General features: G+C 39.3%; 2 protein-coding genes across 6 annotated transcripts in view; one reads left to right on the top strand and one right to left on the bottom strand.

The window, feature by feature from the left end:
- Positions 1 to 8,591: 8,591 nt before the first annotated feature.
- LOC111159951 (transmembrane 7 superfamily member 3) lies at positions 8,592 to 43,076 on the top strand. 3 transcript variants are annotated; one of them, XM_022522660.1, is made up of 12 exons: positions 8,592 to 8,813; positions 19,360 to 19,514; positions 20,750 to 20,900; positions 23,649 to 23,769; positions 24,494 to 24,665; positions 28,761 to 28,938; positions 33,269 to 33,355; positions 35,539 to 35,619; positions 36,441 to 36,593; positions 39,188 to 39,285; positions 39,875 to 40,037; positions 41,518 to 43,076. In XM_022522660.1, the coding sequence occupies exons 1-12, from the start codon at positions 8,723 to 8,725 to the stop codon at positions 41,778 to 41,780; spliced, it is 1,713 nt and encodes a 570-aa protein (XP_022378368.1). In that variant the 5' UTR covers positions 8,592 to 8,722; the 3' UTR covers positions 41,781 to 43,076. The 3 variants fall into 3 exon arrangements, with proteins under 3 accessions (XP_022378368.1, XP_022378369.1, XP_022378370.1); XM_022522661.1 differs by lacking the exon at positions 35,539 to 35,619; XM_022522662.1 differs by lacking the exon at positions 8,592 to 8,813 and having other exon boundaries at positions 19,387 to 19,514; positions 20,809 to 20,900.
- Positions 43,077 to 50,146: 7,070 nt separating this feature from the next.
- The window catches only part of LOC111159966 (FGFR1 oncogene partner 2), a 30,280-nt gene continuing 15,131 nt past the window's right edge, over positions 50,147 to 65,295 (bottom strand). For 2 of the 3 annotated variants that reach the window (XM_022522682.1, XM_022522683.1), the window contains exons 2-7: positions 62,785 to 62,933; positions 60,464 to 60,581; positions 58,799 to 58,941; positions 56,346 to 56,459; positions 53,756 to 53,869; positions 50,147 to 52,161 (exon numbers count right to left, since the gene is read on the bottom strand). In XM_022522682.1, the coding sequence (XP_022378390.1) occupies positions 52,024 to 52,161; positions 53,756 to 53,869; positions 56,346 to 56,459; positions 58,799 to 58,941; positions 60,464 to 60,581; positions 62,785 to 62,919 (762 nt within the window). In that variant the 5' untranslated portion in view covers positions 62,920 to 62,933 and the 3' untranslated portion in view covers positions 50,147 to 52,023. The remainder of the gene's footprint in view (positions 52,162 to 53,755; positions 53,870 to 56,345; positions 56,460 to 58,798; positions 58,942 to 60,463; positions 60,582 to 62,784; positions 62,934 to 65,295) is intronic. The other variant, XM_022522684.1, reaches the window with a different exon arrangement.

Raw genomic sequence — 65,295 nt, 5'->3', positions numbered from 1 at the left:
AAAAAAAAAAAAATAGGGGCGCCTGGGTGGCTCAGTGGGTTAAAGCCTCTGCCTTCGGCTCGGGTCATGATCCCGGAGTCCTGGGATCGAGCCCCGCATCGGGCTCTCTGCTCGGCGGGGAGCCTGCTTCCTCCTCTCTCTCTGCCTGTCTCTCTGCCTACTTGTGATCTCTGTCTGTCAAATGAATAAAAAAAAAAAAAAAAATCTTAAAAAAAAAAAATAGAGAGGGATGAATAAGAGAGCCCACACTGTTTTGGAGAGATTCTGTTTTGGAGAATACTGTTTTGAGGCCCGATTGAAGAGAACTTGGGCACCTGGCAGAGAGGTGCCAACTTGAAGACAATCATGTTATGACAGAGCTTTTGTCCTGTCATTATCTTCTTACAGGTTTTCAGTAGCTCCACTGAGCCCTCAGGCTGGTGTCCAGCCATCTCTGCCTGGTTTTCAAGGGTCACTATGATCTGTCTCCAGAGAACAAATCTAGCCAACTCTCCCAATAATATTTTGAGTGAAATCAGAGTATTCATCCATGGGGACATCTGAGTGGCTCAGTCAGTTAAGCATCTGACTTTGGCTCAGGTCATGATCCCAGGGTCCTGGGATCAAGCCCAGCAACAGGCTCCCTGTTGAGCAGGGAGCCTGTTTCTCCCTCAGCCTGCCACTCCCCCTGCTTGTGCGCACATTCTCTCTCTCTCTCTCTGAGACAAATAAATAAATAAAATATTTAAAAAAAAGATTATTCATCTATTATTTATCCCTGGTCCCCTGGGCTTCTTAAGACTGTTTTGGCCATGGACACCTTTAAGAATCAGATGAAAGCTATGGACCCTTTCCCCAGACCAGGCTCAAAATTTTGCATACATCTTTAAGGGGGTTATGAATCTCTTGAAGCTGTGGACTTCAGGGAAAAATTCACCCGCCCAAAACTGTCTCTTGTGTCCAGCTTGGGATTTCTTTCTTTCTTTCTTTCTTTCTTTCTTTCTTTCTTTTTTAAAGATTTTATTTATTTGACAGTCGGAGATCACAAGTAGGCAGAGAAGCAGGCAGAGAGAGAGGAGAAAGCAGGTTTCCTGCTGAGCAGAGCTCCATCCCAGGATCCTGGGATCAGGACCTGAGCCGAAGGCAGAGGCTTTAACCCACTGAGCCACCCAGGCGCCCCTAGCTTGGAATTTCTCAACAGCAACACTATTGACATTTAAGCTGGAGTATTCTTTTCTTTTTTCCTCCCCCTCGAGTGCTGTCGTGTGTTTTGTAGAATGTTTAGAATGATCACTGTCTTCTACCCATGAAGTGATGATGGCAAACACCCCTTCCAGTGGTGACAATAAAAAATATCTCCAGATATCCCCAAATGTCTCCTGCAGGGCAAAATTGCTCCCAACTGGGAACCACTTCTCTAGCTCTTTGCTCATTCTTTACCTTCATCCAAATGATTTCTTTGCTGTGATTTCTTTACTCTTTTACAGTTTTACCTTTTGTCATATAAATTTTATGAATTACTGGAGTCCACATGGACCTCTCCTTTTTCCCTTTTAGGATTCTGACACTTTTTCATATGCTTTTTCACTTGCTGTTTTTGCATCTCCAACTGGATTATACGGTTTGAAGAGCAGAAACCCAGTATTACGTATCTCTTAAACATATAATTTTGGTATGTTCTTTTAAACTTCATATTATTTTTATTTACTTATTTTTGTGGTAATTTTTATACCCCGTGTGGGGCTAAAACTTACAACCCCAAGACCCAGAATCACATGCTCTTCCCACTGAGCTAGCTAAGCACTCCTAAGCTTCATATTATTATAAGTTTCAAACATATACAAAAATAAAATAATAGGGACGCCTGGGTGGCTCAGTTGGTTGAGCAGCTGCCTTCGGCCCAGGTCATGATCCCAGCGTCCTGGGATGGAGTCCCACATCAGACTCCTTGCTTGGCAGGGAGCCTGCTTCTCCCTCTGCCTCTGCCTGCCATTCTGTCTGCCTGTGCTCGCTCTCTCTCCCTCTCTCGCTCTGACAAATAAATAAATAAAATCTTTAAAAAAAAAATTAAAAAAAAAAATAAAATAATAAGGGGCGCCTGGGTGGCTCAGTCGTTAAGCGTCTGCCTTTGGCTCAGGTCATGATCTCAGTTGTACTGGGATCAAGCTCTGCATTGGGCTCCCTGCTCCACATTGGGAAGCCTGCTTCTCCAGCTCCCACTCCCCCTGCTTGCGTTCCCTCTCTTGCCGTGTCTCTCTCTGTCAAATAAATAAATAAAATCTTTTTAAAAATAGAATAATAAGGTGGACACTCATGTATTCATCATCCAGCTTTAATTATCAACTCATAGCTAATCTTGTGGTAAGTACTTTCATTTTTTTTTATCTGTAGTGACTCCTTATCTTTTCAGAAAAAAAAAATTAACAATTCTTTAACTTAGCATTCTAGACTCTTAATTACCTTTATTACCTACTTGACCACAATTTATTAAATATGTAAAACATTTCAAGCACTGGGCTGAAATACTATAAATAAGAATTTGCAGGCGCCTGGGTGGCTCAGTGGGTTAAAGCCTCTGCCTTCAGCTTGGGTCAAGATCCCAGAGTCCTAGGATCAGCCCAGCATAGTCGGGCTCTCTGCTCAGCAGGGAGCCTGCTTCATCCTCTCTCTGCCTGCCTCTCTGTCTACTTGTGATCTCTGTCTGTCAAATAAATAAATAAAATCTTAAAAAAAAAATAAGAATTTGCTATACTAGATTCCCTTTGTTTCCTTGTTGACCATCCACTTACCTTATTTTAAATATTTCTTGTTTTTTATAAAACCCTCCCTGAAACCCTACAGTAGGGTAATTGTTCCCAATCTTCACCACAATTGTTCCTTATACTTTTGTTATTGCACTTAGCATATTGAAATGTAATTATTCATACATGAATAATTGACTCACTACCATGAGCTGCTTGTGGGCAGAAACATTTACATTTCTTCCATATTTCCAATACCTAGCATTTAGCTGGCACATAGAAGCCAATGCATGCATACTTCTGGACCAAATGAATACATTTTCTAGGATAGTAATTTCCATATAATAACTATTAAGTAAACATTTATTGGATTTAATTTAGTAAACACTAGTCAAAATTATGTAGTCAAAATAATGTGACCCATAGAAACAAGAATTAAAAAAAAAATACAGAGCAAAAGTGAGATTAGAGTGGGATAGGATGAACGGGCAAGTTTCACAGAATGCCTTTCCTGCCTTTCCCCTAGAGCCCTGTTTCCTTCTCTATCCAAGGTCTTGGGTTTTTTTTTGTTTGTTTGTTTTGTTTTTTTTTTTATTATTATTTTTTAAAAGATTTTATTTATTTATTTGACAGAGAGAGATCACAAGTAGACGGAGAGGCAGGCAGAGAGAGAGAGAGAGAGAGGGAAGCAGGCACCCCGCCGAGCAGAGAGCCCGATGCGGGGCTCCATCCCAGGACCCCGAGATCACGACCCGAGCCGAAGGCAGCGGCTTAATCCACTGAGCCACCCAGGTGCCCCAAGGTCTTGGGTTTTATAAAATATCTAGGATAGGTTACTTGTCTTCCTTCCTTCCTTTTCTAAATTTTAAGCAGACTTTAAGGCACTAGTAGTTATCTGTATCTTGGGTTTAGGAATCTTCTCAGTTTTTGCATTTCCTTTCTTTTTTAAGAAATAATTTATTTACTTATTTGACAGAGAGAGTGTGAGAGAGCAAAGGCCAGGGGAGCAGCAGAGGGAGAGGGAGAAGTAGACTCCCTGCTGAGCAGATAGCCCAACGTGGGGCTCTATCCCAGGACCCTAGGATCATGACCTGAGCTGAAGGCAGACACTGAACTGACTGAGCCACCCACGTGCCCCTGCATTTCCTTTCAATTCATAGGAGTGACAAACTCATTTGCAAAGCTGCTAAGCCCATTTGTTTCCCAGGTTGCCAGTGGAACTCTGACATGAGTAAGGAACCTCAGCCAATATTCTTCCTGAGCTGTCACGGTATTTCAGAGCCAAGGTACTAAAGCCCTCTTCTGACTGCTGACACATCTGTCATCAGCTGTCCTCTGCAGGCAAAGGGACCTGCGATGCAAAGGTATGGAGAGGAGACAGTGGGATGAGTTCAGGAAACTGCAATTAATTCAGTGTGGCTAGCATAGAGGAATTGAGTTTAGTTGCCACACGAACCTGGAGAGGTGGGCAGGGGCTATATTATGAAAACAATTGTGTCATACTCAGGAAGGTGGACTGTTATCCTGAATGCTTATATAAGAAAAATCTTTAAAATTATACATATCTTTTAAAAATTAATATTTTATTCAAAAGCAATGCATATTCAATCTTGAATTTTTACAGAGTGCAGAAACGTGGAATGAAAATCATTCTTGGGGCACCTGGATGGCTCAGTCAGTTAAGCATCTGACTCAAACTCATCTCAGTGTTGTTTTGTTTTGTTTTGTTTTGTTTAATTTGAGAGAATAAGTGAGAGAGAACATGAGAGGGGAAAGGATCAGAAGGAGAAGTAGACTCCCCGCTGAGCAGGGAGCCCAATTTGGGACTGGATCCCAGGACACCGGGATCATGACTTGACCTGAAGGTAGTCGCTTAACCAACTGAGCCACTCAGGAGCCCTCAGCTCATGTTTTGGATCTCAGGGCCATGAGTTCAAGCCCTGCACGGAAGCTAATTATTTAAAAAGTTAAAAAATAATCATTCTTAATCCAATCACCCAGAGATAACTCTTTAAAACATTTTATTTTTTCAACTTTTCTATGTATATAAACATGACTAAAATGAAAACAAGATAAAGTTCATACTGGGTATATTCATCGCTTTTTAACTTGCCTTTTCATAAACACTTCACAATGAGTTGCTTTCTAAAACACGGTTTGAGAAGGGCTACACAGTATTCTACTATACAGATGCATCATGGGTTATTTAATCAATTCCTTATTGCTGGGCATTTAGACTGGGTTTTGTTGCTCTAACACCTTGATGAAGGGGCCACTGGGTGTCTCAGTCAGGTAAGTGTCCTACTCTTGATTTTGGCTCAGGTTGTGATCTCAGGATTGTGGGACTGGGCCCCACGTGGGGCTCTGTGCTCAGTGTGGAGTCTGCTTGTCCCTTTCCCTCTGCTCCTCACACCGCTTATGCGCTCATTCAAATAAATAAATAAACAAAATCTTTAATACTCGTTAGTTTTGTGCACTAATTTTACACAGGTATGTAATGTTTGTACATATATATGTACTTAAATCTCAAAGTGGAATTATAGTACCAAAGGTATGAATATTTGTAAGATTTTTGTGCAGATTATGTTATTAAACTTGTCAATTTACATTTCCAAAGGTTCCTAGAATGTCTGCTTCTCAGCTCTTGTACCCACACTGGATATTCTTCTAAAATATTTACAACTTAGGTCTTAATTTTTTTTTAAGATTTTTGTTTTGGGGGTGCCTGGGGAGCTCAGTCGGTTAGGCATCTGCCTTTGGCTCAGGTCATGATCCCAGAGTCCTGGGATCCAGTCCCACCTTGGGCTCTCTACTCTCCGGGGAGCCTGATTCTCCCTCTGCCTTTGCCTGCCACTCCCACTGCTTGTGCTCTTTCTCTCTCTCTCTCTGTCAAATAAATAAATAAAATCTTAAAAGAAATAAAGATTGGAGCTCCTGGGTGGCTCAGTGGGTTAAGCCTCTGCCTTTGGCTCAGGTCATGATCCCAGGGTCCTGGGATCGAGCCCCGCGTCGGGCTCTCTGCTCCGCAGGGAGCCTGCTTCCTCCTCTCTCTCTCTGCCTGCCTCTCTGCCTACTTGTGATATCTCTCTCTCTGTCAAATAAAAAAAAAAAAGATTTTTGTTTTCAATTTATTTATTTTGAGAGAGAGTGCACATGTGCATGTGGGGGGAGGGTAGAGGCAGAGGGAGAGAAAATCTCAAACAGACTCCAGGCTGAATGCCCAGCCTAAGGCAGGGCTCCATCTCATGACTCTGAGATCATGACCTGAGCTGAAATCAAGAGCCGGAAGCTTAACTGACTGAGCCATGCAGGCACCCCCTCATTGTCTTAATTTGATTTTTGTTGTTTTTGTTACTAATGAGTTTGAATGTTTTTTTCTTTTTTTTTTAAAGATTATTTATTTATTTATTTGACAGAGAGAGATCACAAGTAGACAGAGAGGCAGGCAGAGAGAGAGAGAGAGAGAGGGAAGCAGGCTCCCTGCTGAGCAGAGAGCCCGATGCGGGACTCGATCCCAGGACCCTGAGATCATGACCTGAGCCGAAGGCAGCGGCTTAACCCACTGAGCCACCCAGGCGCCCTGAATGTTTTTCTTTTATTGGCCATTTGTATTTCTTTTCTTTCTTTCTTTCTTTCTTTTTTTTTTTTTTAAAGATTTTATTTATTTATTTGACAGACAGAGATCACAAGTAGGCAGAGAGGCAGACAGATAGAGAGAGAGGTGGAAGCAGGCTCCCTGCAGAGCAGAGAGCCCGATGTGGGGCTCGATCCCAGGACACTGGGACCATGACCTGAGCCGAAGGCAGAGGCTTTAACCCACTGAGCCACCCAGGTGCCCCTCTTTCTTTCTTTCTTTCTTTTTGGTCATTAACTTGGCTTTTATTTTTCCTTCTTCTTCTTTTTTTTTTTAGATTTATTTATTTATTTTAGAGAGAAAGAGCATGAGCAGGAGGTGCACAAGGGGAGAGAATGTTAAGCAGACTCTGGGCTGAGTCCAGAACCTGAGGCAGGGTGAATCTCATCACCCTGAGATCGCGGCTGGAGCTGAAACCAATAGTCATTCACCTGCAGGACTGGGCCTCACAGGTGCCCCTTGACTTTTCTTATTGCTGTTGGAGTTTTTTGACTTTCATAGAATTTAAATTTTTAAGTAGCTAAATCTATCAATCTTTTCCTTTATGGTTTCCTCCTTTGTTTTTTTGCTGAGAAATTTCCTCCCTGAATGCTTCTAACCACTTCCTGCTTGGTGCTTCCAGATTCAAATAGATTTTTGCTTAAATGAACTCTTTTAAAAGGAGGTTCCTTAAACTTTGAGATGAAGTTTTGTTTTGTTTAAAAGCATTTATTTCAGGGGCGCCTGGGTGGCTCAGTGGGTTAAAGCCTCTGCCTTCGGCTCAGGTCATGATCCCAGGGTCCTGGGATCGAGCCCCACATCGGGCTCTCTGCTCAGCGGGGAACCTGCTTCCTCCTCTCTCTCTCTCTGCCTGCCTCGCTGCCTACCTGTGATCTCTATCTGTCAAATAAATAAATAAAATCTTTAAAAAAAAAATAAAAGCATTTATTTCAGGTCGCCTGGGTGCTTCAGTCGGTTATTAAGCATCTGACTTGGCTCAGGTCCTGTCTTGCCATCCTGGGATCCTCCCCACCTCTGGCTCCCAGCTCAGCTGGGAGTCTGGTTGATCGGCTTTCTCTGCCCCTACCCCTACTCGTGTTTGCTCTCTCTCTCTCTCAAACAAATAAAGTCCTAAAAAATAAGAAACACGTATTTCTTCTAATTCTCTTATGGTTTTAACGAATACTTTGGAATTTCATTTTGCTAGGGTGAGATAGAGTTCTAATACTGCCTCCCCAATAGGGTGCAGTCAATCAGTCATCAGATTAACTCATTTGATGATTCAGTTATCATCAATGGTAGGTAACTGAATGGTAGATAAAATAAATCTACCCATTGATTCAAATGTTACCCTTATTACCATCATCCTGGGATTTCATCTACTGAGAGTTACAGGAATGAGGACATGTGGGAGACAGTAGAGGGAAAACAGGAAAAGAATTGTGCCGGTTCAGATTACGGTGATTGCTATTGGTTTTAGTTTAATAGTGGAATTACCGAATGTGTCTTTTTCAAGATAGTTGCTCATTAAAGTACCTAAATGAAAAGTTTAAAGACAGGCAAAAGAAAACAGAGCAATCTTCCCCCAAATAACTGAGTCTACATATCTAATTCCACAATGCGCTCACGAGCCGTCTGTCATACGGACTGCTGTCCTTTAAACAGCTCTCAGGTGTAAAGTTTGAGAAAGCTGGGGTCAAGGTCTAAAGTCTTCGAGGATATTTCGCTCAGAGAAAATGAAACTTGATTTTTAAAATTGGAGCTCACCACTACAGAAACACGACCCGCCCCTCATTTTCGTACTAACATCGGCCTGAGCAGCGAAGGGAAACCACCCACTGATCGTGGGCTTTGAGTCCGGGATTCGTGTCTTTCCCTCTTGCGAAGGGCAGTTAAGCCCGGGAACAGGAGCCTGGAGACGTTAGGCCGCAACAGAAAGTTATTTTTTACTCTAACGGCGGTTTTCGTAAGCGAGAAAGATACAAAACTGAGAAGTACGGGTTACACCACAGAACTTTCCGGGGGGTCTCCTGTGCCCCCCCGCAGCGCAGGGCGGCGAGGACCCGAGGGTGCGCGGCGCTCAGCAAGCCGGCTGGGCGCGGGGAGGAGACGCGCGCCGGCCGGACCCGCCCCTCCGCCTTAGCCCGCGGCGCTGGGGGGGAACCCGCGGGCGGTGACGTAAAGGGGGCGGGGAGAGGCGCGGTGTGGGGTTGCGGGGTTTCTGCCGGAACAGGAAACCTCCCAGTGGGGCGCAGGCGTGCAGCTAGCCTTGGACGCCCGCCCTGGGGGGCCGGCAGGTGTGCGGTGGGGGCGCCTGACAAGTGATGGGACCCTGCGTCAGCGCCCCGGGATAGCGCGGGTGAGGTGACAGAGCCCCGCCCGGGCAGCCATGGGGCTCCTTAGGCTCCTGGTCCTCGCGGTGCTGGCGTCCGAACCCGGCGTGGCCCGAGGAGCCGAGACCGTCGGGAATTCCAGCGAGGGTAAGGGCAGGGGAGCCTCAGTTCTGCAACCTCTCAAGTTGGTTTTGCATTTCTTGCAGGTTCGCAGTCCACCTCGGGATCTGTGCATTTCGCTGGGCGGGTGGTGAATTCAGAACCGGCGGGAGTGGATCAGGGTCCTTTCCTGCTGAAGGAGATTCCCATTGCCGAGGAGGCCTCACCGTCAACCTACTTTAGGCTGAGGGAATGGGAAGGGTTAAGTAACTCTCCTGGTCAGACACGTTTTTAATCTCCCTTAGGGAGCAACCACGTGTTTTTAGGTTTAAGTTGACTCCTGAAAACACCTCTTTGCTCTCAAGTAGTGTATCTGAGACTCGACTGTGAAGCTTGGTGCAGACTTAAGGGCTTTATTAATCATGTTCCTCCAAGCTGCTGCGGGTTTTTACACTCCAGAATCTAGATGCTTTTCAGATTGGGTATGCTCTACGGAGTTTGAAAGGAAAAGTGAACCCAGAGTGGGACTTTGGATGGTATAGGTCATGTGCTCGGTGAATTCGTTTTAGCGATAGCTCTGGTTTGTTCATATAAACCATAAAAAAGCAGTAATTGTGCTAGGCTGATGATAATCATGTGCTTTTCCGTGAGCTCAATTACATTCTTCGTTTTATTTTGAGCTTAAGAGAGCAGTTGCACTTCTGAACCAGTTTATTTTCTGAATAATGTGGTTATGTGCCTAATTGCTCATCTTAGAAAAGCTTTTGTGCAAACTGAATCTTAGAGTCATTGCACGGGAGTTAAGGCCAGAGCTGAAAAGGGCAGTTATATTTATGCAGAGAAAATAGCCTTGTTAATGATAGGGCACTGACATTTCTCTGTGTACAGGAAGTGCCAGGTGCTTTCCCTGGTATTGTTAATTAATCCTCACAACCTTATGAGATAATTATCCTCCTCAGAGGAGGATGGTAAGGCAGAGGATGAAACTGGGGCCAGGATGATGTTCATTATACAGGTAAACAGTTAAGAGGGGCACAGGTGATATTTGAATTCATGTGTGTCTTGCTGTAGTTTTAATTTTCATGGTCCTTCCACTTCAGCAAAGCTGGCCTCCAATAAAGATATTTTACTTAGTATGGTGCTTTACACTTAATTCTGTGAATTCTCATTCCTCAACATAACCTTATGAGAGAGGTAACGGTGATGCTATCTCCATTTTATTTTTTAAAGATTTATTTTCGAGCGAGCGATTGAGTGCAAGTGGGGAGGGGCAGAGGGAGAAGGAGAGAATCCCAAGCAGACTCCCCACTGATTGCAGAGCCTGATGTGGGGCTGAATCCCCCGACCCTGATCATGACCTGAGCCTGTGCATTTGTATTTAATATTATCTTCCATTCTTGTTTTACATTCATATCTAGTAGTTTACATGGAATTACAGTAGTAATTGGAGTTGAGCAGAATGCCATGTGGGCCTTCTAGTATTTGTGTTATTGCTGGTTCTCGGTTTAAGGCAGCAGGCTATTCGTGTGGTTCATTGCAAGTGATCTCTTTTAAAAGTATGTAAAAGGTAGTGTGTACATTTCTGTGTTTCCTTTCAGCTTTTAGGGGTAATGAAAATTCACAAGATATAAATGAGGTATGGGGAGGGGCAGTTGAATGCCTACGAACTTAAGTATCCGAACTGTTTTTTTTAATAGTTCATCTGAAGAGGATTATGAAGACTAAGATTTCACAGATCTAGAATTTGGTTGTGTCAAAGCACAAACAAGTAAATTTTAGTAAAAAAAAAACAACAACAAATAGTTGGATAATTAAAAGAGTCAAGTTTAGGATCTGATTGAGAAACAAAAGGAAAAGATTAGTACTGGTCAGCTCTTTTTAAAAAAAAAAAAGAAATTATTAGAAGGAAAAATAACTCTGGGTGGGAATGGAGGAAGGGTATGAAAAATAGAAGAGAGTGCCAGGCTGTGGGTGACATGGCAAAAAATACCTTTGGCAGAAAAAGCAGAGCCATTGTTTTTTAGAGGAGAGCCACAGCCTGAGTGCTCTGTCTCCATGTTAGCCATTTGCCTGCAGTATCATTTGATGTGCTGTCTTTTTCCTTCCCATTCACAAAGTCACAAGATCTAATTATGCCTCATAAAGTGAATCCTTTTCCAGGTGGCTTAGAGGAGAAGTTCCTGTTAACTTCTTCAGGGTATAGTTTGGATACATGTCTTCTTTTGCTTTTGTCTGTTTTATTTTATTTATTTTTATTTTTAAGATTTTATTTATTTATTTGATAGAGAGAGAGATTATAAGTAGGCAGAGAGAGAGGGGGAAGTAGGCTCCCTGCTGAACAGAGAGTCTGATGCATGGCTTGATCCCAGGACCCTGGGATCATGACCTGAGCCGAAGGCAGAGGCTTAACGGACTGAGCCACCCAGGTGCCCCTGTTGTCTGTTTTTATAAGTAGAAATTAAATGCATTTTCTGCCAGACTATAGTGTTAAAGTCTTGATTTTTAGTATTTTTCCCTGTCGCTCCTTGGAAGTCTCTTTCTCATTTTGATGTTTATGATGGACATGCTGGACATGTATAGTCCCCTTCTTTCTACTAGTTTATTCGTAGGGCCATATTGAATCCCTGACTTCTTTTTTAAATAAGGAGATGAGTCCCTGAAATGCTGGGAAGCTAAGGGAAGTTCGTAATGATACTTTATTGTGTAGCACTGGACAGTTTAAAATTTGTTTCTCCTATTTATTTTATACTTTCAGCAGCCAAATGATGTATGAGGTACGTGACTTCCATTTCACCATGGGGAAACTGAGGCCCAGAGGAAGTAAATTACTTTCCTGAGGTCATAACATTCAACCATCCTTCACTAAACATTTACTGTGTGCCAACTATGTGATTGGTACTGTACTAGACACCAGGGTGTCAACTATAACAAAGCCCTGCGTAGCCACAGCTGGTTTGGCGAATATTCAGTCTTCTCTAAAATTGCGAAGTGGTTAACAGACTGCCAAGGTAATACTGCCGAAGGATTTTCACGCAGAAGTTAGGTTAAAGATGACTAAGAATGGGAAAAAATGTATTTATCCTTTCCTAATTCATCAAACATCATGTTAGGAGTTCTCAGACCTGGCTGAACATTAGAATAACTTGGAGAACTTTTTTTAAAAAATTTTTTTTTTTAAGATTTTATTTATTTATCTGATGCACAGAGAGAGATCACAAGTAGGAGAGAGGGAGGCGGGGGCGGGGCGGGGAAGCACGCTGAGCAGAGAGCCTGATGAGGGACTTCATCCCAGGACCCCGAGATCAAGACCCTAGCCTAAGGCAGAGGCTCAACCCACTGAGCCACGCAGGCACCCTGTCCTGGAGAACTTTTTAAAAAGGCAGTTTGGTGGGGCGCCTGGGTGGCTCAGTGGGTTAAGCCGCTGCCTTCGGCTCAGGTTATGATCTCAGAGTCCTGGGCTCGAGCCCCGCATCGGGCTCTCTGCTCTCTAGGGGAGCCTGCTTCCTCCTCTCTCTCTGCCTGCTTGTGATCTCTCTGTCAAATAAATAAATAAAATCTTTAAAAAAAAAAAAAAAAAAGCAGTTTGGTGAAGAGACAATTAGAAATTGAAATGTAAAAGAAAAAATGAATTTCTGTTAGCATCAAGGAACATAGAATATTTAGGGGTAATTATAATGGAATATGTAAAGATCTTTACAGGAAAAACCATATACCATTTTTTTTTAAAGATTTTATTTATTTGACAGAGATCACAAGTAGGCAGAGAGGCAGGCAGAGAGAGAGAAGAGAGGAGGAAGCAGCCTCCCTGCTGAGCAGAGAGCCCGATGCGGGACTCGACCCAGGACCCCGAGATCATGACCTGAGCCGAAGGCAGAGGCTTTAACCCACTGAGCCACCCCGGCGCCCCACCATATACCATTCTTGAGACAAACTGAGAAACTAAGTAAGCAGAGGGATATCTCAGATTCATAAATTAGAAAATTTTATGTTATAAGGATATCCTTTCTTCCTCAATACATTCATTGCCATTCCAATCAGATTGCTGGCAGCTTATTTTGTGGAAATTGACAAGCTGCTTTCAAAAATATATATGGAGATGAAAAATGGCCAAAATAGTCAAGATGGTCTTGAAGAGAAAGAACAAATTTGGGACAAAATCGACACCAATGCAATATTGGTGTTAGGATAGACAAATAGACCATTGGAATACAATTAAGAGCCTAGAAACAGACCAACGCATGTGGTCACTTGTGAAAACTGAAATTGCAGAGTAGTAGCGAAATGGTGGCATTTTCAATAAAGGGTATTATATCAACTCAGTATGCATATGGAAACATGAACCTTGACCCTCTGCCTCACACCATATGTAAAAATCAACTTTATATTGATTTTAGTCTTAAATGTCAAAGGTAAAACAAAGGTCTAGAAGTTAACATGGGGAATGTGTCTTCATAATCTTAGAATATGTTGGCAAAGATTGGGTTAGAATGACACAAAAAGGACTAAGCATAAAAGAAAAACTCAAGAAATTGGTCTACATTAAAACTAAAATTTCTGTTAATCTAAAGGTAGTAAGAGTGGAAAGATGAGGTAACGGAATAGTAGAAGATACACTGACAGAATGCTCATATCAGTGATGTATAAAGAACTAAAATTCAGTCAGGACAGTCTATTTTTAAAGTGGGCAAAAGTCTTGAACACAGACCCTTTTACAAAGAGAGTGTCCAAATGGCTCATAAACAAAACAAGATGTTCTTAACCTCTTTAATGATTAGGGAAATGCAAATTGAAATCACAGTGAGATACTACTATGCATCCAACAGAGACACTGATGATACCAAGTGTTGGTGAGACACTTGGGCAACCACAATACTTTTCCACAAGTTGATAGGAGTGTAAATTGGCAAAACCATGTGGGGTAAGTGTTTGGCAGTAGCTACTAAGGCAGAATGTAAGTGTACCCTATTACCCGATGATGCTACCCGTGGGTTCTACCCAATAGAAATGTGTACGTATGTGCACCAAAAGACACATACAAAAAATTGCTTGGAGTTATTCATAATAACTTCATATTAGAAGTAATCCAAATGTTGATTAACAGAAGAAAAGATAAGTAAACTGTGGTATATTCCTTTTACGAAGTATACAATGAAAATGAATAAGTCATGATTACTTAGTAGCTTGGATTAATTTCACAGGTATACTATTGATTTTTAAAAAGCTAGACACAAAAGAATTCATCCTTTGTGATTCTCCTTAATTAAAGTTCAGAAATAGGCAAAGCCCATCTGTGGTGGTTAAAGTTAGGATCAGGGTATTTCTGGGCAGGAGGGAAGGCTTAGTGATTGAAAGGGACCACAAGACCTCTAAGATGGTAGAATGCTCTTTCTTCACCTACCATGTAAACTTCATGTACTTCTCTGTGTGTATGTTCAATAAATGTTTTTTAACAGACACTTGTACCCTAACCCCTTTGATTTTTATTTAACCAGTCTTGACAGGGGCCCAGGCAGCAGTAGTTTTCAAGAAGCCCCTCCAGATGGTTGTAATGCACAGCCAGAAAGGATAACCACTGTATTAGATTTCCTTCCAATAAGGCCATCTTATGAGTGCTGTAGGAAATTTGAAAAATAAAGAAATGTGCAAAGAAAAAGGGGAAAAAAAGCATTTAAAATACGCCCCCAGAGGCACCTGCTTTTTTTTTTTCTCAAAGATTTTTATTTATTTATTTGACAGATCACAAGTAGGCAGAGAGGCAGGCAGAGAGAGAGAGAGGAGGAAGCAGGCTCCCCACTGAGCAGAGAGCCCGATGTGGGGCTTGATCCCAGAACCCTGGGATCATGACCTGAGCCGAAGGCAGAGGCTTTAACTCATTGAGGCACCCAGGTGCCCCGGCACCTGCTTTTAATACCCCTACTTATCTTGTCAAGTGATCAGGTTTTCAAATCATGGATACCATTTCTTTTATTATCTTGTATCTTCCAGGTTCCTGCTACAGGTATTTGATTGGGGAAAAAGGGTTAGTGAGGCGTCATCTTTCCCATAGCTTCTGGAAATCCAGGAAGTAATAAATGAAAGCTGTAGCTAGGTGTTTTTCTTAAATTTAAAAGCAGAGACTGTAACTTAATGTTTTGATCCTAATCATTATATATTTTCATATGGACTGCTTGTTTTCATTTCTGACTTTCTTAATGAGAGCAGGACTTCTTAGGTGGTTGAACCATTTAGGATGAAAAAGTGATCTGTTATACTGTCACAGGAAAAAACCTCAGATAGGTTTTACTGCCTGATAGGTATGTATGCTTTCTAGTAGACTCTTTTACAGAAAGAACTATTTCTTAATTTTTATGCTGGAATGGTAACAGCCTGTATGTTCATCAGTAGGGAATTTGTTGAAAAAATATGGTTACATACAGAATGAAATATTATGTAACGTGTAAAATGGTAGAGATAGAGTTATCTATGTTGATATGCAGAAATATCTAAGATCTATTAAATGGGCTATACCAAATGGATTTATATTTTTCCATTGTATGTAGAAATATTTATTATATCTGCCAAAGTCCTAAAAGATGTATGCCAAACTGTTAATAGTGATTATTTCTGCATAGTATATTTGCTGTGGGTATTGATTTTCTCTGCATTTCTTACCTTTCTGTAATAAAGGTTATGTATTATCTGGAAAAATATTACGATTTTAAGGGAAAAAGAAAACAAGTGATGGAAGTGTTGAGAGAGTGTCATCATTTTGTCTAGGTTCTTATTTTATCTGTGTTCTTATTTTAATAAATTTGAGATGAAGACTTGAGGTAGAATCTGTGTTTTGAGTGCTGTCAGGAATGGAGGATTTTTCCAAATTATGCAGTTTCAGTTTCTGGTAAGAACATCTCACCATCATTATAGAAATTTGATAAACTGTGAAATGTGTAAGGAAAAGAAAAATCCCTTAAAATATACTCGCAGTGATACCTACTTTCAATACCCATACTTACCTTAAGTTACCAGTTTAATAATGTGTTTTAATTTTTTTTTAAGATTTATTTATTTATTTGACAGAGATCACAAGTATGCAGAGAGGCAGGCAGAGAGAGAGGAGGAAGCAGGCTCGCTGCTGAGTAGAGAGCCTGATTCGGGGCTCGATCCCAGGACCCTGAGATCATGACCTGAGCTGAAGGCAGAGGCTTTAACCCACTGAGCCACCCAGGCGCCCCTGTGTTTTAATTTCTATGGTTCTTCTTCCTACTGTCATTTGAAACACGGAAAGTTTTGGTTCTCCGTGTATTTCTGAGTTGTGATTTACTTTCATCCCTGTGTGATAGGTTACGGGAAGATTAAGAAAACCTTGACACCAAGACTTAACTAGTTGATAGCTTTATTTATTTAAAGAGTTTTTATTTATTAGAGAGAGCGCACCCACAAGCAAGGGGAGTGTCAGGTAGAGGGAGAAGCAGGCTTCCCACTGAGCAAGGAGCCTGATGTGGGGCTCCATCCTAGGACCCTGGGATCATGACCTGAGCGGAAGGCAGAGGCTTTAACCCACTGAGCTACCTAGGCGCCCTGGGTAGAGTTTTTATTCAAGGTCTTTGTAATGGGGGATAAACATACAAGATTATCTGAACAGTTTCTAAGATATACTTAAAGGCAAATTAGTGAGAATTATAGAAATCTTGGCCATCACAAATTCATTTGAACCAGTTTTGATCACAGTACCCAATAGGCAGAACAGCTCGTCCATAAGAACTTCATAAATATTTGTCAAATAGAGAAAATGGGGAAGAAGAGGAGAAAACTGAAAAAAAAAAAAAAAAAGACTGAGAATGTAACTAGAAAAGGCAGTGAAAAATAAAAAAATGAGCTTAGTGCTTTGAACAGTTAAAGGATGAACAGTTAAAGGACCAGTTAGTTCCTAGGAAAAAAAACATACTGCTTTCAGTTTGGCAGACTAGAATTTGTGGATATTTTTAAGACTTGGAAACTGAGGATAGATGGGACCAAAATTAAAGTATGATACATGCAATTTTTTTAGTGCCACTTAATGAGACTTACTTAATTTTATGTATAATTTGGTTCCCTAATATAATAATCATGATGATGGGAAAGCCTGGAAAATGTAGAAGTGTTTTTCTTGTTTCCCTTTATACAAAGGGACTTCCCTGTCCAGGGTCTATTAAATTCTTCCTAATATTTTTACCTCTGTTCTGGCTGGAGCTTAGTTTTGTTTTTCTTTTTCTTTTTCTTTTTTTTTTTTTAAGATTTTATTTATTTGACAGACAGAGATCACGAGTAGGCAGAGAGGCAGGCAGAGAGAGAGCAAGGAACCAGGCTCCCGGGTGAGCAGAGAGCCCGATGCGGGGCTCAATCCCAGGACTCTGAGATCATGACCTAAGCTGAAAGCAGAGGCTTAACCCACTGAGCCACTCAGGTGCCCCTGGAGCTTAGTTTTACATAAAAGGTAAAACGTGTTTCTGCTTACATAATTGGGAGGAAATATACCATCTTCATTTGTCATTGTTGCCACTAATTAAAATTTTCCCTGGAGTTTCAGAAATTAAATTGTAGCCACCAGTAACTTTTTTTTCTATCATCAATTATAAAAAAAAATATGAAGGTAATATAATGGCATCATGAAGTTTGGGGAATTGAGGCAGAGTAAACTTTGATCTCAGACTAGCTTTATTATTTATTCTGTTCCACTTCTTGGTTAACCATTGTTGATAGTCTTTTTTAAATCATCCAGATGGAGTATTTGTGTTTAAAAAAAAAAAAAAGTGTTGGAAATTAGCCTGTTTGGGAAATAATACATAAGAATGAGTTTGAAGTTTAATGTCTGGAGTATTTTCCTTTACCACCCACTGACTCTAATTTCCTTCCAAAATAAAATGATAGTTCCACAGTGGAACTTACAATCTATTGTCAACTGTTTCATTTTATTAAATTTAAATCTTTTTTTTTTCTATTTTTAGACTTAAAATCTGCCCCCCCCCCACCCCAAGGACTGCTTATGTATTATGTGGGAGCTCCTCTGTTATTTCTGCAGAAAGATGCCAACTAGAGGGTAGAGGATGGGACGGGCATCCAGGATCACACACATAAAAGCAACCTATTTAGTGGATTGTTTGAGAATTGGGTTGATGAAAGAAAGAACTGGGGTGCAGGTGGGAGAAAGACAGTGCGTGGATGAGTGAAACACAAAGGGAGGCAAGCAGACAGATGACAAAGGCTTAGATGAGGTGTTGTAAAACTCGTGTGGACTCTGAACTTGATTCTTGAACCAAAAGCTCCTTTTTTCCAGCATGCCCAGGGTTCAGGTTGCATGTGAAGTATCTGGTGTAGGCACTCAGACATTTTTTGTCAGTGTTGATGGCACCTTCCTTTGCAAGCTAGGTAATAACAGACCCATTTGACAGATGAAGAAATTGAGCTTTAAGGGGATTAAGTAACCTGCCTAAGATCACACAGCTCATAACTGGTGGGATAAAATTGAAGCCCTCTATATCCCTCTGGGCTGAGCTGACTTCAGAATTCACTAGATCAGGTTCTGTTTTTAATATCAGTGTATTCATAATTGTTAGTGCTTTCTTAGGGTTGTTAAACCCTTAAATTCATGGGCTCTGTTTTTGCTTTTAAAGGTTTTATTTATTTGAGAGAGAGAGAGAAAGCGTGTGCAGTTACAAGGGGGAGGCGGGGCAGCAGGACCTGAGCAAGGCAGATGCTTACCCCATTGAGCCACCCAGGCACCCTGTTTTGTTTTTTGTTTAATTAAAAAAATTTGTTTTAAAGATTTTATTTATTTAACAGAGAGATACAAAGCAAGAGGAGGAACTCAAGTAGTGGGAGAGGGAGAAGGGAGAAGCAGGCTTCCTGCCGAGCAGAGAGCCCGATGCGGGGCTCAATCCCAGGACTCTGGGATTATACCTGAACTGAAGGCAGAGGTTTAACAACTGAGCCACCCACGTGCCTCAAAATAAGCTCTATACCATGCGGGGCTTGAACTCATGACCATGAGACCAGGAGTCACATGCTTTACTGACTGAGCCAGCCAGGCACTGCCTGGGGCTCTGTTTTGACTGGAATTGTTAAGGCTGCTTACAACGGGGAATGTTCTGGCTCTGGGCACTGGGCATCTAAGGCATCCTGAGTACTCTTTTTTTTTTTTTTTTTAAAGATTTTATTTACTTACTTGACAGAGAGAGATCACAAGTAGGCAGAGAGGCAGGCAGAGAGAGAGGAGGAAGCAGACTCCCTGCTGAGCAGAGAGCCCGATGTGGGGCTCGATCCCAGGATTCTGGAATCATGACCTGAGCCGAAGGCAGAGGCTTTAACCCACTGAGCCACCCAGGCGCCCCCTGAGTACTCTTTTGTTCGAATCTTTCAAAGCACCTATCTTACACTTTAGTGCTCAGTTACACAATTGAGTAGCTGCTTCCCCTTCTTAAGCTTAACTGTCCTCATCAGTAAAATAGGGGCAGCAATAATTATCTCCCCAGGTTTTTCTCAGGATTAAATTAGGAATGCATGTATGCTTATGTTTGTGATTTCTACAAGTTGATATTACAGGTATAAATGTTACAATGAAACGTTTCTCCCATGGCAGGTCTTCTAGAATTTTCTGTAGGGAAGTTTAGATACTTCAAGCTCAACAGACCCTCCCCAGAGGATGCCATTTTGCGTCATATTTCCAGCAATGCATCTTTCCTTATTTTCCAGATACACTCACAGTATCAGAATACAACAATTTCTTTTACTAAGGTAAGTACGGAGAGTTATTTCTTTAAACACCATTTCCAAATTTTGGGGTCTTGTATTTAGTAGAAACATGAGAATTTGATGCCTCTTTATGTGTGACTTTATGTCCTTAAAAGAAAAAAATCAAGATTGGAGCCTGTCAAGTTAGTGGTTTAGACTGGCTAAGAGGTGTGCATATCAGGCCTCTTGAATATGGTGACCTCTGACTTAAAGAGGGGGTGTGCAAGTGCCATGTTTCGGAGTAGGATGGTCTTTACCAGATGTCTCCTGGTCGCAATTAAGCTTTTCTTGTGATTTCTCACCATTTTTACTTTCTTTTCTGGATCTTTAATGATTTTTACCGCTGCATAAGTTTTAGTGGGTTTCCATCCTCGTTCAGCCATGTAGTGTTTATGGAGTTTAAATATATAAATATGTATATATTTATATTATATAATAAATTTATATAATATGACAGTTATAGCTCAGTTTTTTAAAGAAACTTTCCAGAACGTGAATTCTTTAGGGGTGGGGCTCATGTTTTTGTTTTCATAATGATAAAGTTAATTTGTATATGTATATGTATATGTATATACAAGATGGAGTCTGCCTCAGTGGCCTGCTCCATGTCACAAATCTAAACCTGAGTCAGCTTGTACTTTCCGGGAAACACCTGTCCGGGAAACCTAACATGACAGTCACCATCCTCCAACTCTGCTCTAGCTCCTTCACCTTACCGTAGAGAATAGGACCTGCTCTCCTTCCTTATAAGGAAATTCCTGACCTCCTAGCCAATTATGTCCCATTTCTGTTTCGCTTTTTCTAACACCGTACAACTCACTGTTGCCCCAGATCCCTCAGTTGCTTCTTCACTGCTTCTAAGGCACTAATCTACCCTGATCTGTGGGTTGTTTTTCCTTGAATAAAGGACACCAAATTCTTTACTGAATTGTTTCAGTGTTGTCATTTGACTGTGGTCTTAGTACTTAACATAGTGAATCTTAATTTGGGGAATTGGAAAACTTGGGAATTAAACTGTGCATCTCCTATTCCTGTCAAAGATCATGTATTTAAATAGTTCTTTGTGCATATGTGTGAGCATCTGCGTGTAGAGATGAATCCTTTATAAGGAAGGTCTGTGTTTCTTCCTTCTTGTTTTGAGAAGGTTTGAAATAGGACATACAGACGAAATCCAGCCTAGAGTTGAAATATTTTGCTCAACTCCCTATTCACAATGACTCTCTTCTACCTTATTGCAGACTATCCTTCATAATACCTCAGGAACAGGCACTGACAAAGGACTGGTTTTCATTCTTAGACCAGAGCAGAGTATGTGCACTTGGCACTTGGAGACTTTAGATGCTGAGCCTGTCCAAAACGTGGCCATCCCACTCTCCTATTCAGAAAGAGGTAACCTTTCTATCTTCGACTCCCTGTTGACTCTCCAGAATGTGAAACTTATTCATGAAAACTTAAGGGAAACTATAATCCTTGTAAAAGTATTGATTGCAAGTAGAGTATATTGAATCAAAGATTTTTAACAGCAAGGGAGCCAAAGAATTGCATGGTGATTGAAAGCCCAGGTAGGGGTGTTGGAGAATGCAGTCATTAACCCCCACCCCCAAAATTTAAGGAGGCCTTGGAGAAGCAGGAACAAAGGCAAGACACAGTCCTGAACACTTTAGCAGGCAGAAGAAGGCATGGTAGAAGAACTGAGAGTATTTGAAGAATGGCAGAATGGGGGGTGTGGCTGAAGCCTCGAGTGTGAAGGGCCTTGTATGTAATTTGAGGTTTGTATTCTATTCTGAAGGAGCACAAAGAATTTTGAAGCAGAGGAATGATATGCATTTCCTCTGTCAGAAAGTTAACTCTGGAAGCGGTGTGGGGAGTGGTGTGGAGCAGGCATAGCAGGGTCAGGACTCAGCTCATCTTTAAGGGCTCAGAGTGAGAAAATGGAGGGTAGCACTGATGAGACACAGTGACCAGTGGTTATGGATATAAAAGGGAAGAGCATAGGCTTCCCATTTGGGTGCGAGGAGATAGTGATGCAAAATAGGGTTGAGAGAGAGTTGTGCTGGGCAGTTTATGCAATCCGGGTGGGAAAGACGGTGACTTTGGTTTAGGACACAAGGAATCTGAGATGCTGTAGGACATCTGGGTGGAAATGTGTAGTAGGGAGTTTCAGGGCATGGAGTGGAGACCTGAGGTTAGATATCCACCTGCAAGGTTCTGAGTAAAAGCCATGCAGCGAGTAAGATTGTCCAGGCGTGTACTCAGAGATTTAGGGGGAAAAACACAACAGCGGATACTTTCATAGCGCCTACCACATGTCAGGCACTGTTTCTGGGCGATGCTAACTGCTGAGGAATTAGCATAAGACTAAGGAGGAGTCAGGCAGGTAAGAGAAGAGCCCAGAGGTTCTGCTTTAAGTAAGGAGTGTAAATAGTATGTTGTAGAGAGGTCAAGGGAAGTGACTGAAAGTGTCCATGTGATAGTGCAGTGAAGGATGGCCTTTAGGGAGAGTCATTTTAGTGGCACAGTGGGGATGAAAACTTGATTACGGTGATTGAGGAGTAAAATGAACTGAGGATATTTAGACTACTCTTACACAGTGTTCTAGGGAGCAAAAGGTAATGACCTGGTAGAAAACCACAGACTTTTGGGTTTTCAGCAAGGATAGTGTACAAAGAAGAATTAGAGTAGAGCTTCCATTGTAATCCATATCATTTTCTCGGGTGTGGTAAAGATTTGTAAATGCAGGAAAAGGAGATTGTGGAAGAAGAGCAGCATTGAGACAGATATGCAAGTTGGGTTTCTCTATTCCAGATCTGGCCAGGGGGCATCCACCACCAGAATTCCAACAATTGATGGAAACCAGGACCCAACTGTGGGAATGATTGCATGAGTGTATGAAGTTGAGATCTTGAAGATCTTTAAATTGGTTTACCAGATAAGATCGGTCTTATCTTAACCTTTCCACTTGGGTCTACCTAGACAGTTGTTTGCATAGAATTGAACGCATGTTAAGTGACTTCTCTAAGTTTTGTCATGCTTAAGGTCATGAATAGAATGACTAATAAGAAAAGAAGAGCTGTTTTAACCACATTATTAAGAGGATGAAGTACCTAAAATTTGTATTAAATATCCAAATGCTATTCCAGTACATGGTCTTGGGAGTCTTTTGAGGTCTTTTTTATTTTTACTCTTTTATGTGCACAAAGACTCCTCTAACACTGAGGATGATGCCATCTTTCTAACAGTTTAAAGGAGCATGTGAAAAGTAGACACCCCTTTCTTTACTGCCAGTGGAGTTCCTTTTCTCTTTGGCACTGTTTTTTCCCTTCTGTCCCTGGGTTCTTAAGCTCTTTTTATGGGATCACAGACCCCCCAAAATCTAATAAAAACCTCTCACCTTAAGAAATGCATGCATTCGGGGTGCCGGGGTGGCTCAGTGGGTTAAGGCCTCTGCCTTTGGCTTGGGTCATGGTCCCAGGTTTCTGGTGTCGAGCCCCGCCTGGGGCTCTCTGCTCAGCGGGGAGCCTGCTTCCTCCTCTCTCTCTGCCTGCCTCTCTGCCTACTTGTGATCTCTGTCTGTCAAATAAATAAATAAAATCTTTAAAAAAAAAAAAAAAAGAAATGCATGCATTCAACCTTTGGCATACAATTTCAAGGTGTTCATGGGACCTCTAAAGCCCATTTTTGGATACCAGCTTAAGAATGTCTGTCTCCAGACCTTTTCAACTCTAGAGCAGGGTTGACAAACACAGACCATACGCCAAATCCAGCCTCTGCCTGTTTTGTACATAAAATTTTACTAGAAACAGCCACATTCCTTTGCTTACATTTTGCCTGTGGCTGCTTTCGTGCCTCAAGGGCAAGGCTGAGTGGTTGCCACAGAAACCATCTGGTGTGTGAAGCCTAAAATATTCACCATCTTATCCTGTACAGAAAGGCTTGCTGACCTCTGTTCCAGAGCCCTCAACCTCAGTTAAGTTTTCCCTCTTTAACCTCAGTTCGTGAGGTAGTTACAAGACCAGAAGCTCTATTATATTTAACTTCTAAATGGAAAGTTCTTACAAGAGTAGAGTTCTGTTTTTCTGAGTACGACTTGAATGTAGAAGGATTCTGTGTTGAGTAACTTCCTTATTTTTCATACAGATCCTGTCCCTGGAGGCTGTAATTTGGAGTTTGATTTAGATATTGATCCCAACATTTACTTGGAATATAATTTCTTTGAAACAACTATTAAATTTGCCCCAGCAAACCTAGGCTATGCAAGGTATGTCTATCTTCCTATCTCCTAAAACTGCTTTTAGGACATCCATGAGTAGCTGTTGTGTTGATTCAGTGAACTCTCCAAATCCATGGTTCTCTTTACGGAAATGGTTTAATTTTTTTTGGAACGGAGGTAATTTCAGCATTGTAAGTAATAGTTGATCTGTCACTTACAATTAATATTGTCTCCCTCCATCCTTAGAGCTAGATGTTGAGTTTCTGTTGTGAGCTTAGAAGTACATTTAGTTTCTGTGGAGTTTTGAATATAGAAAGCATTCTGAAACCATGAAACACCCTATATTTTTTTTAGGATTTTGTTATTTTAATTAAAACTCTGCCTTAGTTTCTACTTTAATAGTAATGGTAGCTAACATTGAGTAACACTTGAATGCTGTCTGTGTATCATCCGTAGTGTTCTTGGTCACTGAATCCTGACAGTTTTCTTAAGAAGGGGTGGTGGTTCTTTTACCGAGTGGCGCCTAAGGGTCATTGGGATTAAGTGACATGCTCATATCCACACAGCTAACAAATGGCAAAGCTGGCATGTCCCTCCGGGCCTAACATTAACATGCGGTTATTTCACCATACTGCCCCTCAGTAGGTTCCTTTTCTTCATAATGTCAAAATTGGAATCAGTGCAGAAGTTTGAAATTTGAGCTTTTGGTTCCTTTTATAGATGGGACATGCACCACAAGAGATTGATGTTCAGTTTTGTTGGTTGACTTTAGAGGCACAAATCCTCTGCCGTGTGACATTGGGACAGGCCGGGACTCTAGGTGGAGGTTGCTGTATGATGTCTATCAGTATTTTCTGCCCGAGAATGACCTCAGCCAGGAGGGTTTGCTAAAGCATCTGCAGAGGATGGCCGAGGTGCCTCAGGTGAAGGCCAGTGCAATCAAGGTAAATCTGGTTCTTATCGTTTGTGTGGCCAAGGCTGTGGCACTATTGTCAGAGTCGAGAAAGGGAGAAGCTACCAGGAGCTTCTTTCTTTACTGTTTCCTTGGTCTTTCTGGGGTTCTCACTTTATTCTCTTTCATTCTGTTATCATATCTGTTACGATATCACTATGCTAGTGATATCCCCAAGTAATGTTGGCTTTTGAGGAGGTGCATGTAAATTATGTTTTAATTGCTGTCACATACATGACCTGGTAATCTTCAGCTACAGATGGAAGTGATTTTTCTTTGTACTCCCATAACTATTAGATAAAAACTTTTGGCAAGTATAAAAGTTATAGTGTCTTTTAAAAAACAAGGAGAAACTGTTTCAGGATATGCACATTGTCATTAATATTTACTTATTTATTTAAAAGATTTTTGTTTTTATTTATTTTAGGTAGAGACAGTGTGGATGTGCATGTGGAGAGAGGAGATGGGTAGAGGGGCAGAAGGGGAGGGAGAGGGACCCCAGACTTCGTCCTGAGTGCAAAGCCCCATGTGGGGCTCGATCTCATGACCTCGAGATCAGGACCTGAGCCAAAACCAATAGTCAGCTGCTTAACCCACTGAGCCACCCAGGAGCCCCTGACATTAATATTTAAACCCAAACTCAGAAGTCTCTAACTTGAAGCAGAAGTTTTCTCTGACCTTTGGAAGCCCTGTAAATTCTTGGAATACCAAGTGTGGGGTATGGGCCAGCAGCATTGGCACCACCTGGGAGTTTATTAGAATTGTAGACTCTTTGGCTCCACCCCAACCTGCTGAATCAGAAGTTGCATTTTGAGGGCCTCAGGTGATTCCTATACATACTAAAATTTGAGATTCATGCTATAGATGATTTTTGTGGAGGGCAGGATTTATGTCTTAAAAAGTACGTGATAGCAGTCTAATAATATAGAAGTTCATCCTTCGGTCTAATGGTTTATGGGTAGAGTTTTTCTAGACTGCTCTGATTCTTCTAGAAGGTTGATAGGTTACCAGATTTTATAGGAAGCAGTGGCCTATGTGATTAGCCTAGGCCCTCAGTCTGTTGCAGAGCAAGATCTCATTTTGTCGTCTTGTCACCTAGGATGTCATGGTCATATGCTAAGAAGGAGCCTTACCCAAGAAAACTCATTGTGCTTATTCACAAATTTGGAAGCTCTTTTGGACAAGTTTACCGGTTGCCTTTTTACATAGAAAATTTTGAAGATCATTTTATTTTATTCTCATGAAGAATGTAAGAATTCATATACTTTTTAACTTTCAGCAAAGAGTTAGAATTTTGTATGCCAGAGTTGAGGGAAACCCTCGTTGACTAATGAGGGCATGTTGAAAAGAGTCAGAACCTGTTTAAAGAGGCTTGCCCTGACCAACTTTGGGGCAGTTCAGTCATCAAAAAGAGTAATGATTGGTTGTAAGTTTTGAATAAATAAAAATAAGTCCATACAAATACTAACAAAAGAGGGGAAAAAAAGAGAAAAAGAAAACTCGTCACTTGCCAACATTGGAGGAGACTCCTGTACCAAGTTACTCTGGAAATTGATACAGGGGAGGAATTTATGCTGTGTTTTCAAAACAGGCCCTGTAATTCATCCTCCTGGATGAGAGAAGGCTTTTCATGAAAGAGTGCCAGCCAGTAGATGTAGAAGGAATAATAGGATGAGAAAATCACCATATTCCACCCTCAGTGAAATAAGTCAGGCAAGGATCAGCAGGTGAACGACTGCTGGGGAACAGGATAGTCTCAGCATGCTCAGATTAATTCTATTTGCAAAGGAAAAACTTAACTTTTGGAGTGGAATGATTTGATGGTCTTGGTCTTATCTGTATGGTCCGTGGGGTTCACTGATAGTGGTAGCTGGCCTATTGTGCTCATGACTCCATCTGACATCGTCACGCTCACCTGTGAAATGTTCTAGCAAAACATGTTTAACCTGAATTCAATCCACTGGAGTTGCTGTTTATAGGATCCCAGGGTCCTGGGATCGAGCCCCGCATTGGGCTCTCTGCTCAGCAGCGAGCCTGCTTCCTCCTCTCTCCCTGCCTGTCTCTCTGCCTACTTGTGATCTCTGTCTGTCAAATAAATAAATAAAATCTTAAAAAAAAAAAAAAAGAATAAGTTGGACACCTTGAGCATATCCAGACTGTGGAATGTTCTATAAGACAACTGCTCTTTTTTTTTTTTTTAAGATTTTATTTTTATTTTATGAGAGAGCGTGAGCAGGCAGTGGGGGCTAAGGGGCAGAGGAGAGGCCAGAGAGGCTCTTAAGCAGCTCCAGCACTGAGTGTGAAGGCCATCGAGGGGCTCAGTTTCACAACCCTGAGATCACAGCCTGAGCTGGAACCAGGAGTTGAAGGCTGAACCGCACCGCCTAGGCGCCCTTTAAGATTTTATTTTTAAGTAATTTCTTTACCCAACCTGTGGCTTGAACTTACAACCATGAGATCTAGAATCACAGGCTTTACCAACTGAGCCAGCCAGGTGCCCCTGTAAGATAGGTGCTCTGGGGGTGCCTAGGTGGCTCAGCAGGTTAAACAGCTGACTCTTGATTTCAACTCAGGTCATGATCTCAGGGTCATGAGATTGAGCCCTATTTTGGGCTCTGCACTGGGCATGGAGCCTACTTAACATTCTTCTCTCCCTCTCCGCCCCACAATAAAAAAGCAAACAGAAAAAGACAACTGCTCTTATTCTCTTTAAGAATCATTGGTAGGGCACCTGAGTGGCTCATTGAGTTAAAACCTTTGCCTTTGGCTCAGGTCATGATCAGGTCCTGGGATCAAGCTCCACATCATGTTCTCTGTTCAGCGGGGAGCTGAACAGAGAACCTGCTTCCCCCTTCTCTCTGCCTGCCTCTCTGCCTACTTGTGATCTCTTTCTGTCAAATAAATAGATAAAATCTTAGAAAAAAAAAGAATCATTGGGTGGGTGGGAGAGAGTGATGGGAAGGACTTTCCTAGATATTGGAGGTAAACAGCATGCATGAAATGGTTGGATTTTGGTTAAGGGGGAAAAAAGCTATGAAAGACATTGTAGGGGCATATTTCTTCTATTACATATATTACCTTCCTAAAAACAACCTTTAAAATGGAAGGTTTTTTTGTTTTTGTTTTTTTAATTTATTTTTATTTGAGAGAGAGAGTGAGAGAGAGCATGAGAGGGAAGAAGGTCAGAGGGGAGAAGCAGACTCCCCATGGAGCTGGGAGCCCGATGTGGGACTCTATCCCAGGACTCCAGGATCGTGACCTGAGCTGAGGGCAGTCGCCTAACCAACTGAGCCACCCAGGTGCCCCTAAAATGGAAGTTTTGAAGTGAAGGACCACTGCATAACAACTTGCATGGAATGTTTTCTTATTGCAGAGTTTGTTAAACAAAGATAGCTGGGTCCACTCCACAAGATGTTAATAAACACTTGTCTGTTGGCAATTCTGTAGCTAGTAGTAATGGCTAACATTTGTTGAACACTTACTCTGTGCCAAGCATTGTGCTAAGAACTGAGGAAAGAAGGACTAGGGAGCAAGATAAATGCAGTTCTTGCTGTTGTGTTGTTTACAGTCTAGTAGACGACAGGAATTTTTTAAAAATTTTGTCCTGATTAGTGTTTATACTTTATATCATATTTTACTTACATTGTTACCATTTGATGCTGTGCAAAAACTTCAGAAGCATTTTGTATAAGAACTTACTTATATTAGCACATATAACTATAACTGTGTAGGACAGTTGTTTGAGAGAGCTAACTGGGTTGGTATATATTTTAAACAAGAATTATAATATAATATCACCTATAGGTGGGATTATAATAGAATAGCTTTTTAAAAAAAATCTGAACACTCGGGGGCGCCTGGGTGGCTCAGTGGGTTGGAGCCTCTGCCTTCGGCTCGGGTCATGATCCCGGGGTCCTGGGATCGAGCCCCGCATCGGGCTCTCTGGAGCGGAGAGCCTGCTTTCTCCTCTCTCTCCCTCTGCCTGCCTCTCTGTCTACTTGTGGTCTCTGTCTGTCAGATAAATAAATAAAATCTTAAAAAAAAAAAAAAAATCTGAACACTAATCACACATTATTTTTGGCTTCAGGTGGTTACCCTAACAGCTAATGATAAGCCAAGTGTTTCCTTTTCCTCTCTCCGAGGACAAGGTGTCATTTATAATGTCATTGTTCGGGATCCACTTCTCAATACATCTGCCGCGTATGTTCCTGTTCACACGTACGCTTGCCACTTTGAGGCCAAGGAGGGTAATTGTTCTTCCCTTGGTGAGTATGTGGATTTAAACTTCGAAAATTTCTTCTTTGGCTTTGCAGATCGAGGTCAACCAATCCAGAACTTAAGAAGATTAAAAAATGCTTTTGTCTGGTCTTCATTCATTCAGCAAAGGCCTTTTGAGCCCCTCTGTTGTTCCACTCTCTGTTTTAGGCACAGGGATATAGCGGTGGAGGAAACAGACAAAATACTTGCCGTCCCGGAACTTATGTTTTAGGAGGGGCGATGAGACAGACAAATTTGTAAAATATTCATCATGTGAGAAACTGCTGAGTGCTAAGAAGCAAGCATGAAGTAGGAAAGGTGGGTAATAGCAAATGACAGTGAGGGAGGAAGTTTGAGAGCCACGACCAGGGAGGTCCAGGTGGAAAAGCTAACCTTTGGGTGGAGACGGGAGGCACAGCGGGGAGGCCTGCACGCCTCTGGGCAGTAGTGCTGGCAGAGGGAACAAAGGCCCTCAGCAGGGAGCCTTGTAGTGTGTTTGAGGAACCTGCAGGGAGAAGGGACGCTGGAGGAGGGGGAGAGGTGCAGCCTGCTAGGTCTCGGTGTGGGCGGAAGCTTCTATTCAGAGTGAAGTGGAAAGGGAGGGAGGGTTGAAGCAGAGAGTGCGGTGATCTGGCTCGTGTTTTGATGGGATCACTGGGCTGCTTTTCTGAGAAAAGTCAGGGGCAAGAAGAGGAACAGAGGTGGATCAGACTATCTGGTAATTTCCGGTGAGAGAGGACAGTGGTTTCATAGGACAGTGGTTTGGATAGGATGGTGGTAGTGGAGCTGTGGCGAGATCATTCTGTGTGTGTGTTTAACATTTTATTCTGAAATAGTTTCACAGAAATGATGCAAAAACACGATGAATTTCTGCATTATCTTTACTCATATTCCTCAAATGTGAACATGTTATGCTATTTGCTTTTTCTTCTTTGTAGTGAGCTAGTGTGCATGCTCTCCGTATGTATGTGCACAGATACTACTCTTTCTCTGAGCCACTTGAGAGTAAGTTGCAGACATAGACATTTTTCCCTTAAATATTTCTATTTTTTTCTTATGTAACCATAGTAAAAATGATCACATTCACAGAATTAACTTTGATGCAATACTATTATTTAACCTATAGACGTCACTGAATTTCACTAGTCATTCCTCTGATGTCCTTTATAAAAAAAAAAATGTCACGTGTTACATTTAACTGACATGTCTCTTTAGTGTTCTGTAATCTGGAACAATTCCTCAGTCTGGTTTTGTCTTTTAAGACCTTGACCTTTTTGAGGAGTACAGGCTGACTTTTTAGAACATCCTCCAGTTTGGGTATGTCTGATGTTTCCTCACGATTAAATTCACATTATGCATTTTTGGTGGGAATACAAAAAAATGATATTGTAACCTTCTTAGGAGGCATCAGATATCTATTTCTCCCATGACTCGTGGTGATAACCTTGAATATTTGGTTAGTGTTATGCCCGAGTTTTCGTGTTGGAGAGACCACCAAGGAGCCAAGCACCGATGGAATCACATGAGGGTTTATTTGACGAGCTTAAGCTTGGGCCCAAGTATACCCCGCATAGCGGAGTAGGGACTTGGACCCCAAGCTTAGTTAAGGCAGGGGTATTTATGGGTCGTTATAAGGGGCTGGGGGGGAGGAGAGAAAATTTACTAAAGCTGGGTGGGGGTTTCTGGAACCAAAGCAGGGTGGGGCTTCCTGGAACTAAAGTAAAGTAGGGGAAAGTTCAGCCCTTGGGCACAGGGGTCTGAGATGGCTGTACTTATGCTAAGGCTAAACCTGAGGTGGGATGGCCTTAATTTTTCTCGGCCTCCACAGTTAGGGGTGTTCAAGGGAGTGCTGGGATAAGCCTTCCTGGAGTATGTTCAAGAACAAGTAAGAGGAAGGAAATTGGAGAAGAGTCCAGATAGCACTTGCCAGGAGTTTTGCTCTAAAGAATAAAGTCCATTGTGTTCGGGGACAAGGCTTCCTTCTTCTCCAGTAGAGCTGTATCCCATCTGTCTTCCATTGCCATGCTCAGGATCCTGGAGAGTTACAATGTAGGAAACCCAGGCAGTTATATATTCTGCATTTTTCGCTGGTAGACTTAACCTAGGTTCCTCTAGGCCCCTTCCCTTGAGCCCTTCTGCACCAGAGCCTCCCCCAATCTGAAAGCCCCTCTCCCCTGGGTTTCCATCTCTTTGTGTTAGCTGAGGAAAAAGGGAGCTCTGATCCTATTCCTTCAACCTAGAGTTGACTATTCCTGGTGATGTTGGTCCTATTGTTGCTTTCATTTTCAAGCTTGATGTGTATGAGGACATTTTTCCTGAGGTTGGAGTAGGGAGGAGGTATCCACATTGCCTTTTAATTAAAACCTTGGCCCTACGTATCATAACCTAGGTGATACTGTGATGATTAAAGACTACTAGGACTGTCTTCTGTCCTTCCAGACCATTCACCCCTTTGTCTTCATTGCCCCCCAAAGTGCCCCTTTTGTCTTGAGCATTGTCTCTAGAGTCTACTTCTTCTTCTTTTTTTTTTTTTAAAGATTTTTTATTTATTTATTTGACAGAGAGAGATCACAAGTAGGCAAAGAGGCAGGCAGAGAGAGAGGAGGAAGCAGGCTCCATCCCAGGACCTGAGATCATGACCTGAGCCGAAGGCAGAGGCTTTAACCCACTGAGCCACCCGGGCGCCCCTAGAGTCTACTTCTTATGAAACCTTCTGCCGTCTGGTTTTTCCTGTATCATTTTTTCCTGTCCTTTCCTGGTTCTGTGATTGGGGTTTCCATTTAGTTCTTCCTTGTTGTCTGATATCATGGAAGCAAGCTAACTGTGTTTCTGTTTTTATTGGGTTGGAAGATCTTGCTAACCTTGATGATTGTACTTGCTGGAAACTGCCACTAGATTTTCATTAGAAAAAAAACTATCCCAGCAGACTCCATGCTTGTGGTATAAAGATTAAATCATAGAACAACAATCAGCCACAGTTCTGAAATAAGCAGAATGTGGCGTCTTACCTTTTGTTTCGTCTTTCTTTTGGGTGCTTTGTTCTCAGAAAAGCTGCTGCGTGGGTATGTATCATGTCCTGCAAATTCTGGTCTTCTGCCTTGTGTTTCTTATTTAAATATAGGTCTTCCTGGTATCTCTATCTGAGCACTCTTAGATGTTTTATGTGTTTTGATCTGTGGTAACATTGTAACATTTTTCACATGAGATTGTATAGGTGTTTTGTTTTTGTTTTTAGTTCAGGGATTATTTTCTTGTGTTTATCTCAAAGGAGGCATGATGGTGAATTTAGTGTATTTTTCTCTTTGGTAAGCTGTATCTTTTGGTTTACGTTATTTATATTTGAGTTGGTGCCTATTAAGGGCCATGAGATTTAGGATTAGTTGGCATCATGAGGTATATTGTGCTTTATTGTTAGTTATAATGTTACATTTTTTTCAGAAGCAATATGTGTAATGAATATGGGCAATGATTTATTCATGTGTGACTTATGGTGTAGTACATGTTTTTTTATTTTAATGTAAGTTTCAGTTAAGATTTTTATGATGAAGAACTTCAAAGAACCTTCATATACTAATTTTTCAGCATTAATGATTTTGATTCATGGTTTTGATTTCAGCTATATACCCACCTGGGTCTTGGCCTCCTAGCCCTCCTTTATTACTGGATTTTTTTTTTAATAGCAAATCTGTGGCCATCATTTTGTTCACAAAATTTCAGTGTGTATGTGCATACTTGTGTGTGTGTGTGTGTGTGTGATATAGGCACAGTAATCACTGACGCAAGTTTCAGTGAAAAATACCAAAGACAATTCCCTAATACCATCAAATTAACAGCCAATATTTATATTTTCCCAGTCATCCCAATGGTTTTTCAGTTTTGTTTTTTTTTTTAATTTGAATCAGGTTTTGGATGACGTCTGTACATTGTATTTATTTGATGTGTCTTTTAAGTCTTTTAATCCGTAGTCCTTTCCATTGCCCTCCTTTCTTCTTGCAGTTTGTGAAGAAATGAAACTATTTTATGCACACACAATTCCCCAAGAATATGTCAAAATTAGTGCTGCATATCTTGTCAGGAAGCAGAGATTTTCTGGTTCCTCTTTTGTTATATTAGTAGCATTGATGGTCATTGCCCATATAAAATAATTTGTTAGGGATGGCAAGGGTATTTCCAAAGTAGGTTTATAATTTATATGCTTATATTTGTAAATGATATATTATAAATTAAAATAAGTGTACATACTATTGTCAGCGCCCTTTGCTTTTTTCATGAAGCTTTGTTCTAGTAATTAAATAAAAGGTTTGGATATATTACCCACTAAATTTTTATTACTTTTAGGAAGAATATCAACCAAAGTGTTCTTCACCCTTTTTGCCCTGCTTGGTCTCTTCATTTGTTTTTTTGGACACAGATTCTGGAAAACAGGTATTACTGATGTAGTTGCTGTTTACATGACTTATGGGTTTTTTTGCTTAAATTCTGCTGGGGAATTTGAATTTTAAGGAGGCGAAGCAACTGCTTATCTCTAGCTGTCTTCATAGATTTGTGGCTGGGTTCTTTTGAGTAAAGATTTTACTTAGTTACTTAGTTCAGTAAAGATTTTACTTAGTTTACTTAGTTCAGTAAAGATTTTACTTAGTGCATTTTAATTTTTTTCTTTTAATAATGGAGTATAACCTCCTCTTACTAAGAGGGGAACAAAACTGGATTTATTCAGTGAACGTCAATTGCTAGGTCGGCTAGCTGACTAAAAGTAACTGGGGTTGGAAATCAGGACATTTGTGTAAGAATGTGTGGATTTTGACAGTGGTGACTGATGTGGTTTCACATACATCGAGCAGCAGGTCTGTGGTTTATGTATATTGAAATGTCTCCTTAGTTCTGGGAGGTTCAGACTGCAAATAGGAGCTCCACAATCTTCTCTGTGAAACCCGTTTGGGGAGTGGGACACAGTAGTCCCCTCTTATCCGTGGGGCATACTTCCCAAGTCTCCTAGTGGATGCCTGAAATTATGGACAGTACTTGAACCCTGTATATATATATATATTTTTTTTCTATCCATGCATACCTATGATAAAATTTAATTTATAACTTAGGCACAGTAAGAAATTAACAATAACTAATAATAAATAGAATAATTATGGCGAGATGCTGTAATAAAAGGTAGGTTGGTGTGATCCCTCTCTCTCAAAATATCTTTTTGTCTTGCACTTGTGAGATGATAAAATGCCCATACGATGAGATGAAGTGAGGTCTAAGATGCAGGTAAGAATTGTGACATGGTGTTAGGCTACTGTTGACCTTCTGTTGGAACCTCAGAAGGAGGATCATCTGCTTCTGGACGGTGGGGTAACTGAAGCCATGAGAAGAGAAACCGTGATGAGGGGGACTACTAGATAAATTATGCTCACTGAATTGATTTGAATTTTGGGGCTGCCCTTTGTGTAACAGTGTTGGCAATCACTAAAAAAAAAAAAAAAATCCTTACAAGAACTAAAACAGAGCATCAAGGAAAGAGTGAAAATAATACTGATCTCAAACTTTTTAAACTTGCTTTAATAAATTATGAATTGTGGGGTCGCCTGGGTGGCTCATTTGGTTAAGTGTCTGACTCCTGATCTCAGCTCAGATCTTGATCTCACCTTTTTGAGTTCAAGCTCTGTGTTGGGCTCCAAGCTGGGCCTGGAGCCTACTTTAAAAAAAAAAAATTATGAATTGAAATATGCAACTTCTTCATTATTATATTTTCTCCTTGATTGAGTAGAAAATATTCTGAAGAATGTTTAATTCCTCAAAGTATAGAATGATTCTATAACAAAGAATATAATTGCTTAGCTCTGGGCAAGGTCCCGAAGATATTACTAGGTATTTTAATGGATGAAGACAGTGATTAATTATTCAGCCTAGACAAGAAAGGATGAATTAAAGGAAGGTATAGAAGTTACTTTAAAAAAAAAAAAAAAAAATTATTTATTTATTTATTTGTCAGAGAGAGAGAGAGAGAGAGAGCGAGTGAGCACGCACAAGCAGGGGGAGCAGCAGGCAGAGGGAGAAGCAGGTTTTCTGTTGAACAAGGAACCCAATGCAGGACTCGATTCCAGGACACTGGGATCGTGACTTGAGCTGAACATAGATGCTTAACAGAGTGAGCCACCCAGGCTTCCCAAAAGTCACTTTTTACTTTGAAATATTTTGTTATTTTTCCTTACCTTTTATTTTTGCTCATGTAACAAATTAAATCTATTGTGTAGTTTCAGATCAGACACAATGACAGAAGTATACCATTCTTGTTTTCAGTGGGAAGTATAGGGATATTAAAATGAACTATGAAATTAACAGTTAACGACTTACCAATTGATACTGACCTCTATGCAGTGTATCTAATAGTTAATACTTTAATACTGTATTCATTGAATATTTACTCCCAGCCACTTCTAAATTTTTCCTGTCTTTCAGGTGTATCTTTCCTCAGAATGTCCTAATATGTGTGAATTCTGAATGCTTAAGCATGTATTTGTAGGTTTGAAATTTAAATTGCACTGTGAAAAGAATACCTAACCATAGCTTCTATTTCTTTTTTTCTTCTTTTTCTGGTGGTTTGCTACTAGAATTATTTTTCATAGGCTTTATCTTTACGGGTTTCTTCTTCTATATACCAGTTACAAGACTGACACTTCTTACGTATGATGGTAAGTGAAAATAATACAGTTTGGGAAGAAAGGGGTTGTGCTCATACTCCCCCTTTCTTTCTATAGTTTGAACAGTATTGTGTGTGATAGCTTGTTATGTGTGTAAATAATGAGCCACTTACACTTGAAACAGCTTTTCTATGCTGCTCATTTAGACCTTCTCTTCTGGAATTTTTATTTATTTATTTGTTTTTAAGATTTTATTTATTTATTTGACAGGCAGAGATTACAAGTAGGCAGAGAGGCAGGCAGAGAGAGAGGGGGAAGCAGGCTCCCCGCTGAGCAGAGAGCCTGATGTGGGACTTGATCCTAGGACTCTGAGATCATGACTTGAGCCGAAGGCAGAGGCTTTAACCCACTGAGCCACCCAGGTGCCCCTCTTCTGGATTTTTAATTTGCCTGCTGAATTCCGTGGTACTTAGGGAAGTGAAGGGCTATGTTGCTATAGTCCACCTATGTGGTATACTGAAGATACAAGATTTACAACAATCAAAATATTAAGATTTTCTTTATCTTCAAACACAACCCATCCTTCTTTGTCACATTTAGCAGAATGCTTATTGCCCCTTCTTCCTTAGCCCCAATTTAAGGGTTGTGCCAAGCCACACCTATCACTTGCCCGGGAGGTTTGGCTCACCTGCTGGTTTCTGCAGCTCTGACCAGCCTGTCCTTAGGGAAGGCCTCCCCGTGCTGGAGTCCTGACATCGCCTCAGTGCCTGACCCACAGAAAGGCTAAGGCTGCCTCTGGCAGTGGTATCGTGTGTCTAAGGCATGTGTAAGGAAAAGCTGCCTCTAACAGTTCATTTTCTCCTTCCGTGCAGTTCGTCTGATTCTGACAGCCGTCACTGGAAGCCTTGGTGGGATTCTCCTGGTAGCTGCTTGGTGGCGATTTGGAATCCTCCTGATCTGCATGCTGTGTGTTGGATTAGAGTTGGGCTTCCTCATCTCCTCAGTGATGTTCTTTGCCCTGCTGGGTAGGAGATGTGTAATGTTTTCTGCGTTCAGTTCACTGTTTGCAAGACCTAATTTGGGTTCTCTAGGTGCAAATACTGCCCCATCAGGGACTTGGGGCCTTGCCTGTAGAGTTCTAGAAATATCTATGGATGATGTGGCACTTGAGGGAGGGCCAATACAAAGTGACTCATGAGCACTGAAGCCCGGTGTATCCCACAGATGAGCTTGGCACAGCTGTGCTGGCAGCTGGGTTGGGAACCTGGTGCTTTGTTCCTGGGTTGTCTTTAACCCTGACTTTCACTCCCGCCACCTGCCAGACTCCGGGCGTTCTCACATATCTACTAAAGGGTGGCAGCATGGGATGGTTCTGGGGATTTTTTTTTTTTTTTAAGTAATCCAGTTTCTATCAGTTTTAAGAATGTGGTTAACTTGTAATTTAACTATCTTTTGTAGGGTTGGAGAAATTTCCCTTTATCCTTCTAATAGACCGTCAGCTGGTCTAATCATTTAACATAAGATATATTAACATAAGATAAATTCACATAAGATATATTAACAAAAGGACAAATTTAATTTTGTATGTATAGGAGCCCCTTAAAAATATGGGCCCAAAGGCTGTCCAGCAACTGAGGCTTCATTGTCCTCCTAAGCCAAGGAATGGGGTAGGCGCCTTGGGTTTGCAAGGTGGGGAGTGCAAGTCGCAAGAAAAGAAGAGCAGACATGTGGTAATCAGCTGTTTGCCTTCCCAGGCAGGTGAGCATCTCAGATAAAATAGTTACCATGCGTAGTTGCTCTCTTTCTGGGTCAGGCTCCCTGTATAAATGCTTGTAGGCAGTTAGTGAAGCAGTTAAAGTTTTTCCTGACTCTGCTGGGTCCTGATTGCCTTCAACTCAAAATAATCCACATGCCAAAGTGTACATTTTGGAGTGGCACAGTCTGTCCCCTTCCACTTTGCGGTTGTATAAGAACTTAACGTTTCCTGATTGTTGTAAAAAATATTAAAAAAAAAAGTATTTATATTTTAAGGTACTCTGCTATACTATTTTCTTTTTGTGATAATGTTTAGTTCTTCTGTTATGTATATCAACATCAGATTAAAGTTGATAGAAATGTTAGATATAAGAACTATCTCTTGAGGCCATCATCTCTTGAGCACACATGATATAATTTACAGAGTGCGGTTGGCTCTCTGAAGATATTTTTTTCAAGACCAGAAAGAATTGACAAGCGGTTTGTTTACTGTCCATCCCAAGTCCCTTTGTTCTGATTTTAGCCAAACCTACAGTCAGGTTCATTCTCACAGGCCCCCTTGCAGGTAGCTTTTTATCTAGATTGATACAAAGTAGCAGTGTTTAGATTTGGCTAAAGGATAGGTTCACAGGGATATTTGTTGAAAATGCAGATTCAGGGCCCTACTCCCTAAGTGCTAAATGAACTACTTAATGAGCTCCCTTCCCTTTCTTTGCCAGTGCTTGGAGAATGGAGGCATGATTGGTTCGAATTTTTAATAGTTAATGTGTTTATTTGTGAACTGTCTCATTGATGAAGGGCAGTTAGGGTGACCTTCTCCAGTGGGTGCAAAATCGTATTTTTTAAGCATCAAAATTTGAGAAATACTGACTAAGCTCTCAGATCTAATGCAGTCACTACTGTTTTCACCTGATGATGTCAATAGCAAAGAGCTTATGCTCTGAAGGGGTCAGTCTTCACATGCCTGCATCACAACTACTATTTTTAATCCCTGGATTTCTTGACTTTTTTTTTTTTTTTTTTTTAAAAGCTACATGTGTATTTTGTGGAGGTTAATGCAGTTAAACTACAGAATATGATCCATAAATTCACCTCCCTGCAACCTGTTGCAGTTCACTTTCTGAGAATGCTGAGTCCCAAGGCCACATCTTACTGTGGAACTCTCCCCCTCTTCCAGGATTTCTGGGTCTCAACATATGGACCACCTCCAGTTGGACTGAATGGTGGTGTCAGCATCAGTATAACTGTCCGGCTTATGTCCTCGCCATTTAAATGTAAGGGTTTAGTGGAAGCTCAGGCAAGTGGTTAGCCCCCGTCTTTCCTGATCTTCCAAGATGCAAGGCCTGGGCAGGAAATTCACGGATGGCGAAAATCTAGTGAATGGATTTTGCTGCTCATATTGGGTAGGAGTTCATATAGTTAGCTCTGAATGTCATTTACTTGCACTTTTTACTTTGCAGTGCAAAATCATAGAGTGATAGAAACACAGAGCAAGGAAGGATGATATGGAGCTTGGACATGAAATAGTTCAATCTTCTCATTTTATAGGTTAGGAAACTGGGCCCTAGTATCATGGCTAGTGAATGGAAGAGCTTGGACTAGTCCAGCCTTTTCTAAATTTTCCAGGGACTAAAAGCAGAGCATTTACCTGCTTGATTTTCCTCCCACTCCTCAACCTTCTCAGACACATCCTTCAAAGGGGATTGTACTGGCAGTTAAACGAAAAACGTCAGAATTCATTTCTAATTGCCAGCCTGTTCCCTGGTGGTCATAATAAACCTTCGATGCATGTCTGTGTTTAGATGTTGAGAAAATGAAATTGAACTTGGTAAACCTGCTGTTAACTCTTGCTTTCTTTTTGCAGGAAACCTGAAGATTTTTCAAGACGATGGTGTGTTCTGGGTGACCTTCTCTTGTATAGCTGTTATCATTCCAGTGGTTTTCATGGGCTGCCTAAGAATAGTGAGTGTTTTCATTCAGTGAGATTTATTCATGCTACTGTCCCGGGCCTTCAGTTGCTGTTCACTTACTGCATCATTTTGCATGCTTTATTTACTGGGGAGAGCTACATGAGACTCTTTAGGAGATGATGAATTTTAAATAGGCTTGTTACTGTGAAAGCAAGAGAAGTTCTGATTACAATTAGTACACAGTGTTTTTTTTCATCAAGTGGGGCAGGTCACCGCTGTCCGTATGCTTTGAACGGTGGGAGCAGAGAGGTTGGGCTCGTGTAAATGCACAAGCGGATGGATTGTTCGTTTCAGCGGTCTCTCCAGATGAAGTGTTCTTCGTCTAGTTAAACTTTATTAATGAGGTTCTTCCCCAGGAAAGACATTTCTATGATTAAAGTAAACTGTGTTTTAAGAACTCACTGTGGGTGTCAAAGGTGGTTGTCAGTTTTACCTTACAGGTAACCTTTATTCAGCTCTGAGACTTGACCCCGTTTCCTGTGCCCTGAGGGAGCAGAAGTGAGTCCCTGTGAGTGGGGAGGGTTAGAATCCACTCCTTGTTCTGCCAGTGGCGACGCCTAAACACTCGTACTCTTCCACAGCTGAGCATACTGACTTGTGGATTCGTTGGCTCCTACTCGGTGGTCTTGGCCTTTGACAGTTACTTGTACACAAGCCTTTCTTACGTCACTTTGAATGTACTCAAGAGAGCACTCCACAAGGATTTCCACAGAGCTTTCACAAATGTGCCTTTTCAAACTAATGGTAAGACTAAATCCGAGAACACTAGCCCACTTGTGCTAACAAGAACATTTGGTAACTAGATTGAAAGAAGGTTAACTGGATAAGAGGAGGAAACTCGTACTATACAGATGCTATTAGAGTCTTCTGTTAATGTTCACTTATGATCATAGGAGCAGAAAATTCAAGTTTGTAAGGAGGTTGAAGTTCATACTTCTAAAAATGAACTTTGTTAAGAAATTTCTCAACCAGGGGCGCCTGGGTGGCTCGGTGGGCTAAAGCCTCTGCCTTCGGCTCAGGTCATGATCCCGGGGTCCTGGGATCGAGCCCCACATCGGGCTCTCTGCTCAAGCAGGGAGCCTGCTTCCCCCGCTCTCTTTCTGCCTGCCTCTCTGTCTACTTGTGATCTATGTCTGTCAAATAAAAAAAAAAAAAAATCTTCTCTTTAAAAAAAAAAAAAAAAAAAAAAGATTTCTCAACCAGGATTACTCTGGTTACCTGGTCAATTTCCAGTTGGGGTGGGATGAGAATGACAGTCTGATTTTTAAAGTTATTCCTTTGTTTCCCTCCTTTAAAGAAGCATGCAATTTGCTACTTGAAAGAGAAAAAGTGATTTTCAATCAGTAGGTGTTATTGTTTCTGCACTTTTAAGATTCTACCCATTAAAGCTTCTCCATTAACTTTTTGAAGGAAAAAAAGTACTAAATTAGATTACTAAGTTACTAAATCAGATGTTCACAACGATGTGTAGGATGTATTGGTTTCAGAAATGTTAAAATATGGAAGATGGAAAAGCATGTCTTGGAATTGAAGATCTATAAGCATAGTCCTGATTGCTGTGAATATTTAAGGGCAAATCTTTCCCTCTACCATCCTGAGCCTGCCCTCACTGGATAAGAGGTTGATGGTAGAGACCTTGAAATCCACGTGTCTTGCAGGTTTTACATACAAAACAATATTTTGTCCAACCTTTGCCAGCAGCTCAGTTGAACTGTTGAACCTTCTGTACCTGCTCTGTGTGAAGGGGGTGGCCCCCACATTGAGTGGAATGGGAGAAAAGAGAGCAGAGTGGCGTCTCATGTTCCACACATGTGTTCCATAGATGTGTTCCACACATCTCATGATGTGTGTTTGTGGGGTACAGCTGGAGGACTGGACTGCTTTCTCCCTACCCCAGCCCCAGGAAAACACAACGAACAACCACGCTGTGGGCACTGGTCATAGAGTATTAGAATTCCAGGGATCCAAACAACGGATTCTTTACAGCCTCTCCGGACTTTCAAGTGCCTGTAACAGAAAATTCCCATTTTAAAATTTAAGACTGTAGCTTCCTTATTCATTCCTCGGTTATAAGTGAGGAAATACACATTTGGCCAAACTCACCAGAAAGTCTAATATTGCCGAGAAAGAATGACACAGATTTAAACTCTGAAAGGTTAAGTGTTAGAGCTCTTTTAGGTTGCAAAATACAAGAGTTCAAACTGCTTTTTTGCTGTTTTTTTAGACTTTATTATCCTGGCAGTATGGGGGATGCTTGCCGTAAGTGGAGTGACGTTACAGATGCGAAGAGAAAGAGGGCAGCCATTTTTTCCTGCCCACCCGTACAAGTTATGGAAGCGAGAGAGGGAGCGCAGAGTAACGAACATTCTGGACCCTAGCTACCACATCCCTCCATTGAGAGAGAGGCTCTACTGCCGACTAACCCAGATCAAAGAATTCTTCCGGAAGGAACAGCCAGCTGGAGAGAGAACACCCCTGCTTCTGTAGATGCCAAAAGGCTTGGTCAGTGTGATCTTGAAGTACAAGTCAAGTGTTGCCCCAGCTTTGGTGTGGGCATGCTTCAGCCATCTCCAGTGCCAGTCTGAGAAGAAAGTAGGCTTTTGTATCTATCTGTGCTTTGTACCATATTGTGGTGTCCTTATTGATATATTATCAAAAGGTACCCTTCTTTCATTTATTTTTAATTGTGGTAAAATTACACATTTACTGTATCAGTCATAAAGTGTATAGTTCAGTAGGCACTTTGTTTTTGCCTCTTATTGCTTAAAATGCTAATTTAAATACTAAATTATGTCAGTTATTTGAAAACAGGTCAACTTATATAGATAATAAAACTTTGATATGGATATAATGGCCTCTTTTTTTCCTTTAAAGGCCCTTCCTTAAAGGAGTGTTGACATCTCACTTCCAATTTAAAGTGCATTAGAATTGTTTCTTAGGAAACCAGTTGGCTCCTACCCCAATCTGTAGTCCCATAAGTAAGGAAACCTAAAATTTGCATTTTGTAGTTCTTTCTGCTAAATTGGTGGGTATTAGCATTGATGTCAAATACAGGTTTCAAAAATTTTCTTTTATATACTTTGTACCATCTGTGTTTTAGTGATGAGGAGCGAGTCAAAAAGGAATCATGTAATTTAAAGGAGCTGCTTTGAATTAGGACCTTGGATTCTGTAAGGAAAGTCGTTTCAGTTTTGACCCTTTTCCTCCACAAGCAAGCAGGTAGATGCCCTGCACTGCATACTCACTCCTCATGGCCTTTTGTCTTAACTGTCAGAGAGGCTGCCTCTGGTTCTGCTGTGGATTGTAAACTGGGGACTGTGGCATGCCTGAGTCATAGTGACGGTGCTTGTCGTTGGTTGCATATACATCTGTGAGTTAACCAGTATTTAAATGATGCTGCTTTTCACAGTTTTTTAAAGTACAATAGATTTCTGAAGTTTCAGGTAACTGGAAAATTTTCAGTTTTTGCATTTAAAAGTGTTTTGGAAAGGCTGAAACAAAGTGCAGACATACAAAACTAATCATTTTTGCTTTGCAAAATTACACACAGGTGTTAACTATTCTGTAATCCTGTTTATATTAACTTCAATAATACTTACTTGAAATTTTTTTTAATCCCTTTAGGGCTTCTGACTTCTGTCATATCTTTGCATATTCTAACAAAGTTCTGTGGAATGTTTGTGAGTTATTTTCCATACCATCAAAATGTATTGCCACTGAAGACTAAAGACAGAGCACACTTTTTTGGAGGCTTGAAACAAATTGTTTAAAAATTTTCATAATTTGAGTAATAAAAAGCCACTTTGTATAATTTTTTTAAATAATAAATGCCTATTTTGAAAAAATGCTAAAAAGTCTCATTAAATTTTTTTTTATGATTTTATTTATGACAGATCACAAGTAGGCAGAGAGGCAGGCAGAGAGAGCACCAGGGGGAAGCAGGCTCCCCACTGAGCAGAGAGCCCAATGTGGGGCTCCATCCCAAGGACCCTGAGATCATGACATGAGCCAAAGGCAGAGGCTTAACCCACTGAGCCACCCAGGTGCCCCTCATTTTTTTTAAAACTTTTTGACCAACTCTATTTGTACGATAGCAATAAAGACATGATAGAAGTTTCATAGGTATAAAATGACTTCCATCTGGAGAATTCAGTCTTTATCTTAAAAATTCAGTTTAAGCCTAAATGAAACAATAGGAAATGAAGGAAATCTGAGGCAGTGTGTTAACATTTATATCGCTTGTTAGAAGGAAAGCTGGTATCTTTGGTGGATTAATTCATGTTGGTGTCCTTAGCACTTCAGGTTTGTCCAACTGAAGAAAAGTGCGAAGTAGTAGTATCACCAGAAAATTCATTATACTATTCCTAAAATGTTTTAGTTCTGATTAAACTGTTATAGGTTAGCTACCAGGTTATCAAACCATAGCAGTTAACTACTGCTATGTAGAAGGTTGGGAGAGAAAATGGGTTTGACCAAGGAAACTGCTAGACTTTTAGACCAGGTACAGACCTTAGAGATCATGTGATCTGACCCTTTACTTTATAACTGAGGAAATTTTTTTTTTTTTTTTCATTTATTTATTTGACAAAGATCACAAATAGAGAGGCAGGCAGAGAGAGAGAGAGAGAATAAGGGAAGCAGGCTCCCTGCTGAGCAGAGAGCCTGATGTGGGGCTCGATCCCAGGACCCTGAGATCATGACCTGAGCCGAAGGCAGAGGCTTAACCCATTGAGCCACCCAGGCACCCCTAACTGAGGAAATTCTTGACCAAGGAGTCAATTAAGTCACTATTATCAATAATAGTGCCCAGATCAAAATTTGGGATACCTAACTTCCATCCAAATGTGCTCTATACTGTATCAGAATGAAAATAGAAATCATTGATTATTTTCAGTTTTCTTCTGCGGGTGAATTGGTGGCAACACAGTGAGAAGGCAGCCTTCTGCAGGCAGAGGAGAAGCCTCAGTGGAAACCAACCTCGATCTTGGACTTCCAGCCTTCAGAATGGTGAGAAAATACATTTCTGCTTAAGCCATTCCATGTATCATATTTCATGGCAGGCCTAGCTAGAAACTAATATACTTTAGAAATCATTTTACCCTGATTGTTGATTGGAAGACTTCTGGGCAATCTGGCCACTGTGATCATAAGGACCACTCTATGAAGTGGAGGTAGAAAGGGGCTCAAGCTAGTGGACACTTGGGCTTACCCAGGGACTACCATATAATCATTACACTGGGGAGGTTGGCAGGTCTGGATCAGGCTATATCAGCAACAACAACAAGAAATCCCCCACATAAAATGACAGCAGTTTTATTTTGATCTCACTTTTACTTATTACATAAATAAGTGTTGAATTCCTAAGTGCCAGGCCGTGCCTTGGGTACTAGGAAGAAGATGGCAGAATATACTGGCATGGCCCCTGCTGCAGCGTTTCGAGTGTGATGAGACAGGTACTGGAGTAGTTACCCAGAGGAGGTACAATATGCAATGAAACTTAAAATGGACGAGGGGATGGAATCCAGGATGCCAGGCGAGAATTCCTTGAAATGACACTGAAGCTGAAATTGGAAGATGAGTAGGAGTAACTAAACCACCAGGAGGCTGAGTGCATTCCATGTAGTGGGGTTGAAACCATAAGAAGCTTCACGGCCTTCCCTGCTCTGTGGAGAACCCCCAGGGGCATCTCTCCCTCTCCCTGCCAGTCCTTGCAGCCCTTCACTTTGGTTCTTGGTGGGGTCAGTGAGCCCATTCTCAGCTTTCCACATTTTGATCCAGAAAGGATGTTGTTGGTGTTGTTTTTTAAAAAATGGAGATGTAATTGACTTCCCACACTATGTAAGTTTAAGGTATAGTATGTGGATTTGGTATATTGATGTTACGGTAGGATTACCACCATACAGTGAGCTGATGCCTCTGTCATGTCACATAATTATCATTCTTTTTGTGAAAACAGGATCCAGTCTCTTGGCAGCCTTGCAATTTATAATACAGTAGTGTTGACCATAATCCCTAGTGCATTTGAGCTCCAGATTTTGTCTATTAATTCTGAGTTCATTTCTTCCTTAAATAACATTTCCCCAATTCTCCCACCTTTAGCTGCTGGTCATCACCATTTTGGGGTTTTTGAGATTCCACACAGAAGTGGTATCATCTAGTGTTTGTCTTTCTCTGGCTTCTCTCACTTGGCATAGTTCTCTCAAGGTCCATCCATGTTTTTGGAAATGGCAGGATTTCTTTCTTTTTCACGGCTGAACAATGTTTAAATTATAAATACACACACAACCCCCCACATCTTTATCTGCTCATCCATTGATGGACGCTTAGGATGTTTCCCTGTTTTGGTTATTGTGAATAATGCTGCAGTAAACATGGGAATTAGTCATTTTTATAAGATCTTGCTTTTCATTTCCTTTAGCTATATACCCAGAGGTGAGATTACTAGATTGTATGGTGGTTCTGTTTTTATTGTCTGTCTTCCTTGTTAAATTTTATCTATACTATAAAACTGCACAGAGTACACCTTGTCTTTTTGTTTACCTTTTTCTTTTCCTCCCAAGACCCTAGAATTTAGCAGGTGTTTCCTGGCAGGTGGGTCAGAACACTTGAGTGATCTGCAAGCTGTGGTCGTCAAATTCTTTCCTTCTGTTCCAGAGTCCTCTTAATATACCTCTAAATAAGTATAATATACCTACTCCGTTGCCCCCAGGATGAATTCCTTCCTTTGGAAGGAGGTTAAAGGATGGCCATACCAACCTTTATTTCTTTGTAGTTCTTAGGGGGCTAGAAGGCTAGTTCACCTGAGGTTCATGGCTCCTCCTGCTAATGGGTTCTCTATTGTCCAGACTGGCTTGTGTGTTATCTGGCCTGCCTGAACTTGTGGTGAGTGCACTGGGCAGGGCATGGATGCCTGCCTGGGAGCTTTAAGGAAGGGGGTGGAAGATTAGAAAGTGATGCAGATGGACGAAGTAGCTGAGACACATTAAGTGTGCCTTTGCTCCCCAGTTTTCCAGTCAACACCTTTTTAAAAAAATTTTATTTTAGAGAGTTGCACAATGACATGAGCAAGCACATGAGCAGGGGGAAAGGGCAGAGGAAGGAGAGAATCCCAAGCAGACTCTGCACTGAGTGCCGAGTGCAGGGCTCTATCTCACAACCCTGAGATGACTTGAGTCAAAACCAAGAGTTAGACAGTTAACCAACTGAGCCATCTGGGAGCTCCAACACCTTTCTAAAATAAACCAGCTGCTGTATTTAGAGCAGGAGACCATCCATATATCTAAATTGCTTAACACTGAATATATGTATTGCTAGGGCTGGGCCTAGGGTCTAGAGGACTATTTTCATGGACAGAATTAGAGGCTTTTCTCTGGAAAAAAAAAAAAACAAAACCAACAACAAAAAACTCTCTCATCTTGCTTAATAATGCCTGAAGGTTTTGGGGCACCTGGGTAGCTCAGCCAGTTAAGCATCTGCCTTTGGCTCACGTCATTATCTCAGGGGTCCTCAGATGGAGCCCTGAGTCGTGTCTGGCTTCCCTACTCAGTGGGGAGTCAGTTTCTCCCTTTGCCCCTCCCCATGCTCATACTGTCTCTCTCTTCCTCTCAAATAAAAATCTTAAAAAAAAAAAAAATGCCTGAAAGTTTTTCAACACAGGCTAGTCTTCCATTTCACAAGTAGAACTATTCTTCTTCCAAACCAACTCTCCCTCCTGAATTCCTTCAGTGATATATACTGGTGATTCTCTACTGAATTTTCTCCTGAATGATGTTTTCAACCTCTTATATTCTATAGGTCTAGAGTCTGCATGACCAGGAATAAAGTTATTATAAAGATTTTTATTTAAATTCAGTTAGAGATAGGTCTTTTCTTTTTTTTTTAAAGATTTTATTTATTTGACAGAGATCACAAGTAGGCAGAGAGGCAGACAGAGATGAGAGAGGAGGAAGCAGGCTCTCTGCTGAGCAGAGAGCCCGATGTGGGGCTCGATCCCAGGACCCTGGGATCATGACCTGAGCCAAAGGCAGAGGCTTTAACCCACTGAGCCACCCAGGCGCCCCAGAGATAGGTCTTAAAATGAACATATTCTAGAAGTTATTTAACATTTGAGGTATTCATTCACTTGATCTCACATCAACCATTGATTTGGGAGCACTGAGTATTTGACCACTGAGTGGTGCTGAAATCTAAGATGAAGCTGATACATCCTTGGCATTTTAAAGTAGCCAAGGGCTAGCCCTATTCATCCTGAACTGTCTGTACAGACAAAAGCAATTTGCTGAGGCTTGGGGTTATGCAGTGACAAGCTCTTGGAACCCAGATTCTAACCAGCTTTCCTCTTTGTTAGTTTTATAGAAAGCTGAAAATGTAGCTTTCCTAGCAATGTCTGACACCCAAAAAGTGTATATCCTGTGCTTCAAGATAAGGATGTATTTACCTTGGGTCTAGTTCTACCTACTGTACTGATTTCAACATAGTGAATTTTCTGACAGCTTTAGTTATTCCAAAGCCACGGGTTTACGCTTTGCTTTTTATGTGAGTTTAATCCTTTATTCCTTATATGGCAAAAAAAAAACTTGCAAGGGTTATCATTAACTGAAAAAAAAAAAAACCAAAACTGAGGAACCAAGGTGTAGTTGAGATTCCAATTGTGTGTGTGGGTGTGTGTGTATGTTTAACAGCACTTAATAGATTAAGCTTTTCTGATTCACAAGAAACTTGTAATTACCTCTGGGAAGACATGGGTTGTAAGAGACTGACTTTGAACTGTAATATTTTCTGTATGCTGGATTTTTAACCGTATACATTTATTTTTCCTTTATGTAAAAGATAAATTGTAACAAAAAGGAACATAACAAATTCTTGAGAATTTATACACCAGAAATATGTACATAGATGTTTAGGGAAGCATTGTTTTATGTTAACAAAAATTGAAAACAGTCTGAATTTCTATCATTAGGAGAAATAGTTGTATAAATTATGACATCTATACAAAGACAGTTTGGTTTTCAGGCAACAAAGTTTTTTGTAGCTAAGTGTCTAGTGTACGTAAAACAATGGAATTAGAAGTATACTGATGTTATTTGCTTCTGGACATTTCTCCCTATGCCTTTGATTTTTACGTAGTTGTATGTGCAATTTAGTATTAAGGTTTCTGTTATGCAAATTTAGGTACATGTTTTTGTTCCTGTTGCTAGAATCTTTAAGCCGTGGTATATAATAAACTGCATTGGGTAGATGTTGATTGTAAATTAACAACTGACATAAACTGTTTCCCTACTGTATGATATTCAGGTTGAATCTCATTTGTTTGCTCTAGCACCTATCATAGTGTGTGTTAGCCAGGGGAGACAGTGGAGATGGTGAGAAACGGTAGGATACGGATATATTTAGAAGGGAGGGTCAATAGGATTTGCCAATGAATTGGGTGTAAAATAGAACAGGAAGTAGAGACGAAGATGCCACCAAGGTTTTCGGCTGAAAAGATGGAGTTATAAGCTGAGATGGCTGGACAGTGAGACCGCTTTGAGCATGTTGAGTCTGAGATCTCTCTTTGATAGTTACACTTGAAGGAGTCTGGAGTTAATGAGAGGTTTAATGAGAGCTGTAAAGCTGGGAGTCATCAGCATTACAGGTGGTATTTAAAGTCATGAGACTGGATGAGATCACCAAGGAAGTGAGTAGGAATAGAGTAGAAATAAGGACTGAGCCCTGGGGCTAATTTTAAGTCAGAAGAAAGAACAAAAGCAGCCACAGAGGTAAAAAGAAAGCCCCTTCCAATTCCAATTAGAAATTATTCTTCATCGCTGTTTAACTAAAAACTGACTCCTATTTTACTCTGACCGTCAGAAAAGGTGGAGATCACCAAAACTGAGTTAATGATATGATCTTCCAATCATTGAGGCAATTTATTTTTAATTTTTATTTTATTTACTTATTTACTTTTTTAAAGATTTTATTTATTTATTTGACAGACAGAAATCACAAGTAGGCAGAGGCAGACAGAGGGAGAGAGGGAGAAGCAGGCTCCCTGCTGAGCAGAGAGCCCGATGCGGGGCTCGATCCCAGGACTCTGAGATCATGACCTGAGCCGAAGGCAGATGCTCAACCCACTGAGCCACCCAGGCGCCCCTCATTGAGGCAATTTAGAAATAAAATACTTTGTAAGTCACTCTTATATAAAGGAGATCAGTTTGAGCAGATAATACTTCATCTGTAAGGTTGTATATAATTGGTTTTTTAGAATTGTAGTGGATAGATGATAAATAGATATTGTTTTTTAGGGTTGCTGTAACAAATCACCATATGGGGTGGCTCACAATTCTAAAAAATTAAGAAGGCCAGAAGTCCGAAATCAAGCAGGGCTGGCCCCTTCTGGAGGCTCTGAGGGACAGTGCATTCCATACCTTTCTCCTGGTTTCTGGTGGCACGGTGTGGCCTCAAGGCTTGCATAACTCCCCGCCTGTCTTCACATGGCTTTCTCCTCATGCGTCTGTCTGAAATACCCTTGTCTCTTATAAGGACACTAGTCATTGGATATAGGGCCCATCCTAAATCCAGGATGATTTTATCCCAAGATCCTTAAATTTGCAAAAACTTAAATTCTGGTCACATTCACAGGTACAGGAGATCAGAACTGGACTGGACATACCTTTGAGGGGACACTCTTAAACCCACCACATACAATAAAAAGGCTTGCAGGATAAGGAATAAGTTGCTGGCCAATTCCTAAGAAATACAGATGTAAGTTGTTGCTAAGTACTAGTTTTGTGGTAAGAGATGAGATGCCATAAAAAAAACCTGTTTGTAAGGATAAATGTAAGCATTGTTCTCAAATTAACTTGGAGACCATATCAATTTCAACCGTTTGTCTTTATTGATAAAATGGCTCCTCTGCAGTACACACTCTCAGACATAAATTTAAGGTTTTACTTTAAAAAAAATATATGGATGGAAAACTGTTGCTATATAGTGAAGTAAATGTCTTTAAACACCAAAGATCTTAAAATTATATCCAAGTAAGAAGACCAAGAATAAATTATTTATAAAAATAACTATCAAGTAACATTTTGTAACAGAGCTGCCTCAATGAATTGCCTCAGACTTAATCTCAACTGTGTAGCTTATTTTCTTTAATTCTGACGTGGGATAAAGACTGTATGAATGAATGTGTCACCAAATTAAGAGATACTTACCCCAAAACCAATAGAAAAGTTTAAAATGAAAACTGTCATTTATAAAATATCAATTAAGGCCTTTGAGAATCTGTTCAGTGTTTGGGCCATTAGCCCTTTTCAGTCAGCCCCTTCGACCCTACTCACCCCAAACTTAGGATAGAAAATTCCAAGGTGAAAAGTAGTTTTCAATTTTATCAATATATGAAATTATACACAAAAATTACCATGTGAATATTTCTTTAACAAATTATATACCCAAAAGTGGAATTTCCTATTGTGCTAATTTTAATATAAATGAATATATTTAATCATATGTGACATTTTTCTTTTATCCTTTTATTCTATAATCACAAAATAAGAAAAATTTAGATTTCAACTGATGTTAAAGTACATTTATGTCTAGTGGTTTTTAAAAATTTACATACTGGATATATATTTTGTAAAAAATAAAACAAATACTTATAAATCCATAGAATTCCTTCCCCCCACCCCCTTTTGACTGAGAGGTTATAAGAAAAATCTTACAGGTTATGAGGACCAGATAAAGCTTAAGAATAGATCCAGAAAACAAATTTTTTTTGAAATCTTAACTTACTTTCTGTATCTCTTAAGAATACTTAAAAAAAAAAACTTTTAAAAAAGGGTTCAGTGAAGCAGAACAATTCTTAATTTACTCTGAAATTACCTTACCTATGCTGTATCAAACATTTCAACTCTTTCAGCTAAGAGCTACATAACATCCTTAAAGATCAACCAGAGAAAAGAAAAATCTCATCATTATTGATTTAGAACCAAAACTTAAATCTTTCAAAGGAGTAGTTTAACCTACTAATATGTCTAAGATCTTCTTTCTTAGAAAGTAATATTCTTTCTCTTTCATTCCTGAAATATTTCATATACTTAAGCAACTTATGGACAATTGTTAGCTATTTTAACTATGGCAAGTTAGCTAAAATTAAATCACCTCTTGTTTATGGTGCATATAAAACATTCCTACGGCCTTGCTAACTGAATTTTCTTTGACAAAAATTTACATTTATGGGAAGGTAGGCAGGCAATCATTAAAGCTGAAGTCTCATGGTACGTAAAGCTCTCTGTTAACTCTGACACCATACAAGGAGGAGAAATAAAATTTAGTATGACAATCTTTCTTCATAAAACTGTGGCAAAATGAGAATAATTTCATGAACTCCCAAACATTTACTGGGGATAGTCACGCTTATCCAAGTGTCATCCAGAATGCCACCTGCACTGCTGGAAGCTCCTGACAGTTTAGCACTCAGAAAATCTTCAGTTTGTTCATCAATTAACAAGTTTCTATTTTAAATTTTATTTTGGAATAAAGTCTATGACCATTAACTATTTTTTTGTTGCTATCTCAAGATTTTTTTGTTGCTATCTCAAGAATATCATTGCCAGTGCACTGTACATACTATAGAAAAAAAATAAAGGGTAGCTTGAGACAGATTTTTCTGTTAATTCATTCACTTTAGTAGACCAGTCCCAGTGACCGTTTAGAGCCTTGTTAAGAAGCTCACACACTTACAGGCTCTTCAGCTTTTCCTCAGACTCAGGTCACTATTGGTCACTAATGCTGACAAAGATGAACTTTCAGACATATCATCCTTCCTAAGGTTCAGAAATGATTCTCGAGTTATTTGAAGGATCTCTCTCAAGCCTTTGTTTTCTTGCTAAAAGAGGGTAAAAAAACAAAGATGCAGTCAGCAGGACAGCCCCGAGAATACAAACATATCTTAAGCCAAACATATGAAGGTGTGACAGAAGGTTCTATCATTGGCAGACATACACAAAATGATATATGCAGCTGAAGTTGACAACTTGAATCCAAAGAATACTTTAAAGATACAGGAACTGTGCTCAGTGTTTTCCAGCAGTGCAAAGCCTTCTTATTTATGCAGCTCTGATTATAGATGGAACCTGAGAAATTGCCTTATTTTACACTCACAGTATAGATGAAGAAAATAATCTCTAGGTTTATATTTCTATAAACTCAACAAAGCCTTTGAATAATACCCTGGGACTAGGACCTCTTAGTACTTTAGTCCTTTTATTCCTTTCCATGAAAGCATGGAATGCAGGACAAGCCATCTGGTCTGGTTTGTTTTCTTCCCTCTAATTTGAAAGCAGCAGGGTTGGCTGAGTGAATTGTGATATTTTTCAAGAAGGCAAGTGACCAGATCTAGCACTAATAACTACCACCTCCCCCCCAGATTAGTTACTGTAAGAAATTAGCAGACATTTAAAAATAACATTTGTAATTCTCAACCACTTTGTCTTCAGTCTTTCTTTTTACTGGTACAAAGCAAGGATCAGCAAACTACATACAGCCTGGCTTGAGGTCTGTTGTTTTTAAATTAAACTTTACAGGAACATAGGTAAACTCGGTCTTTTTTGTGTATATTGCTGCTTTGTGTTACAATGGCAGAGTTGAGTAGTTGCAACAGAATGTTTGGTTTGCAAAGCCTAAAATATTTCCTATCTGGTCCTTTACTGAAAAAGTTTGCTTAACCCTGTTTAAAGAATGCTTAGAGACAGAAAACACTTTAGGCCCTCAATAACCAAAAGCATCTCCACTATGATTTCAAAATGAAGCTTTTAAAACATAAAAGTTGGGGCACCTGGCTGGCTTAGTTGTTGGGCGTTTGCTGCTGGCGCAGGTCATAATCCCAGAGTCCTGGGATCGAGCCCCACGTTGGACTCCCTGCTTGGCGGGAAGCTTACTTCTCCCTCTCCCATCCCCCCTGCTTGTATTCCCTCTCTCTCTGTCAAATAAATAAAATCTTTAAAAAATGAATAAAGTATAAAAGTCTATTCTACTGATCTGAATTATTCAACAATGACTGATGCTTTTGCTGCCACAAATAAAGGACGGAAAAGCTTTTATATTCCTCAGAAAAATACCAGTGCTCTAAGAATATCCGTGGTTTAGAAAAACTTTTCCTGCATCATCATCATTTCCAACAGAACGAAGAAATTTTTTAAATTACTAAATTAAAAAGCATATTTACCCAGTAACAGGAAGCAACATAGGATCAAAACATAAAACATCAATGTTCTCAAATACTGCTTTACTGATCCTGGACTCTTCTATTACTATGGAAATGGTCTTGCATTATATACCCATATAACCAGTATCCAGGTTAAGAAACAGAACATGACCAGTTTTCCAGAGAAGTGTATACATATATTTTTAAATGGGATGTATTTTCTGGCATAAATCTTTGTATGGACAGTTTTTACCCACATTTGCAATTTAAAACTTACTTCAAGTTGAAATATTCGCTCCTGTTCCTTGCAACCCTGTTGCTCGTCAATTTCAATAGCTTTCCTCATTACTGCTGCCATTTCCGTTATCTGATCAACATGTGCTTGTAATTCCTGAAAAAAAGAGATGGGAGTTGCAAATCAGTGAAATACTTTAGTTTTAATTTTGGATTCTCTCCTTTTTAAAAAGTCTGCCTTGCCACTTAATATGGATGTAATATTCTTACATTGCCATTTAACATGAAGGTAATTTATAAACCAGTTTTACCAGAAAGTTGACTGACCATGAATGTGCTTTTGAAATCAGAGTTCTGTCAGGGCTATAAATAAGGATAAACACCACAATATAACTAAACCCACTAGCAAGAAGAAGTGTACTCATATTTCACATTCCTCTCACCCTACAAATGATCAACAACTTTTCCTTTTTTATACCTACATATAGTACTAATTAAAGTAATGGGGAAGACAAAAATTGACATATTTGATCTCTTTACCCCTAACATCTTCATGATTCACAAGTCTTTTCTGTATTATCCATGTCTAAAAATTGATCTCAATCCAACCTAGAAACTTTTCCAGATTATAATCTTCCTTGAGAGCAGGAACTGTATCTTGTTTATATTTGCCCGTGTCTGGTACATAATGGATAATAAATATTGAATAAAATGAACAGAAGTCTGCTTTTGAGTATTAAAATATTAAATGGCCTCCTTTGCGAACTGTTCAAATATCACTTAGGTATAAAATGGCCACATTTATTTGGTGCAGCAGGTAGTACAAATTTCTTCCAATCTCATGCTATTATTACTTTTTGCACACCTGTGATATGCCAGGCACCGTGCTAAGCAATGGGAATAGGAAACCTATCAAGACATGTTCCCTGATTTCAAGGAGCTTAGAGTCAAGTGAAAGAGACAGACATGAGGTTTAAAAATCAACAGAAACTTGAGAATAATAATTTTTTCAACAAATAGCTTCTAAGACCATTGTTCACTGGCAGTTGAGGGTGATTTTTATTAAGGTCAAACTCAAAAGCTAAAATCTCCCCCAATAACCTTGTCTCTTAAATTGTATATATCTGATTTGTAAAAAGGATTTGGAAAGGACCTCCAAAACTTACAAAACTAGTAAACTGTGGAAAAATATGGAGAACAAATAGTATCTTTAGCAAACCACACATTTAGTACATTGTAACCAACAAAAATGCAGGTCCTTAAATTATGTTAATGGGGATACCTATACAATGCTAGTATGCAGAAAGCCAAAACAAAAGGACTAATCTGTACTACCCAATATGATGCTATGTAAATGTCAATTAAAATTAAACACCTTTTAAAAAAGTTAATTCAGTCCCTGAGTTGCACTAGTGACACTTGAAGTGCTCAATAGCCATGTGGCACCGGTGGCTTCCATGTTGAACAGCACAGATAAAGAACATTTCCATCATTTCAGGAAGTGCTATCGGACAGTCCTGGATTAGATTACGGTAGCAACAATAATATCAAGACAAACATCTATCATATTCTGAAATAGTTTTTTAAAAAAATGATTAAAATCTCTCCCTCTGGAAAGGGAGCATAATGTTTAAAAACAAGCTTTAAGTACAGACAACTGCAGCAACAGACTGAGGATGATGAGTAAAAATTCTGAATACCAACATTTTCTTCAGTTTATCATTTAGTGTCCTTTAAGGGTAAAAGGCTGTACCGGAAGCAAATAATTCTTTGCCTTTAAAATGGAAGAAAATTAATTTTTTCAGGACAGAGTCTGTTCTGATTAAATCATGAGAAGAAAAAAAACCCACCAAGATTTCAAACAGAACAGTTTTATAGGCCCAGTTCATGGAGGGTTCATTTATTACAATAAAATCTTTAGGGAAGTATCCTAGGTCTTTGAGTGAACACAGAGGCCAAGAGCTGTGCTTTCAAAACTGAAAAGCAAGAAGAGTCAGTAACATAATCCTTGAACTGTAATACAATCCTTGAACTTTCTTGAAATGCCTTTCATTTTTAACTTTTGTTTAGGGTTATTTCAAATTTGCTCAATAAAGACCTGCCTCAATAATTAAAACAAAAAAGACAATGTAGCATATATTACTAACATATACATATACATATAGTATGAAACCTAAACAAAGGCATCTTTAGGTTATTGAGAACTCAAACTAAAGAACTACAAACTATTACAAATCTGAGTTAAAACTGTTCCTTTAATAGTTCGAACAAAGCTTCTATGAAATCAGATTAAAATGACTTCCAAGAAAATACTTTGATGTCCACAAAGAGGGTAGCTGTTTACAAAATTCTGCAGCAACAAAATGAAAATCTGGCTTGAACAACCTTTAAAGCCTGCCATTATCTAACAGGCTGTGTATGATACAATACACAGAGAATTAATGACAGATTTAAAGTTTCTACACTGAATATTTTTGCATGGCTATCAAAAGCACAGTATATATATATTTAAGGCAATTTCATTTATTTGCTGATTTAAACTGGAAGGAAAATTCAATGTCAAAGAATGTTTTAAATGGACCTCCCCCCCCTTCCATCCACACCCCAAAAGTTGACTGTTTTATTTAGTGTACATTCTGATTTGCTTCCAAGTGCCTCCTCTCCAGTCCATGCTGAGATGCTTCAAAGATGTGTCGAGATGCATCAAGGAAGAATCCTTCGGAGCTGTTACGATGTACCATGTCAATCTGTAGTATAGAGTCATTATAATGTTAATACGGATATTATCCGTAATTTAAAAACTGAATGAGTGTTAGTTCATGCGTGTTAGCCAACTGTTTGAAATGTTTGTTTTTTTAAGATTTCCAAAAAGGCATCTGTTCAAAAATAATGTAAAAATGAGTATTTGGAAAAAATGAGTTCTTCTCAAACTTTTTATTGATTTTCCAGTCTGTACTCAAAAACTTCTAAGTGAGGGTAAAATTCTGTACTACAGTTGGTCTTAAAATGATCTCTTATGCCAAAATGCTGTTATGTGTAACTGCGCTTATTACCCCTAAATGCGTTATAAAATTTTTTTGTGTTTAGGCTCATCAGAGTATCAACACCTAAACACATCTTGGAATTTCTTATTTCTGCACCTTTATCCTACAAGTTTCTCCGCTCACCCACTTCTGCTTGTTGACCCTTCCACCCAATAATTAATTCAAGGCTAGACTTGGATGAATTTTCGTCTTTCTTGACCCCTTCCCAGATTATCTTCATGAGAACTAATCTTGCTCCACTAGTACTTCCGTATTAAATCATATCTCTATTTTAGGATTCATCACATCCTACCTTATATATTCTGTTTGTATTTCCCTTTATACTCTAAGCTCTTACGGCAGAGTGATGGAACTTATTATTTATTCATCTTATTATTATAATAACTAAGCCAGGACAAGTGTTAATAAGTGTTTGTTTAATTGAGTTGAAGTGTCTCCTTTTTGGGAAAAATCAAAATCACAAACATTAATATGTATTAGTTGGAATTAACATACAAGTCACTGAACAGTCATTTTATGGAAGGATCAGCACTCAGATGCATTCAATCTACATAATAAAAGATGGTCTACAGTTATCTTAAGAAATGTTTAACTTTCCTAATTAATAACACTGCACTAGTGAATGGTAAAATCTAATGTGTTCTAGAAAATATTTGCTTTTGGAATAGCTGCTACCAGATGAAACTAGCAACCTGCAGTATCTCATGCTAAACATTCTTTGGTAGAGCGATCTCTTTAGATCTTAACAAATTTCTTAGGTTTTAAACATAAGGGCCTTTTGCAATTTCTCAAGATTATATTTATTTTACCAACAATTTCAGTCAATTCATCTTTGTACCTTTAAAAGAAACACTCAAGTTATACATCTAAATTTTTGTTTTTATAATGATCTTATTAAAGATAGATAAATTTATATTCAAAAGATTGCCACTTAAACATCCAAGGTTCTTCCTTTTGGTTGGAAGATGAATAGTTTAATTAGATAACATTAAACCCATATTTATTAATTTATTATAAAATTGACACAAGAGTATCTATTACTAATTCTCTTAATATGAAAACTTGTCACACAAAGATCTATTTACTAGGTATTAATTTTAATAGAATAATTTATAATTTAAAAATACCTATAAGCACCAATACGGGAGAATTATTTTAAGGACTCTGAAATGTGTTTCAGTTATTGAGAAAGATAAATGAATGTCTTAAAACAGTATTTCTTACATAATGTTAGTTTTAACTAATAATAGTTAGCTCATCATTATCCAATACAGGTATAACTAGAAATCACAATACTCTAATATTTTTATTCACAGCAGCAGTTAAAATTCAGCTTAAAATGTAAATAGGAAAGAATTATTCTACTTGTCTTCATAGCAGTTGCTAATAAACAAAGGGACATACACAAAGGAAACAGACACAGGGATGTCAATAAGTGAAATGAACAGAGGAGGAAAAAACCAATTTCTAACCAGTTTAGCTCTATCTCTAAAAATGGTGTTAAGTGATATGTGATTGGGGAGGGGGGGTGCGGTCAAATCTTAATATGTTGGTTCTTTTCCTCCTTGCACCACCCCCACCATGGTTTTTCCATCACGATCAGTATAATTTACAGTCTGATTAATTAGCCTCATTCAGAAAACAGTCTTAAGAAAAACAGATCTACCTTTAGCTGGTTTCAGATTTCTGAAAATGTTTTTCAGCATTTCAATTTTTGTTTTTGCAACAAATGTCAATACACAAATTAGAAGAAATATTTCTTAAAAGCAGATAACCTTATAAAAATTTTTTTAAATATACTTACCTTTACTTCCCAAATAAAGTTTATTTTTGAAAATATGTTAAAGCTACTGAGAACAATAGGAGTTAAGAAAGTAAATCAAAATATGTAATAAGAAATGAAAAAAATAAGGAAAAGCAGAAAATATCAGAAAGATGAAATATTCGATATGTTATATACCTGTGATTAAAAAAAAATCTCAACACAAGTTAACCAATTATGCTTCTTTTTCATTTCAAATTATATTTATAAAATGGATTACCTTGGAGTGCTGTTCTTTTAACTTCGTTATTATACCCGGATCATCTTTTTTGCTAGCCATTAGCAGTCTAAACATTTGCTCTCGATACTTGCTCATTATAAGTTCCAAGGCAGACTGATGTTCTTCCAGGGATGTACGTAATTCTATCAGAATCACAAGAACAAGAATATATTTTACTCAAACCTGAGTTAAAGATGTACACAATAGTCTCTTTTCCACTGTATTTACCAAAAAAGCAACTTACAAAGAGGGTGTTTTGAAAACGTGTAAAAATCTTGCCATAAAGCAAGCACACCAAATGGGAGTCCCTTATTAGTTTTTTAAATGACCATTTAAAGCTTAGTTTTAAAGAATCATTTCAACAAATATTTACTGAATAATAATTAAGTACCAGATAATGCTCTATATTAGGAATACACAAAAGACCATGGAGCTCAGAGTCAAGAAGAGAAAGCAAATACATAAATAATTATAATACAATGTGTAAAGTACAGAGTAGAGCTCTACCCAAATATATATAAACAAAGTCTATATGAGCAGAAACTGGTGAGTTTCATATTATTGAGATGAACTTGGATTTCTAAAGATGAAAAATAAAGGGAAGGGCATTCTATGCAGGGAGGCACAAAAGTGGATTTTGTGTTCAGGAACTAGTGCGGGGCAACAAGAACAAAGGTCTCATGGAGAAGAGAGGTATGGGAAGAAGACAGAAAAAGGCCTCGAGTTGATGTTGAAAGCTCTGGATAAGGAAATAAGTTTACAATGAAGGTTCTAAAGCAAAAAAATAACAACCAGATATATCTTTGAAAAATGAATCTGATGCCTGTGTTGTAGATAGACTGAAGGGGGAAAAGAGATTCACATCACAGAGGCCAATCAGGACAGATCAGGCAAGAGACTTTGAACATCAAAGCAAGGGACTGAAGTAGTAGCTCTGCAGAGAAGGAAAGGGAGTTACTTCATAGGTAACAACAATGGCATAAACTGGATATTGAAGCTAAGACTCTAAGATTACTCCACGCAAGGTAGACATTCATATGTAGTAAAGGATAATGACGAATACATTATGATTGGGGCATATGGATCAGAAATGAGAATACCAAAAAGAAAATTTAGTTGGCCATTTCCCCATTTTTGAAAATATGAATTGGTCCCAAGTTAAGAGTCCAGTTGTATATTACAGCTCTTTTAATTTTTTTTAAAGATTTTATTTATTTGACAGACAGAGATCACAAGTAGGCAGAGAGAGAGGGGGAAGCAGGTTCCCCGCTGAGCAGAGAGCCCGATGTAGGGCTGGATCCCAGGACCCTGGGATCATGACCTGAGCTGAAAGCAGAGGCTTTAACCCACTGAGCCACCCAGGCACCCCCTACAGCTCTTTTAATTTTAACTAAATTCAATTTTAACTAAAATCCAATGAACTGTGCCCTTCAAAAGGGTATATTTTATGGTATGTGAAACATCTCAATAACAGTAATAAAAGAACTTGTGCAAAAGAAATGAAAAATTATTTTTTTTAAATAAATGTGAATCTAACTTTCAAGCCCACTCCTTTATTCTCAAAAGCATTCTGATAAGCCCCTTAGCAACGTAATTCACTATAACATTCTTGGTTCTCAACTTTAGTTGTCAAATTCCTTTGTTTTTTAAGATTATGTATCTTACCTTTGTTCTCTTGTTGCAGTTCTCTGATTTGTCTGTTTTCTTGCTGGATTCCCATAACTAATGTGGACCGTGGCCGATGCCTTGCAACTTCATTAAGTTCTTGAATTTCTTCCTGATACTAATGAAAAGATCAGAAAAGAACATGTGGAGAGAAAATATTTGAAAGTATGTATCTCAGATACATATCTGATAAGGGTCTAATATCCAGAATATATAAAGAATTCTTACAACTCTTAGTAACAATAAAAATAATAATTCTAATTTAATAATAATAACATTAAAAAGTAGGCAAATAAGATGAATAAGTTCTGGGGAATCTAATGTACAGCATGGTGACTATAGTTAACAATACTGTATTATACACTCAGAAATCAGTAAGAGTAGATTTTAAATGTTTTCATCACACACGGTAATTATGTGAGGTGACACAGGTGTTAACTAACTTTATTGTGGTACTCATCTTGCAATATACATGTGTATCAAATTATCTTGTATACCTTAAGCTTACACAATGTTATATGTCAATTCTATCTCAACAGAGCTGGAAAAAAGTGGGTAAGGGATCTGACCAGACATTTCTTTAGAGAAAGTCTACAAATGGCCAATAAACACATAAAAAGATGTTTAATATTACTAGTCATTAGGGAAATGCAATTCAATAGAACAGTAAGATACCACTTCACAACTACTAGGATGATCTTAATCAAAAAGTCAAATAACAAGCGTTGGACAGAATGTGGAGTAATTGTACTGTTTAGTGGAATATAAAATGGTGTAGCTGTTTGGAAAAGTCAGGCAGATCTTCAAAAAGTTAAACACAGAGCTATTATATGACCCATTCATTCTACCCCCCAGGTATATACCCAAGATAACCGAAAATATATGTCTACACAGAAACTTATACATTAATATTCATAGGAATATTATTTATAATAGCCCCCCAATAGAAACAATCCATTTATATGAAATGTCCAAAAGAGACAAATCCACAGAGATAGATTAGTGCCAGGGGCTGAGGGAAGGGAGAGCTAGGGAACATCCGTTAATGGAGGCGAGCTTTTGGGGTAATGACACTGTACCAGAATTAGTGAGTATGGTTACACAACCTGTGAACGTACTAAAATCCAATGAACTATGCCCTTCAAAAGGGTTAATTTTATGGGTATTGTGAATTATATCTCATTAACAATAGTAAAAGAACATGTGCAAAAGAATTAAAATTATAAATAAATGTGAGTCTAACTTTAATATTGTTCTACTTCATTTTCAAGGCATTTTGATGTCCCGCTCAGTAATGTATTTATTCATTATAAAATTTCTGGTTCTTTAACTGTTATATTCCTTTGTTTTTACAACTCAATTCAGATATATGTTCCTTGGAATACATGAGTTAAGCTGGACAGTTAGGGAGATATGTAATCTGTTTAGGGCAACAAAACAAGTAAACTTGCTCCATTATTTCTAGTAGCTTGGTTAAAAGCAGTATCCCAGGGTGGCTTCCTTTTACAAAATGGATGAGTTTCAAAAGAAAGGCTATGAATATACATTTCCCCCAACTCATTACCATCAAAATACAAGAAATTGTATAATTCTCTTTGAGTTGAAAATTTTTATCAGAAGGAGCCTTTTAAAATGGTAGCTAAACTCCATGGACCACTGGAAAGTTATTATATACAAGTTATTTAAGAAAGTTCTTACATATATTCTATTGATTTTAAGGATAATAAGTGAAGTCCTTTTCATTTCTTAATTGGTAGCATTAAGTGAAAATGAAGGTAGGAAGTACAAATTCAACAACTGCATATAATGTATAAACCAGATAGAACTTCGTCCAAAAAACAAATAATCAAATATACAATTTTTAGAATATACATACATATATATATAACTTGGACACTGAAAAAATTATAGGGTAATCTACAGTAAAATTAAAACCTACAAGTCAGGCTATTTTATTTTTAAATTTTTTTATTATTTTTTTAAAAGATTTTTTTATTTATTAATTTGACAGAGAGAGATCACAATTAGGCAGAGAGGCAGGCAGCGGGGGGGGGGGGGGGGGGGGGGAAGCAGGCTCCCTGCTGAGTAGAGATCCCGATGTGGGGCTCAATCCCAGGACCCTGGGATCATGACTTGAGCCGAAGGGAGAGGCTTTAACCCACTGAGCCACCCAGGCGCCCCAAAGTCAGGCTACTTTTAAGTTTTATAGAACATTAAGAAAATAACAAAATATTAATTAAGCAGAAGTTTATGATTCAAGCAATGCATAAATGTCTGACTGCTTTTTTCAAAATGGAATCAACAAGAAAGAAAAATCAAACCTGCTTCATCGCTTCTACTCGCTTATTGAGAGCTGTGGTTTGCTCAATCAGAGATTCTGCTGCATCGTCATGATCTCTCAATCTTTCAACAAGAGCTTTGGCATCAGCTAGTGCCTTCTCGATTGTGCAACTCATTTCTAAAGGAAAACCTGTAAAATTAAAATCAAGATTCAAAACGAAGCCAGCATATCATCTTACTATTTTAGTTTCATGTTAACATAGATATGCTTAAGTTACATTTGTTACAGGATTGTTCACTGCACAGAAAAAAACACGTAAGAACACTTGTGGTTTTGCTTCTGTTAGGATGGCCCAAGCTTGAAAGTGAATTATAATACTAAAAAAATTAGAGCATATATAAATGATTTGCAGGCATAATCAGAGCATATTTAGAACTCCCTGAATTTATGGTGGGGGAAAAAAGTACAAACCAAGTGAATATATTTTATATTATACAGAAATTGTGCTCTTCATGGGAGCACTCCCTTATCTTGTTATTTGTCAAAAAGATTACTTTATTAGTTCGTACTCAGGTCCATGTTTATGAGTTGCTAACTATGAGATCTTTCCTAGCCTCTGCTTGGTCAGGTGACCTGAGACACTATTCACAACACATACTTACTGACCATCCACGGTGGTCTGTATGTGTCATACTGTGTCAAAGTGTCCTTCTTTTGGAGGAACTACTTCTTGTATGAACTACTATAATCCTAACTCTTGCGCTTCCTTAGTAAATGGTTAAAAAAAATATGACTTAGAACACCAGCCATTATGGGAAATTTTCAATATGTTAAAAATCAATAAATAATGTGTTTAAGAGAAGCTCAAAAAATTAGGAGGCAAAATATGAAACACTAAATAGTTAGCTTCTTTCTTCACTTAGTATTCAGAGACCTCAAAATAAAATTGTAATTTTAAAATAATCTCTCTCAAAGACTTTAACCTTCTGAATCTTACTATCTTTGAATTTTTCTCTTTATACTAAGTTTTATCTTACCTTCTATATGAGCCATCCTTTCTTCAGAGCTTTCTCAAAAAGTAAAGTTAAATTACTAGTAAATTATTTTACTGAAGTAAAATTACTAGGCCAGAAGCCAAGTCTACAGATGTTAAATTAAACTCTGTGATGGATCCAAGCCAAGGTCTACAATTAAGGATTTCACCAGCTTTAGGAAGACAGAAATTTGCTACAAAATGTAAGATTGTGGGGCGCCTGGGTGGCTCAGTGGGTTAAGCCGCTGCCTTCGGCTCAGGTCATGATCTCAGAGTCCTGGGATCGAGCCCCGCATCGGGCTCTCTGCTCGGCAGGGAGCCTGCTTCCTCCTCTCTCTCTGCCTGCCTCTCTCCCTACTTGTGATCTCTCTGTCAAATAAATAAATAAAATCTTAAAAAAAAAAAAAAAAAAAGTAAGATTGTTAGATTCTACTATACTAGTTCAAACCTGAATAAGAGGATTTAATTAGAATAAGTTAAAATATAAGGCTGCCAACTTAGAAAATATTCAATATATGACATTGCCAGAGAGTTTTAAAAATTAAACAAGCTAGAAATTAATATAATTCTGGCTCTCCAGATAAAACAGCCAAAAGACCTGTCTTCTAAGATCTGAGAGATTTAGAAAAAGGTACTTGAAAAAACCATAAGCAAAGGGGTCATTAAAGTTATAGCTGTTCCATACTGGCTAAAACACAAAAGAACAACTATCCAGTATCTGTCTAAGATGCTGCTCCAAGGAAGACACTGGATTCCAACAATGCCCTGTCCTTTTTCTTAACTTCCAAGGAGAATTACCTAAAATTATAGCTGGATAATAATACAGATTTCTTACTCATATGGGAGCCGCCATATCTCCCATTAGCCCTACTAGTATGACACACCAGATCCTTCAGAGTAAAATTCTGAAGTTATTTAAAGCCCCCTCACCAAAAAGAAACAAAAACAAAAAAACAAAACTGGGAGGGGGAAGTGGGGGCAAACTGACTTGTAATGAATAAATAAAGAAAGAAAGAAAGAAAGAAAGACACATTTGTCTTACAGTAAAGATAACTGGCTGTAACAAATAATGAAAGAAAATAATAAAAAAAATTTGAAAGTCTAGAGAAAACTGTAGAAGTCTTTAAAGACATAAAGTTTATCTTGGCTTAACAGAACAACTCAAGTACTAAGAACCTCTAACAATCCCCGGTCCCAATCTGTAAATAATATTATTGGGACCACTACCTGAAGAATACTTCTTTATGCTCTGTAACACAACATCTACAAATATAATACACAGATCTATTTCCAAATAGAATACATTAAGGCTCCTACATATGATTAGATTATAGGTGATGTAGACATTAAAAAACTATACTGTGCATAATTCGGTAAGCATTATGCATAATTCGGTCTCCTCCATCCCCCACCCGCAAAAAAGAGGGTAGAAGGAAAAAAAAAAAAATTAGCTCCTAGATTCCTCCAGGCAAAAGAATCCAGAGACTGACAGATTAATTTGGAAGAGAGCCCTGAATC

This window comes from Enhydra lutris, unplaced genomic scaffold, assembly GCF_002288905.1.
Source record: "Enhydra lutris kenyoni isolate GAN:26980312 unplaced genomic scaffold, ASM228890v2 scaffoldscaffold72, whole genome shotgun sequence".
In the NCBI taxonomy this organism is placed as follows: Eukaryota; Metazoa; Chordata; class Mammalia; order Carnivora; family Mustelidae; genus Enhydra; species Enhydra lutris.
This window is presented reverse-complemented; position numbering and strand designations above follow the sequence as displayed.

Bases quoted from the DNA above. Each gene is read 5' to 3' on its own strand.
- LOC111159951 (XM_022522660.1), top strand. From the start codon at position 8,723: ATGGGGCTCCTTAGGCTCCTGGTCCTCGCGGTGCTGGCGTCCGAACCC. The intron at 19,515-20,749 runs GTAAGTACGGAG...ACCTTATTGCAG, and splicing joins CAACAATTTCTTTTACTAAG to ACTATCCTTCATAATACCTC. The intron at 40,038-41,517 runs GTAAGACTAAAT...CTGTTTTTTTAG, and splicing joins TGTGCCTTTTCAAACTAATG to ACTTTATTATCCTGGCAGTA.